Source organism: Rattus norvegicus, chromosome 15 (assembly GCF_021556685.1).
Source record: "Rattus norvegicus strain SHRSP/BbbUtx chromosome 15, alternate assembly SHRSP_T2T, whole genome shotgun sequence".
Taxonomy (NCBI): Eukaryota; Metazoa; Chordata; class Mammalia; order Rodentia; family Muridae; genus Rattus; species Rattus norvegicus.
The window spans coordinates 22,898,181-22,970,269 of record NC_141548.1 but is presented as its reverse complement, the minus strand read 5'-3'; the positions used below and the strand labels follow the sequence as shown (position 1 = coordinate 22,970,269).

The 72,089-nt window shown below is 43.2% G+C and overlaps 1 long non-coding RNA gene across 1 annotated transcript; it reads left to right on the top strand.

Annotated features, from left to right (window-relative positions):
* The first annotated feature begins 24,786 nt into the window (after positions 1–24,786).
* LOC102547310 (uncharacterized) lies at positions 24,787–65,781 on the top strand. The gene is made up of 4 exons (XR_015638704.1): positions 24,787–24,943; positions 25,857–25,974; positions 65,113–65,495; positions 65,700–65,781. It is a non-coding gene; the product is annotated as an uncharacterized LOC102547310 (long non-coding RNA).
* Positions 65,782–72,089: the final 6,308 nt, after the last annotated feature.

Below are 72,089 nucleotides of genomic sequence, written 5' to 3'. Positions count from 1 at the left end.
AGCCCTTTCCTTCCCAAGGTACTTTTGGTCACAACAACAGAGAACCAAACCAATATAGATTTGCTGTGTGCTTTGCTGGAGTGGATGTAACCTCAAGGTGTCGAGGAAAGAGGGAGCGGTAGCTTCTAAGGAGAGGAAGGTGAAAAGGAGAAGGAAAAGCCTGTGCCCAAGGTCCAAGATGGCCCCTCCCCTCCCAGGAAAACTCTGGAGAGAGAAATACTCTGGAGCTGGGAGGGAAAGCTGAGTGCAGAGTTTGGAGAATATTTGCCCACTTGAATGAAGGAAACCCCTTCAGTGGTCACAACATGACTAGGTGAAAGGAAGTCCAAGCATGGGGTGCCAACACTCAGCTGCCATGTGATAGGGAAGGAATCTCAAAGTTCCAAAGGCACCGTGCCCGTGAAGATTGAGTGGTGGTGCCGTCAAGCAAGTCCATGGGTGTTTTTAACAAGCCCAGTGACCCTGGGACATGGGTGGCAGAGTAGATCTCCCATCCTGAAGGTTTGGATCACAGCCAGGCTACAGGAGCCCCATGGCACACAATAGAATTCTGACTCAGCAGGAGGAAGAACCCAAGAGTTTGGCTGTAGATCCCAGGAGATAGAGAAGTGGCCAGAGATACAAAGGTTGCCATCTTTACGCAGACTGGTGAAGACTAGGAGGAGACTATGAACATCAGTAGGACCCAAGGACAGATGCCCCTCCTTAGGACAGGGCGCGACAAGCACTGCCACATGGAGCCACTACCTTGAAGGGAAAGGGGAAGGACATAAAAGTCTGAAAGACTGGTTAACTTCCCTACCACCCACCACCACTCTATAAAGGGGGAGAGAAGGAAGAGTGGTTATTCTAGGAGCTAGGATGACGTTCTTTGGTGATGGTAGGGTCGCATAGCACTCATGAGGGCTTGGCTTAGATCACCGGCATTGCCTGAAATGGATAGAACAGGCTAACATGATTAGGTTAAGGTAAATTCAGGACTCTTTTTTTTTTTTTTTTTGGTTCTTTTTTTCGGAGCTGGGGACTGAACCCAGGGCCTTGCGCTTCCTAGACAAGCGCTCTACCACTGAGCTAAATCCCCAACCCCAAGGACTCTTTTTAACTGCTCAGTTTCCACAGATACTAGTCTCTGTAAATGTGCTTATCTCGTGAACATATGCTAGGCATCCGTAAGATAGCATGCCAAGACCCACCTCATTATTTTAAACATTCATATCCTATTCCAGTCAAAACTTGAGACCAAAATTTTTCAGGTTTGGGGATATTTCTGCATTTTCTATATTTCCAGGAGGCAAGGGTATGGCTAATGTCTCAGCAAAATGGTAAATGCTGAGACATTCAGGACAGCCCTTAAGGCTGCTGAGACATTCAGGACAGCCCTTAAGGCTGTGGTAAACATCTCTGAAAACATGAGTTCAAAAATATATAATTTCTCAACTATGCAAAATATAAGGATGCAATATGGGGGTTGGGGATTTAGCTCAGCGATAGAGCGCTTGCCTAGGAAGCGCAAGGCCCTGGGTTCGGTCCCCAGCTCCGAAAAAAAGAAAAAGGAAAAAAGGATGCAATATGGATTGTATAGGGGACTTTACAGGAACAGAGACAGCTGCAGTCTGAGCCTGCTTGTCAGAAAGATACAAAGGAAGAAGAGAGATAAAGAGATTTGGGGAGTGGTGTCATAGGACAAGATCCCACTTAGCTAAGGTTTTTCTGTTCTTTGCTTGCTTACTTGTTTATGCTTACAAAGGTAGGCAGATTTCTGAGTTCAGAGTCAGCAGCAGCCTTGACAGGGGGAGTTTAGGTGTAGGCCAGGTGTGGTAGGAATGTTAATTTGAGGACAGAATCCCACTGAGCTACCTTATTGTCTGTGCTTAACAAAGGCAGGAGGATCTCTGAATTCTTTTGCATTGTTTTTTCAAATGTGCTTGCTGTCTCTTTCTAAGAATCAAGGGGCTGGGACCATGGGGTACTAGCTGACTCAAGGGATAATCAATAGGGAACCTGGGGTAATGACTGAATTGATAAGTAAATAAAAGACATAAAAGACGGAGCTTTGGTCTGCCAGAGATGAGCTACCAAGAGAGTTTTTAGAATAGCAAGAGAAAGCTGTCTAGAGCACAAAAGAGAGAGAGAGAGAGAGAGAGAGAGAGAGAGAGAGAGAGAGAGAGAGAGAGCACAATCTGGAAAGATATCTTGAGCAGAATATAGGCCGTCAGCTGGTAACCCAAGATTTGACTTTGAGTCATTTGTTTCCCCACTCTAAACACCCCTTCCTCAGAACCCCTCTCCAAGCTGAGGCTGGTCCTTGGCACAGAGAGAGAGATGCTAAATGATCTGACCAACCCAGGAAGCACAGGTTCCCTGGATTTGATCCCCAGGGCCATAAAAATAAATGGATGGATGGATGGATGGATGGATGGATACATGCATACATACATACATACATACATACATACATACATACATACATATATACATACTGGAAATTTTAAAAGGTCAAGTCTTGTAAGGGGCAAGACTCACTGCCCCCCTCCTTACCTGACTGTACTGGCCTTGGTTATGTGACAGGCAGTAGTCATAAGCTAAATGGTGATCTTAGAGCTGCTTTTAACCACATGATATTGAAAAGCCAGTGTGCTCAAGGCCTTTGACCATGTTTCTGAACTGCTGCATAGTCTCTGGATTAGCCAATTTTGGACTTCATTATAAGTGATACTATTTAATGTCTGAATTCTCCATCCACATTCAGTGGGGGTGTGGCTATATTCTATATATTCCATATAGTCTATATTTTCAGCAGAAAATACTCTCATAAAGCACATTATGCTTCCTTTATAGGCTTCACAGCCAGCTGGTAGAAAGCAGACCCCAAGCCTCTCTCTAAGGCCCAAGAACTCTCTATGGCAACACAGTGAAGCCAAAGACTGCGTCTCCAATGCTCACTCCCTACCTTTACACCGAAATAAAGGAACAGAGAGCATGTCCTGTCTTTGCAAACCACGCTGTACGACACATCATTCCATCAACCACAGTCACAGAAAGCCATTTCCTTGCCATCCCTTGCTATTCCTAGATACCCAATGACTTCATTTCCTAAACCCATCATTTCTATTGAAGTTTTTTCCAAACCATCTTTAATACTGTTCCTTCTGGGCAGGTCTCCTGACATGCATTTATAAAGGTAGACAGTTAGCATATGGAATGGAGACCAGCAAAACACATCCTTTTCTGGCCTTGTTTCCGACTCGGATAAAATTAACTGAGCTTTGTCTAACTTGAGAAGTTGTGCTTAGAGAGGACAAGATAACTCTGAAGGTAAAAGCATGTGCTGACACACTTAGCAACCTGTACTCAATCCTCAGGACCTACACAGTGGAGGGAGAAAGCCAACTCCTGAAAGTTATTCTCTAACCTCTACCCAAGTGCAGAGGTAGTGCCCACCAGTGCAAACACTCAGAGATATACACATATGGGGGGGGAAATGTCACTTTTAAAAGAAGAAAAACTGGGGTTGGGGATTTAGCTCAGTGGTAGAGCGCTTGCCTAGCAACTGCAAGGCCCTGGGTTCGGTCCCCAGCTCCAAAAAAAAAGAAAAAGAAAAAAAAAATAAAAGAAGAAAAACTGTGCTGAACCTCTATTAGATGAGTTAAACTATCCTACCCTTTGGCTTTGAAACTACACTTTCTCTAATGCTGCCTTCAAGTTCCTATTTGATACCCTCTAGATAAAAAAAAAAAAAAAAGACAACACACACACACACACACACACACACACAACTTGCATGCAAATCTACACTGGTCAGAAACTAGAAAAGTAGTAGAAATGTTGATCCTATTGCCAGAATCAGTTTCAGAGTGATTCCTGCCACGGGCATTGTGGCATGGGTCTCTGATATCCGCATTTAAGTGCCTGTCCCCCTTAAGCTGATGCATAAAACTCCATAGTTTAGATACAAGGTCTTGATCTAAGGTGATCCTCAGGAAAGTGATATGCTTTCTGATAAAGAAATATGTCGCAGGCATAGTGGCACATGCCTGTAATCCCAGAAATCGCGATGCTAAGGCAAAATCACGAGTTCAAGATAATCAAAAGCTTCATAAGGAGTGCCTGGCTAGCCAGGGCTACATATCAAGACCTTGTCTCAAAAAAACATAATATTGGCCATTTTCAAGTTGTGCCATCAAATGCTTCTCCTCGTGTTCTACTGTCACTCCTTGCACCAGAAAGGTCCTGGAAAAGGTCACTTCTGCCGATGTAGAAATGCCCAACCCCTGTAAAAGGCAAACAAGGACAAACAAACCCCTGCAACTAACTAAAAGTGGGTTAAATGGCTGGTAATGCTCATGAAGTCTCAGGGTTTCTCCTGTGAGTCCAGGAAGGTAGCAAGAATCTCAAACTCGACCGGCGGATCCCGGACCGCAGCAGCTCTCTACTCCCAAACCCCGTGGGAGAGAGACCTCACCGCCTGATCAGGTGGGCACTCCTGAGGCTGCAGAGCGGAGGAGACCACCAACACTGCCCACCCCTGCCCACATCCCTGGCCCAAGAGGCAACTGTATAAGGCCTCTGGGTTCCCATAGGGGAGGGCCCGGGAGCGGCAGGACCCCTGCGCCTGAGACACTGCCAGAACCTGAAGGAAACAGACCGGATAAACAGTTCTCTGCACCCAAATCCCGTGGGAGGGAGAGCTGAACCTTCAGAGAGGCAGACACGCCTGGGAAACCAGAAGAGACTGCACTCTGTGCACATCCAGGCGCCAGAGGAAAACACCAAACGTCATCTGAAACCCTGGTGCACGGAGGCTCCCGGAAGGAGTGGCACAGATTTTCCCGGTTGCTGCCACAGCGGAGAGGACTTAGGCAGTACCCCACGAGCAAACTTGAGCCTTGGAACCACAGGTAGGACCAACTTTTCCCCTGCAAGAAACCTGCCTGGTGAACTCAAGACACAGGCCCACAGGAACAGCTGAAGACCTGTAGAGAGGAAAAACTACACGCCCGAAAGCAGAACACTCTGTCCCCATAACTGGCTGAAAGAAAACAGGAAAACAGGTCTACAGCACTCCTGACACACAGGTTATAGGACAGTCTAGCCACTGTCAGAAATAGCAGAACAAAGTAACACTAGAGATAATCTGATGGCGAGAGGCAAGCGCAGGAACCCGAGCAACAGAAACCAAGACTACATGGCATCATCGGAGCCCAATTCTCCCACCAAAGCAAACACGGAATATCCAAACACACCAGAAAAGCAAGACCTAGTTTCAAAATCATATTTGATCATGATGCTGGAGGACTTCAAGAAAGACATAAAGAACTCCCTTAGAGAACAAGTAGAAGCCTACAGAGAGGAATCGCAAAAATCCCTGAAAGAATTCCAGGAAAACACAATCAAACAGTTGAAGGAATTAAAAATGGAAATAGAAGCAATCAAGAAAGAACACATGGAAACAACCCTGGACATAGAAAATCAAAAGAAAAGACAAGGAGCTGTAGATACAAGCTTCACCAACAGAATTCAAGAGATGGAAGAGAGAATCTCGGGAGCAGAAGATTCCATAGAAATCATTGACTCAACTGTCAAAGATAATGTAAAGCGGAAAAAGCTACTGGTCCAAAACATACAGGAAATCCAGGACTCAATGAGAAGATCAAACCTAAGGATAATAGGTATAGAAGAGAGTGAAGACTCCCAGCTCAAAGGACCAGTAAATATCTTCAACAAAATCATAGAAGAAAACTTCCCTAACCTAAAAAAAGAGATACCCATAGGCATACAAGAAGCCTACAGAACTCCAAATAGATTGGACCAGAAAAGAAACACCTCCCGTCACATAATTGTCAAAACACCAAACGCACAAAATAAAGAAAGAATATTAAAAGCAGTAAGGGAAAAAGGTCAAGTAACATATAAAGGCAGACCTATCAGAATCACACCAGACTTTTCGCCAGAAACTATGAAGGCCAGAAGATCCTGGACAGATGTCATACAGACCCTAAGAGAACACAAATGCCAGCCCAGGTTACTGTATCCTGCAAAACTCTCAATTAACATAGATGGAGAAACCAAGATATTCCATGACAAAACCAAATTTACACAATATCTTTCTACAAGTCCAGCACTACAAAGGATAATAAAGGGTAAAGCCCAACATAAGGAGGCAAGCTATACCCTAGAAGCAAGAAACTAATCATCTTGGCAACAAAACAAAGAGAATGAAAGCACACAAACATAACCTCACTTCCAAATATGAATATAACGGGAAGCAATAATCACTATTCCTTAATATCTCTCAATATCAATGGCCTCAACTCCCCAATAAAAAGACATAGATTAACAAACTGGATACGCAACGAGGACCCTGCATTCTGCTGCCTACAGGAAACACACCTCAGAGACAAAGACAGACATTACCTCAGAGTGAAAGGCTGGAAAACAATTTTCCAAGCAAATGGTCAGAAGAAGCAAGCTGGAGTAGCCATTCTAATATCAAATAAAATCAATTTTCAACTAAAAGTCATCAAAAAAGATAAGGAAGGACACTTCATATTCATCAAAGGAAAAATCCACCAAGATGAACTCTCAATCCTAAATATCTATGCCCCAAATACAAGGGCACCTACATATGTAAAAGAAACCTTACTAAAGCTCAAAACACACATTGCACCTCACACAATAATAGTGGGAGATTTCAACACCCCACTCTCATCAATGGACAGATCATGGAAACAGAAATTAAACAGAGATGTAGACAGACTAAGAGAAGTCATGACCCAAATGGACTTAACGGATATTTATAGAACATTCTATCCTAAAGCAAAAGGATATACCTTCTTCTCAGCTCCTCATGGTACTTTCTCCAAAATTGACCATATAATTGGTCAAAAAACGGGCCTCAACAGGTACAGAAAGATAGAAATAATCCCATGCGTGCTATCGGACCACCACGGCCTAAAACTGGTCTTCAATAACAATAAGGGAAGAAAGCCCACATATACGTGGAAATTGAACAATGCTCTACTCAATGATAACCTGGTCAAGGAAGAAATAAAGAAAGAAATTTAAAACTTTTTAGAATTTAATGAAAATGAAGGTACAACATACCCAAACTTATGGGACACAATGAAAGCTGTGCTAAGAGGAAAACTCATAGCGCTGAGTGCCTGCAGAAAGAAACAGGAAAGAGCATATGTCAGCAGCTTGACAGCACACCTAAAAGCTCTAGAACAAAAAGAAGCAAATACACCCAGGAGGAGTAGAAGGCAGGAAATAATCAAACTCAGAGCTGAAATCAACCAAGTAGAAACAAAAAGGACCATAGAAAGAATCAACAGAACCAAAAGTTGGTTCTTTGAGAAAATCAACTAGATAAACCCTTAGCCAGACTAACGAGAGGACACAGAGAGTGCGTCCAAATTAACAAAATCAGAAATGAAAAGGGAGACATAACTACAGATTCAGAGGAAATTCAAAAAATCATCAGATCTTACTATAAAAACCTATATTCAACAAAACTTGAAAATCTTCAGGAAATGGACAATTTCCTAGACAGATACCAGGTATCGAAGTTAAATCAGGAACAGATAAACCAGTTAAACAACCCCATAACTCCTAAGGAAATAGAAGCAGTCATTAAAGGTCTCCCAACCAAAAAGAGCCCAGGTCCAGACGGGTTTAGTGCAGAATTCTATCAAACCTTCATAGAAGACCTTATACCAATATTATCCAAACTATTCCACAAAATTGAAACAGATGGAGCCCTACCGAATTCCTTCTATGAAGCCACAATTACTCTTATACATAAACCACACAAAGACCCAACAAAGAAAGAGAACTTCAGACCAATTTCCCTTATGAATATCGACGCAAAAATACTCAATAAAATTCTGGCAAACCGAATTCAAGAGCACATCAAAACAATCATCCACCATGATCAAGTAGGCTTCATCCCAGGCATGCAGGGATGGTTTAATATAAGGAAAACCATCAACGTGATCCATCATATAAACAAACTGAAAGAACAGAACCACATGATCATTTCATTAGATGCTGAGAAAGCATTTGACAAAATTCAACACCCCTTCATGATAAAAGTCCTGGAAAGAATAGGTATTCAAGGCCCATACCTAAACATAGTAAAAGCCATATACAGCAAACCAGTTGCTAACATTAAACTAAATGGAGAGAAACTTGAAGCAATCCCACTAAAATCAGGGACTAGACAAGGCTGCCCACTCTCTCCCTACTTATTCAATATAGTTCTTGAAGTTCTAGCCAGAGCAATCAGACAACAAAAGGAGATCAAGGGGATACAGATCGGAAAAGAAGAGGTCAAAATATCACTATTTGCAGACGACATGATAGTATATTTAAGTGATCCCAAAAGTTCCACCAGAGAACTACTAAAGCTGATAAACAACTTCAGCAAAGTGGCTGGGTATAAAATTAACTCAAATAAATCAGTTGCCTTCCTCTATACAAAAGAGAAACAAGCCGAGAAAGAAATTAGGGAAACGACACCCTTCATAATAGACCCAAATAATATAAAGTACCTCGGTGTGACTTTAACCAAGCAAGTAAAAGATCTGTACAATAAGAACTTCAAGACACTGAGGAAAGAAATTGAAGAAGACCTCAGAAGATGGAAAGATCTCCCATGCTCATGGATTGGCAGGATTAATATAGTAAAAATGGCCATTTTACCAAAAGCAATCTACAGATTCAATGCAATCCCCATCAAAATACCAATCCAATTCTTCAAAGAGTTAGACAGAACAATTTGCAAATTCATCTGGAATAACAAAAAACCCAGGATAGCTAAAGCTATCCTCAACAATAAAAGGACTTCAGGGGGAATCACTATCCCTGAACTCAAGCAGTATTACAGAGCAATAGTGATAAAAACTGCATGGTATTGGTACAGAGACAGACAGATAGACCAATGGAATAGAATTGCAGACCCAGAAATGAACCCACACACCTATGGTCACTTGATTTTTGACAAAGGAGCCAAAACCATCCAATGGAAAAAAGATAGCATTTTCAGCAAATGGTGCTGGTTCAACTGGAGGGCAACATGCAGAAGAATGCAGATCGATCCATGCTTATCACCCTGTACAAAGCTTAAGTCCAAGTGGATCAAGGACCTCCACATCAAACCAGACACACTCAAACTAATAGAAGAAAAACTAGGGAAGCATCTGGAACACATGGGCACTGGAAAAAATTTCCTGAACAAAACACCAATGGCTTATGCTCTAAGATCAAGAATCGACAAATGGGATCTCATAAAACTGCAAAGCTTCTGTAAGGCAAAGGACACTGTGGTTAGGACAAAACGACAACCAACAGATTGGGAAAAGATCTTTACCAATCCTATAACAGATAGAGGCCTTATATCCAAAATATACAAAGAACTCAAGAAGTTAGACCGCAGGGAAACAAATAACCCTATTAAAAAATGGGGTTCAGAGCTGAACAAAGAATTCACAGCTGAGGAATGCCGAATGGCTGAGAAACACCTAAAGAAATGTTCAACATCTTTAGTCATAAGGGAAATGCAAATCAAAACAACCCTGAGATTTCACCTCACACCAGTGAGAATGGCTAAGATCAAAAACTCAGGTGACAGCAGATGCTGGCGAGGATGTGGAGAAAGAGGAACACTCCTCCATTGTTGGTGGGATTGCAGACTGGTAAAACCATTCTGGAAATCAGTCTGGAGGTTCCTCAGAAAATTGGACATTGAACTGCCTGAGGATCCAGCCATACCTCTCTTGGGCATATACCCAAAAGATGCCTCAACATATAAAAGAGACACGTGCTCCACTATGTTCATCGCAGCCTTATTTATAATAGCCAGAAACTGGAAAGAACCCAGATGCCCTTCAACAGAGGAATGGATACAGAAAATGTGGTACATCTACACAATGGAATATTACTCAGCTATCAAAAACAACGAGTTTATGAAATTCGTAGGCAAATGGTTGGAACTGGAAAATATCATCCTGAGTGAGCTAACCCAATCACAGAAAGACATACATGGTATGCACTCATTGATAAGTGGCTATTAGCCCAAATGCTTGAATTACCCTAGATCCCTAGAACAAAGGAAACTCAAGACGGATGATCAAAATGTGAATGCTTCACTCCTTCTTTAAATGAGGAAAAAGAATACCCTTGGCAGGGAAGGGAGAGGCAAAGATTAAAACAGAGACTGAAGGAACACCCATTCAGAGCCTGCCCCACAGGTGGCCCATACATATACAGCCACCCAATTAGACAAGATGGATGAAGCAAAGAAGTGCAGACCGACAGGAGCCGGATGTAGATCGCTCTTGAGAGACACAGCCAGAATACAGCAAATACAGAGGCGAATGCCAGCAGCAAACCACTGAACTGAGAATAGGTCCCCCGTTGAAGGAATCAGAGAAAGAACTGGAAGAGCTTGAAGGTGCTCGAGACCCCAAAAGTACAACAATGTCAAGCAACCAGAGCTTCCAGGGACTAAGCCACTACCTAAAGACTATACATGGACTGACCCTGGACTCTGTCCCCATAGGTAGCAATGAATATCCTAGTAAGAGCACCAGTGGAAGGGGAAGCCCTGGGTCCTGCTAAGACTGAACCCCCAGTGAACTAGACTATGCGGGGAGGGTGGCAATGGGGGGAGGTTTGGGAGGGGAACACCCACAAGGAAGGGGAGGGGGGAGGGTGATGTCTGTCCGGAAACCGGGAAAGGGAATAACACTTGAAATGTATATAAGAAATACTCAAGATAATAAAAAAAAATAAAATTAAATTAAAAAAAAAAAAGAATCTCAAACTCAGGTCTAAAACGATAAAGAAGAAGGAATGCAGATGTCTGCCTTACCTACCAGTCCAAAAGACCCATCCATACAGTGAGAGGCGAAACAAGACTTCTATGAGCTGAAATAGAACATTCCAGATCCCAGAGAGAGAGTCAAAAAAGAGGTTCACCCTACACACTTTGCTTTTAGTTGCTATCTAGTAACTCACCAACAATGTCTTCAATGTAAATACTTAAACTTTCTGACAAGTGTCACTTTTCTTGAATGTAAAGTGATACTGATGACAATAATAAAGCCATATTGCAACATACGGACTTATTTCTATACACTGTGCTACAACCATGCTGAACCTGCTCGGTCAATGTTAAGCCATCTTACAAGTTAGGATGTGAGATCTAGACAGTTTAAGAGATTTGACTTAAGTTCATGGAACTACCAAACTGCTAGGTGCTATCCCAGGTAAATCTTCCACATCTAAAACCAGTACCAATCTGGGAAGGCAGAAACTCAACCAAACTCAGAACCAATAACATTGCAGTGGAAATTCCAGGAGATAAAATTGAATTATCTGTGGACATCCAGAGGTTAAATTTTCAATTTTCACTATTGTTCTTGTAGTTACATTCCCAGGACCATGGTCATAGACTGTAATGGGAATAAGCTTGTGAGAAACTCAGGAAGAATGTGAATAATTGTATAGACAGGCAAGAAGAGGAGCAGGAGGAAGACGATGGGGAAGAAAGGGCAAGACAGGGCTTATTGGAGAATAAGCTATTGAATGCTACAGACACAAGAATTTTTTTTGGTCAGGTAAAGAATTATTTTGGTTTCAGTAAAATAAAATCTAAGATATAGTTAGAGAAAGTTTCTTCCTTATTTTTTCCACCCACTAATCCATGACTAGCATTTTTACCAGACCAATAGAAATTTCTGCAGTGAATTCAGCTGTGAAGTGAAACCAGTCATCATCCTCTTGGGATGTATAAAGGTAATAAAATGAAATAAGTTGGAATGCTTTTCTACTCTCTAGTCTAATTTCTTTCCTGGTGTGTGTGTGTGTGTGTGTGTGTGTGTGTGTGTGTGTGTATGTGTGTATGTGTGTGTGTGTGTGTGTGTGTGTGTGTGAGAGAGAGAGAGAGAGAGAGAGAGAGAGAGAGAGAGAGAGAGAGAGAGAGAGAATAAGTGTGTGGTGTTTTCATTACAGTTAGTTTAAGCTGTCAACTTGAAACACCTGGAAAGAGAGAACCTCAGTTCAAGAATTGCCTCCAACAGATTAGCCTGAAGACTTGTCTGTAGAGAGATATTTTTACATTTCTGATTGAGGTGGGAGGGTCAGTCCACTGTAGGTGGCACCATCCCCAGGTAGATGGGCCTACCTGCGCTGTATAAGAAAGGTAGTTGAACAAGCCAGTAAGTAGCTTTCCTCTATGGTTTCTGCTTCAGCTCTTACCTTTGGGTTCACTTGGACCCTGTGAGCAGTAGGCTAAAATAAACATTTTCCCCAAGCTGTACTTGGTTGGTGTTTTATCACAGTAACACAGAACAAAGTAGGACAAAACCTGGGAGACTGAGGAATTCAAAACACAGAAATGAGATGGAAAAGGCTTACATTATCTCCTGTGTGAATTTAATAGTTTTTATAGAAATGTGTACATTTTCTAAAATGAATTTGAAGTGACTTAAAGCAAAAAGATACACACAGTCACTAAATAAACAACAAAAGTCTTTATTCTCTCTCTCTGTCTCTCTCTCTGTGTCTATCTGTCTCTCTCTCTCTCCCTCTCTCTCTCTCTCTCTCTCTCTCTCTCACACACACACACACACACACACACACACACACACACACACATATTCTCAAAGGAATCATTCCCCATCAAGATACTAAGGCTATCATCCATGTATGATGTCATAATGTGTGTGCAAGAGTTGCCTTCCTTTTAAGGCTGAGTAATATGCACTATGTGGAATAGTAACTCCTTCCTATCCATTGACCTGTCAGTGATCAGCTGACTTGATCACTTTTAGCATGGTGAAGAACACAACCCTGAGATGTGAGTGCACATATCTGTTTGATGCCGTATTCTCCATCCTTAAGGGTATAAAATGAGACACTAATACAACCACATGCTGATGAGGATATGAAGCAACATGTTTTTAGTGGGAGTGTAAATGGTCTAACCACTTTAGGTGGAAGTTTAAGAGTCTAGTAAATATGACTAGGAATTTCTACCCACACATTTACCCAATGAGTGAAGGGGAGGGAGACAAGAGAAAGATTCCTACCAACAGAATTATTCAAGAATCTCCATAATACATGTATTACTCAATACTTTTAATGAATAAATACAGAGAATCAAAATGCATGTATCTTAAAATCATTATTTTCAGTAAAAAAAATATTATGTTAAAGAGTGCATGCAGGGTTGGGGATTTAGCTCAGTGGTAGAGCGCTTGCCTAGCAAGCGCAAGGCCCTGGGTTCGGTCCCCAGCTCTGAAAAAAAGAAAAGGGAAAAAAAAAAGAGTGCATGCAACACAGGTCCATTTATATGAAGTTAACTGTTAGAAAGGAAGAAAGAAAGAAAGAAAGAAAGAAAGAAAGAAAGAAAGAAAGAAAGAAAGAAAGAGAGAAAGAGAGGGAGGAAGGAAGAAAGGGAGGGAGGGAGGAAGAAAGGGAGGGAGGGAGGAAGGAAGGAAAAAGAAAGGTAGGAAGAAAGGAAAGAAGGAAGAAAAGAAGAAAGGGAGGGAGGAAGGAAGAAAAGAAAGGAAGGAAGAAAGGAAAGAAGGAAAGAGGGAAGGAAGGAAGGAAGGAAGGAAGGAAGCCATGTCTCCTATCAGACAGGGGACACACATTTTCTAGCAGGAGGCACCACGAGTGATCTTTTCCAATGTGATGGTAATTTTCAGCATAGTGATTATGAGTAGCATAGGCTACTCATGTTGTAAATTTAGCAAATTGCATGTTAACTTAATATTTCTGCATTTCAATATTTATGCACTTTAAGTGGCAATAAAAAAAATCCCACAATTTGGAGCTCTGAATTCCAGCAACCCTGAGTTATTAGGAGTAACTCATTTGTCATCGAAAACTGACTTTGAAATACACTAATGGCAATTGACGGAGGCAGAGATGCTAGAGTGAGATCGGCAACATGGTGATCGTAAAGTCGCTGTAAAATTCCTTCTCGCTTCCCTGTTCACTTGAAAATTTTCATAATAAAACATCAGAGAGAGACTATGAACATACGATCCAGAGAATATAATTATCTCTGGGTGTATCAGTTGCTTTTCTGTTGTTTTGATAAAACACCATGAGCCAAGCAGCTTATGGAAGAGTTTATTTTGGCTCACAGTTCCAGAGGGCTTGAGTCTATCATGGCTGTGAGATGTGGCAGCAAGCAGCAGGCGTAGCATATGAGCAGGAGGCTGAGAGATCGCATCTCCAACTGCAAACATGAAGCAGAGAGAAAAATGGGAGGGGGCAAAGCTACAACCTCTCAAAACCCATCCCCCAGTGACATTTCATTCAGCAAGGATGTACCGCCTCCCAAAACAGCATCTCCAACTTGGGATCAAGTGTTCAAATATGTGAATCTACAGGGGCATTTCTCATTCGAATACAAGGTACAGAGGAAAGTAGAAGGTTGTGAGAAGCACAGTCACTTATAAGACAGTGTCGCATTGTGCTGAATGAATAGAATTTTAGGGAGCAGGGAAATAAGTAAGGGGTGCATCTGTCTATTCTAGAGCATGGGTGAGTAGGAAAGAAGTACCAGAGATAGAGATAATACTGGTGAGCAGAGATAAAAATAATAGCCAGTGCATGTCTTAGTCAGGGTTTCTATTCCTGCACAAACATCATGACCAAGAAGAAAGTTGGGGAGGAAAGAGTTTATTCAGCTTACACTTCCACATTGCGTTCATCACCAAAGGAAGTCAAAACTGGAACCCAAGCAGCTCAGGAAGCAGGAGCTGATGCAGAGGCCATGAAGGGATGTTTCTTACTGGCTTGCTTCCCCTGGCTTGCTCAGCTTGCTTTCTTATAGAACCCAAGACCACCAGCCCAGGGACAGCACCACCCACATGTGTGGTGGTCCTCTTTATACATCAGAATGATAACTCTGGTAACAGGATAGAAGAGAAACTTCCAAGAGTTAGCCTAGAAGCAGAAAGAAAACAAAAGCAAACAGGAGGTTTCTTGGCTACTTGCTCTATTTCTGTGAAGAAGCATCACCAATGCATTCTTATAAAAGAAAGCGTTTAACTTGGGGCTTGCTTACAATTTCAGAGAGTTACTCCATTATCATCATGGCAGAGAGTATAGAGGCAGGCAGCCATGAGGCTGAGAACCACATTCCCAAGGACAAGTAGGGTCAGGTAGCAGGTAGTCCAGGGCATAGGCAGCATCTGATACCCAACATATCTATGTACTACTTCATCATCCTCATTTGTGGCTGCCTTCAAATCTCCTTTTCTGGGGGCTTGTTTTCGCCTGTTGCTACAAGGACTGTGCTCGCAATTTGACCTGATATGTTCTCCTTGAGGTGCTACTATTGTGCTCCCTTCAGTTGCTTCTTGGGTGAGTTGACCACTTAGTGTTTTATGTTGTGGGTATGTGATGCAAAAGAGAGCACTTGGACCTCATTTCTGTCTTCTTTGTCTTTTTTGTCTGTTCCTCCTGGTGACCGTCATACTCTCTCTTATAGTTTTGGTTTGAGAGTGAGCGTGCTACTGCTTATGGCCATCTTTTCTTTCTTCTTTGTTTGTCTTTGTTTTCACTTTTGTTCTGGTTTGAGGGTGAACTTATGGGCATCTTTTCTGTCTTCTTCGTCTTCGTCAGCCTGCTTGTCCCTATGAGCTACTTTCACTTTCATCTTGGATTCATCCCGGTACCTGACATAGGTGCTAGACTCCCAGGTGATGGTACCAAGGACTCCCAATGCTTTCTCCATCCTCTGGGGATACCATGTAGGCACATGGCCTTTGAACTATACCTGAGGGAGTCCCCTGATTAGTATGAGACTTTTGTTACCTCATCTGTCATATGTGTCATATCTATTTGTTGTTTCTTTCCTTTAGCTGGTAATGAATTCCCTCCCCTCCACCATCAAGGAACCCCAGATTAGGGCACTCGAAACCCTTCTGGTTACGAGTGGTCTCAAGGTGGAAACTCATGTCCTGGACCAATTTTGATTGAAATTGTCACAGTAATAATTATTTTGTTTAAGTGTCTTGCACAGCATATCTCCAGACAGCACTCCATAAATAAGGTGCCCCTCCAGGTGCTGATGGCTCTTAAAAATCACAATTGCTCACCCACCCCCCTCAAGAAAGTGATCAAAGAGTGGATGGCAGAGATCTTGAGACCACCATGTAGGCTGTTCCTCATCTCCCCCTTGTGTGACATACCTCCAGGGTGATAGCTCTTTGAGGACTGGTAGTCAATGACGGGGAAGATCCTGGACTACAGGACAACCTAAGACAGGCACAGTCCAGTATACTGGGAATCCCCTGAAGTGGGGTCAACAATGTGGAGGCAATCACACCCTGGGCTCCCACTAGGCTGTCAAAATCTAAAAACAAAAGGGTAGAAATGTAGGAGGAACTGCACAGCTGCCTCTGCATAAACTCGGAGGACCGAGCAGCTTCAAAGGCATCTCCTGCAGGAGGACCTAATTGAAGACTGCCTGAGAGACCAAGGATTGCTGACGCAGACAATGCCAGCCAATCAGGAACTGCTGTTTAGAAGAGACGCTTTCTTGAGACTTATGGGGCTCAGGTGGAGGGTATTAAAGGGGCTTGCAGCAGGGGCTGGGGATTTAGCTCAGTGGTAGAGCAGCTTGCCTAGCAAGGGCAAGACCTTAGGTTCGGTCCCCAGCTCCGAAAAAAAAGAAAAGAAAAAAGGGGGGGGGGCTTGCAGCAGCATTCAAACCAGTTTGCTGCAGCATTTCTCAGCTGCTCCTGGAGTCTGTATTGTTGATTCTGAGCCACCTCACCTCCAACCCCCAAGGGCAGATAGCATCAGGCAGCAGGAGGGCCAGGCCACAGGCAGCAGTAAGGTAACACTGGATCAAAGCAAGAATGAAACCCAGCAGGGAGAAGTCCAAATTCTACAGTTCTATATTGATATTAAAGGGTTTATTACATGAATCTTCCCTTTGAGCATTGCTGATTATAACACATTTTTCTCTCCCAGGCTGGTTCCACACTCTGTCTGCAGCTCTCACTGGCAGATGTCCCATGACTCTGTCATCTCCAACATCTTGGGGTCTCCAACACAGTCCAGACTTCACCTTCACAGCTTCACAAAATGGCCTCTCAGCCTTCATGCAGGGACACTCTGACAGATTTTCTTAACAGTGGAGGGAGATTCCATACCCCTTTCCTTTATCGTTCTTGACTCTAAATCTAGAACCACATGACTGAAGTTGCCAAATTTTGTGGGTCCAGAACCTGGCCCTGCCATAGATTACATTTGCATTTGTGTATCACTGTCGATGGTTTCCTTCCTGGCTCAAGCTTTTCTTTAACTCTTTTGCTAAGGTTGGAAGCTTAGTTAGGTGTGGTCTTACTGTGAGATCAACACTCCCTTCAGTCCATTTTGCATGGAGCATTTAAAATTTTTATCTCCTTGAGCATAGGACTCACCCCGCTACATTTTCTAGGGTTCCCCCTCCCCATTTTGTATTTCTCCTTGCCCCGTGTGCTCCTTTTCATTGTATAATCTGTATATATGACCTCATAAGAGCGATCACAAGAAAACATGTGATAGCCAATACTAGAATGTCTTAAAATCTGCTCTTCCAAAAACATGAATCTAAGACTCTTCAGTTTCGCCTCAGGCAGATTCTCAGGACAAGGGCAAAAAGCAGCCACGTTCTTTGCCAAAATGTCACAAGAATGGTCTCTAGGCCAGCTGAGAATAATATCCTTCCTCTTTGAAACCTCTTGAACTAGTTCTCTATAATCTAAATTGCTCTCAGTATCTCTGTCTTTCACATTCCTACAGGATGGAAATAACCAACATACAATATATAAATATAAACATATTTATAATATATAAGTATATATCACATATGCCAAAAAATGGAATGACATCTTTCCTATTGCTAGCCCATTAGAGACAGCCCATTTAGGCCTGCTTGCAGCATTTGACCACTTTTCCAGTCCAAAGTCTCCAACAAACAGCATAGTCAAGCCTGTCACAGAGATACCCAGTCCCTGGTACCAACTTCTGTCTTAGTTGCTTATTGCTATGACGAGGCACCGTGACCATGGGAAAAAGCATCTCACTGGGGCCTTGCTTTCAGTTTCAGAGGATTAGTCCATTATCATCATGGCAGGAAGCATGGAGGCAGGCAAGCAGCCATGAGGCTAAGAGCTTATTATATCCTTCCTGATCCACAGGCAGACGGGGGGGGGGGGGGGGGGGGGGCAGGCAGGCAGAGACAGAGAGACAGACAGAGAAAAAAATGGAGACAGAAACAGAAAGAGAGAGACTGGGCCAGGCATGGGGTTTTGAAACCCCAAATCCCACTCCCAGTGACACATCGCTTCCAACAAGGCCACACTTACTAATCCTTCCTTAACAGCTCCACTAACCAAAGTCCAAGTGTGTAAACCTATGAGCCTATGTAGGCCATACCCATTCCAACCACCGCAGGAGGGAATCTGATGCAGTAGACTGGGTTAGGGCTAATAATAGATCAAATTAAAATGTGAGTGGTGAAGAAGTGTTGGATCTGAAATCTCAGAGCTGTGGTTGATAGGAGATAACACTGATGATGCTAATGACTCAGCTGACACATAGAGTCCTCAGAAAAGGAACTGAGGATCCTCACCGATGTTCTAAGTGAACAATGACCAACTATAGGAGTGTGGGAGGCAAGTCTGGGGAGGGAATAGGCAATTTAGGACATCATTGTTTTTAATACCTATGCACCATGTCAAGATAACTTGGTTAAGAATTCATTGGATACATAACCTGGGCGTGGGTAGGGAAGCCAGGTGGTGGAATTGACTGGTGTTAGTTTTTGCTTTTTATAATCTATTCACATGCTAACACATTCTAAAAAAACGATTTGGGGAACAGCAAATGTATATAGTAGAGCCAGCAAATTTAATGACACCTTGTCTATTGCTAGCTCATTAGAGACAGCAAAGGGGGAAAAAAATCAATGGCTATGTTCTACATCAATGCACATATACTGTTTCCCCAACAGTGACTTGTTCCTTGCATATCATGTGACCACAATGTGATGGGAAAGCACTCCCCAAGGAGCTTGGACATGAGGTTTCTGGTTCCTTCTCCCTCATTAGCAATGTGACCCTAAGTACCTCTTCTGAACTCTCAGAGCACGGTGATACGAGAGATTTCAGTCTCTGCAATGCCTTCCCTCTGTCAGTGGAAATTCACTTTGAGTTCTATCGCACGGTTCATTACCGAGGTCTTTTCTCCCTCCAGTGACCTCTAGTTGCCCTCAAAGGTCCTAATTAGCACTTTAACTTGAGAAGAGAATGGAAGATGATGGGTTTGCTCTTTGATAACAATTAGGGCAAGAAAACATTAAAAGGGGAACCCGGCATTATTAAAATCACTCCTTAGACATGATGCTTTTGGCTGATCTTGGTATCACCCTATCCAACAAGATTATAGATGCTGGAAATACACTCTACATTGAGAAGGATGATTTAAAACAGGCGCCTTTAAAAACAAATGATGCTGTCCTTATATTTTGTTTTTCCTGTGTATTGTATTGTAATCTTACTGCTATGATTATACTATTCTACTGATTGAAAGTTTTCAGGCAACTGAAAAATGTGTTTGAAGAAAGCAAATAAACACATAAACCAACTTAAACCTGTCTCTATTGATTATAGGCCAAATGGCCCAAACGAGGAAAATGTCATCATCCTGAAACAGCAAAGACACATGGATGAGAGCAAAATGGTTGGGAAGTTCTCAGTTAGCGTCTACACAGTGCGTGGGGCTTGATGATCCCCACAGATGCTGCTAGGAAGTATCACACTTTTCCAATACTTGCAATTCTCTTTCCTATCTCCTCTGTACACTCCCAGTGTTCTTAATCGAGTGTATATCATAATCCCAGTCTGTGCTTGTTAAAAACAGCGGCTAGTTCCTTTCTTTGGAGTTTGATTTGCTAAGTTTAACAAGTTCTCAGGCTGATGCTGATGCTGATGCTGATGCTGATGCTGATGCTGATGCTGATGCTGATGCTGATGCCGATAATAGAACAAGAACCCGTGTAGTAGGAGAGAGAGGGCTTGTTGAGCCCTGCAAACATAGTGTTGCTGCAATCAGTTCTCAAGATGGCAAGCAGCTCCAGGGTGCACTTAGGCAAAGGGAGGCTGAGGGAGGAATTAAGGCTCCCTTGGGTGTTGCAGTTTTAAAATAATAAAGGATCGAAATGAAAAGCTTCGGAAGACTAACAGTTGAAAATCTTGTTAGTTGAGCACCCAGGTGTCTTTCCAAATCTTAAATTTCCAGACAATTGGAACCATGGAAGAGGTACTGAGATCCTCATGACTTACATATGAATAGTGCCAAGTTCAATAAATTGTGCTACTACAGAATTAGCATCTAACAGAAAGGAGGGGTACCAGAAGTAAGCAAGGGGTGCACACAGACTTCCCAATGGACTGAAAGTCTGCTCTTATGGTTAAATGTAAAGCAGAAGGAGGTTTTGAACATATTGAAGAGAAATAATATAGTAGCTATGATCTGACCTATTAATTCAACACCTTGAAATATGTCTTCCGGTTTCTCTCCCTTTTCTGAATTTTTTCCCTAAGATCATCTGTGATATCCCACAGAAAGCAGATGTACCAGACTTGAAGAATGTTTCACTCTACCTCCCCATTTTCAACAAAGGCAAGGATATGAATTATATAAACTAAAGTGAGTGGCAGGTAAGATCATTATGGATTCTGAGGAGAAAGTCTAGATGGATTGAATTATAGTAAGCACATAGAGAGAAAAAATATGCAATCGCAAAGGATTTCCCCGAATTCAAGGTTACTTCTTTAGCTTTTTTAAAGTTTGAAGTGTGTTAGGAATCATAGACATTACCTTTTTCTAAGATTAATGATGAGGGAGAATCACTAATTGCTATCAAGATAATCGGCATCCCAGTAGCCATGATGTCTTATCCATCATGATAAATGGAGGATGTTCTCAAATGTAAGCAGAGACCGTGTTAGTCAGCTTTCTATTACTGATGCAAAATGCCTTTGGTAAACGACTTAAAGTAAATAAAGGTTTATCCTTTGGCCATGGTCTCAGTCCATGTCCAGGTGGCGTCATTGCCTCTGGGCCTGAGGTGAGGCCCATCATGGCAGGAAGAGTCCTGGAGGAAACTATTCCCCTCTGTTGACCAGGAAGCAAAGAAGACATGGCCAGCCATCCCCCATACTGTGACTCCCATCCATGAGATTTCTACCAACAACAGTACCACAGGTTGGTGACCACATTTTTTCAACAGCCCTTTGGAGGACACAGACTATCTAAATCCTAACAGCCAAAGCTAATAGATGCTGAAAATATCCCAGGGAATGATTTCTTTAAAAAAATCCTCTCTGCAATCAGAAGAGGTATGTCTTTGCTCCTAGCTAGTTCAAATCTTACTGACAACTCGATTGAAGGCATTTGTGGCCCAATGATCAAATTTTCAGCCAACCTCGAGAACAATAATGGTAAATGACTCCATGAAATCACACGAAGTTCACAGCTAACTGAACCAATAAACCAAATCTCTAATGAGATCTCGTTGAACTTAATGAGATGAAAATGAAATTCTTTGGCCCAGCTGCTTCACTACTTCCTGAGCTGGGTAGGGAGAAAATACTGGGGATGCTTTGGATGGAGCCAGGCACAGAGTGAATACAATGTTACTCTGTGTCACCTTCTTCCTGATACACTGCCATTTCCCTTGTTTTGAGGCTCTCTGATACAGTGTTTGTTCCTTGCCATGATGGGAGCAATGGAACAAAAGGAGAGGTTTATTTTACCCTATGGCCAGGACTCGCAAGAGTTAGTTCATTCACATCAGCATGCAGGAAGCAGCCCTCGGGCAGAATGAGAAACAGACAATCCACCTCCATGATCCCTAATCAGCTAGCTGGCTCACAGCCCCAAAAGTTCCACCACCTCCAAGGTAGTAGCATCACCAGTTGGGTATCACATACTCAAGGTCAGGAGCCATTCAGACCAGATTGAACACCAGTATCTATGGCCCATTCAAGTTTCAGACAACTGAAAGACAGGCTCATGCCCCCATTGTGTGCCTGCTTCAGTTCTAGAGACGGTGTGAATGCCTAACATCTTGCTATTGCTGTAAAAGTGTCAACTGTGTGCTTTGTGTTTATATGTTCCATAAGCTGACCTTCTATCAGCCCTTCATTCTGGCTTCCTAGAACTGTCTCCTTGTATAATTGTTCATAAGCAGTGTCTTAGTTAGGGTTTTACTGTGAACAGACACCATGACCAAAGCAATTCTTATCAGGACAGCATTTATTGTCAAGGCGGGAACAGGGCAGCATCCAGGCAAGCATGGTGCAGGAGATACTGAGAGTTCTATGTGTTCATCTGAAGGCTGCTAGAAGACTGGCTTACAAGCAGCTAGAATGAGGGTATTAAAGCCCACACCCACAGTGGCACACCTAGTCTAACAAGACCACACCTTTTAGTAGTGCCACCTCCCTGGGCTAAGCATATACAAACCATCACAAGCAGATAGGGAAAGCATCTAGATTCTTAAGTAACCTGGGCACTACTATATTACTACTAACTCTGCACTGATCACTAGTGGGCACTTATAGACGATCTCGAACAATATATATATATATATATATATATATATGTATATGTATATGTATATATACATATATATATATCAGATTCATGATTTTATTTCTATTCTTATAGATTTTCAAGTTATTTAGAGGTGTGCAATCAAAGATTCTGGGTCAATGCTTCCATCATTTTCTATGCTATTTCGGTTTTATCAATTTGACTCAAACCTAGACACATCAGGGAAGAGGAGAAAAAATCTCACCTGGGGGACTGTCTCCATCAGATTGACATGTAAGCAAGTATTTGAGGCATTTCCTTGATTAATGATTGATGTAGGAGGACCTAACTCACTGTGTCACCCCTGAAAAGCCTGGTCCAGAGTTACATAAGCAGGCTGAGCAAGCCATGAGGAGCAAGCCAGTAAGCAGCACTCCTCCATGGCTTCTGTATCAGCTCCTGCCTCCAGATTCCTGCCCTGCCCTCCCTTCATTAAAATGGTCTATGATAGTGATGTGTGAGCCAAGCAAAATCTCTTCCTCCCCAGGTTACTGTTGACTATGTTATCACAGCAGTAAAAGGCAGACCAGACATCTTTTATCGTCTCTGTGGAGCCAGATGGTTATCTTTAACGTATTTTGGCTGTCTCTGGATAGAAGCCCCCATTCTGAGCCCATCAAGTCTGGCTTAGCAGACACTTTCACGAATACTTTTCACACTTTATCTCGGTGTAGACTTGTCACAACTTTACCTGATCACTGGGAATCCCCTGAAGCATCGCTGTGGTGGAAGCAACCAAGACTTCCTAAGACATTTCCATCAACGCTTTAATCTTCAGCTTTCCGGAGGTCATTCCATCTTGAGCTCTCTTTCTCACCGTGGTCAGCTCTCTTTCTCACCGTGGTCAAAGTGGTTTCTGAACCAAAGGCCTCTCTCCTTGAATCTCCTCATTCCCTTCAAGCTAAATGACTTGTACGGAAGATTAGACGTCAGGTTCAGACGCTTTTAAATATCCCCAAACCATACCTCACGTAGGCGTAATGCCTGTGGTGCTCATAAGAAATGTCATGTTAACAGACGTAGATCTTTTTGCCACTGGGATCCCGCTAAGGAAGCAATTAAAGATTCTTAAAGACCTGTCTGTTAAGGTCATGATGGTGATACAGATTGCTAATCCACAGAGAGTAAACTCAAACACACGAATATCACACTCAGGCATCACACACACACACACAAAAAGGCTTTCATTCAGTCTAACAACTTTTTTTATTGAGAAACTACTATGTATCAAACTTGACTCTAAACACAGGAGACAGCATTTTAAAGAGAAGAAAAGAGATTTACAAGTGTAAAAGAGAGTGTTTACAAGTGCTTCCCTCCTTAGGGGTACATCCTGCATGTGTGGGCAGGCTCCTCCACCGTGTGGTCTGCAGCCCCCTACATCCCAGTAGCTGCTGAACCTTTTCTTTGCCACGGTGGGGAAATATCACTTCTTTCTTCATTCCTCCTCAACCTAGCCTGATGTGATGAAAGAACAAATGAAAGAACCCCAAATTGGGGAGACTCTCGCTTCAGTCTCGGGATGGCGTACCCCAGGAAACACGAGAAGCCGATCTTGATGTAACAACAAGAGGCAGCTTTATTAATGAGATCTCGGGCCAACACCGAGGTCTCAGGCCGACACGCATCTCACGCAGGAGATAGAGGAGTCGACCATGAGCCTCTAAAGGCAGGGGTTTATATAGGGAAAGCCAGGGGATTTCGAGCAGTTACACATGATTGGCTGATTCAAATGGTGCACAGTTACTTTTGGCTCGGAGTTACATCAGCAAAGTATACGTGCAATCTAGTATCTCAGCAATGTGGGTAGGGTGACTCATCTCACTCAGCAGGGGGGTGACCCATCCTCAGGGAGTGAAGGAAGGGGAGGGGGTGACTCCAGCCGGTGAGCCCTATCTCAAATTCTCTCAAGCATGTTCGGACTTTGTTTGTGACTAACTCTTTGAAATTTAACTCTTCAGTATCACAGGCTTTCCTTTGGAGGTTTGTAGGGCGCCCTCCTGTGGTAAACAAGGGTACTGCGCATGGGCAGGCTTTGCACCTGGCATCAGTTGGCCGGTAATATGCTAATGAGGGAGCAGTACCATGCTAATGAGTTGATTCATGCTCCGCCAATCCCTGAAGGACAATTAGCATAGCCTCAGCCTGCTGTCTATATGAGGCGAGTGCTCTTGCTGCTTGGGTTCCCCTATCAGCAATGAAGGTGTCCTGCAATAAAGGCTGTTGAGAAGGATCCAACGGTGTTGCGTCTTCCTTGCTGGACGAGGTGGGCGCCACAGGGGTTAAAGTTCTTGGAGGGAGGTTACAGCCCAGGGGAATGTAATTAACATTTAGCAGTAGCAGATTCCTCCCTGTAGCTTAAGACCCCATCTACCCACAGGTTCTTGGTCCCAACCTTGATCTGGGTTTCAAACTTGTGCTCTGGGCCTTAAATCCGATCAGGAAGTTATTGGCTATTTCCAAAGACATTCATACTTACTCCCATGGAGTAGCGCCTTCTCTGTTCTCATCAGAGGCACTTCTCATTGCAGTCGATGACAAATACCACAGAGTCACAACTGGTCAAGGTGCAGAGACTAAGAGATCAAGGAACGCTTAGCCCCAAACGGGCAAGACAGTGTAGAGGGTCTTCCTTCGGGTGATCCTTGCTGAGGCCATTTCGGCTTTATTTAAAATTCAATCTCCTGGGGTTGGGGATTTAGCTCAGTGGTAGAGCGCTTGCCTAGAAAGCGCAAGGCCCTGGGTTCGGTCCTCAGCTCGGGGGTGGGGGGGTAGGGGCAGGGGGGTGGGGAGTTCAATCTCCTTAATGGAGAATCCTGTGTAAAAGTACCCGACTCTATTCTAGGAACCTGAGGTCAAGGTGCCACAAGCAACTACCTTATCTTAGCTTCTGTTAAACTGGAAAAGAAAAGAAAAAAAAAACAAAAAACAAAAAAACCTTCCACCGCCACACCCAGCTATAGATCGAGATATCAGGATGCAATTTTTTATCTATCTATCTACCTACCTATTTATTTGCCTTTAAAAGTCCCTTATTCTAAACACTCCCAGTGCTACACTTAGATCCCAAATACCTGTGTAGCCAGCTGGAATGAAGACATTCAATTGTCTATAAACTGTGACAAAATGGCCATCTCTGGGGGGCTCCGCATAACAATGTCACACTGTCTCCTCCCAAGGCTCAGGGATCACTGTGGAAGAAGGATCAAAGAGTTGTAAGAGTCAGAGAAGACAGACGACTACAGCGGTTTTTTTAAGGCACAACAGGACGCTTGAAGTTACAGCCCAGTTAAGGAGGTAGTGGCTATCGATAGCTGTTGCGAGGAGTTAGGGGAGGAAGGGGTGAATGTGATTGAAATACACTCTTCAAAATTCTCAAAACAATAATAAAAAGTGAGGCAACGTAACTGTAAGACCCAAGGTTAACCCATAAGCCCCGCCTACCCAAGAACCAGGTAACTTCCAGGAATGCTGGGAGTTGTAGTTCTTGGAAAGTAACTAAGTCACGGGAAAATACCGTAGCCATACGGGTTTGTCCACACTTGTCTAGTGGACATCAGCTGGGAATTCCAGGGAGTGGTCCTAACCAAAGTCCGTCCTGGTCAGTATTTAATTAAAGCTTGCTTCAAATTTGGCTCCGAATTGTGGAACTGGTTTTTCTCTTGTGAATCTCAGGAATAACACTAACAACGTAAAGTAGAATTTATATTCAGCATGTCTGATCAGAGGTCCCACCCTTTGCACTAGTGGACTGTTCTCCCTTGGCTGCTTGCTGTCTTCTCTAAGATCTACCTCTCCCTCTCTGTCTCTCCCCCGCCTCTCTCTCCCCATCTCCCACATTCCCACTCCACCCCCACCCTTCTTCTCCTTCCAGCTGCAGACCTTCAATTTTCTTTCACTTGTCTCATGCAAAATACCACACCACAGCTTCTGGACTATGCCCTGGATGAGGCGGATGGAAACAGGGAGGCTTTACCTTTCCCACCCAAGAAGTCTGCCAAGACACATTTTAGATCAAAGAACCATCTGGCCTGTGTGAGTCCTACTACTCTGCTCCAGCAGAACAGCAGCTGCAGCCTGTCCCGGTCCTGGTAGGGTGGGGTTTTTTTCTCACAGAATCCAGGCAGCATCCGGCAGCATCGGTGGAAACAATATGCAGAATGAATTTTTAAAGACCACCCTTAAGGTGGAATTAAATTCTCGTTAACAGAGACTCAGTAAATGTCACTAAGGAGTCTCACTAAGTAGTCATCCCCTTGGACTCCATACCAAGTGAGTAGAAAGCAAAGAGCCCCTTCTAAAACATGAAAATACAATCACTCTCAAAAGGACATCAAAAGCAGCTTTCAAGTGTCAGAAAAAGAATGACGAAAACCAAGACGTTGAATATGATCTGGGTTTTTAAAGACTTAAAGTGAAAAAGACTTTAAGTAGGTTGGGCTGGGGAAAAATAAAAGCACCTCAGACAAGCATGAAGAAGTGAGTTCAAATCCCTGCAATCTACATAAAGATCAAATGTAGTTGTGAATTCCTGACCACAGTCAGATCCTAAGGACTGAGCAGCCAGTGTAGTTTAAAAGGTGGCCTTCTGGGTCACTGAAACACACACACACACACACACACACACCACAACACACACACACACTAGCTTATTTTTAATATGCTTTTTAGCTCAATGGTCGGAAACGGCTAATGTGCCCTTATCGTCATTCCCAGCTCAACACCTCTAATTCTGGCCTCAACAGAGTTGCCCGGTTACCTTCTTCTTGCTCAGCACCCTAAATCTGCCCTCAGCCTAGTTATGCTTCTAATCTAATCTGCCTGCCTGCTACACCAGGCCCACCTCTGAAGCATGACAAACAACTCCTCCCCCTCCTCCTCCCCCTCCTCCTCCCCCTCCTCCTCCCCCTCCTCCTCCCCCTCCTCCTCCCCCTCCTCCTCCCCCTCCTCCTCCCCCTCCTCCTCCCCCTCCTCCTCCCCCTCCTCCTCCTCGAAACCGGAAGTCCCGCCTCTTCCTCCCATCCATTGGTCGATGGCCTCTTTATTGATCAACAAAGAACCAATTGGCTAACAGGACCTTCAGTGTTCATTCCTGGTCAAAGCATCAGAACCACCCCTTACAGGAATGAAATCGATTTTTGTTAAATTTATGGATATATTAGTAAGTGTGACAGACCAGTGATTCTATTGGGATTTTTTTTAGTGTAAAAAGTGTTTTTATCACTCAAAATGGTTTATTTTCTTAGAATTAGATATTTATATCTACATAGAACTACTATCCCCAAAGTGGCAAAAATTTATTCTTAACTGCTTTGATGTCCCATTTCCCCATAGCTTTGGGGGTATAAAAAGTTGGGAAAGCAGCCAGATACAAGTACATTTAAACCCTGGAATAGCGATCTATCCTCCTTGGCATCCATGAGGTCACCCTGTTTCCTTCTGGTCTTCCTGATCATTTCACCAAGGACTGATACGTAGTGGGAGCCCATAAATGCAACCAGTAGGACATTTTAACCAACTGTTAAAATAGTGAAATGTCGTGTCGGCAATATAGTCAGTTGGTAAAGGTATTCATTGTACAAGCCTGCTAAACTGATTCTGTCCCCAGAATAAATAATTAAATAAATGTTTGAATCCAGAAATATTTATTCTACAGTAGTTGATAGATTCTATCCCAAACACTATTCTACCTACTAGATTTGACCACCTCAGCTCTCTGCACTGTTACCCTCCTATACCTTCCCCACAAACTGGCAACCAGAGTTTGTAGGGCTTGTTCAGTGACAAAGCCAACATATTACATTGCTGAGGGTCTGCATGGTAACAACTGTTATATAGTACTCAATACTCATTCCTTCCAAACATCCCTAAAATAATCCATTGGGCTAGGGATGCAGTCCACTGGTAAAGCATGCACCTGGAAAGAATGCTGTGAGTTCAATCCCCAGCACCACAGAACAATCGCACTCGTTAGGAAAGGCTAAGTTAATGGTTTCCTGCAGCCTAGGGCGCGACTATGGTAGTGAGACAATAATCTCAGAGCAGGAGACAAAGTTAGGATATTTATGTAGCTTGGCTTTGGGATAGAATGTAAGCCTTCCAATGAGAGAGTAGATTGGTTAATATTGGATAAATATTATAACAATTAAGGATTGGTATACTTATCGGTAAAGAACTTTAAGACAAGGGTATTGAAGTCTTAGAGATGCAAACTAAATTTAGGAACATATCAAAAAAACCATAGTCTGTGATCAAGTTGGCTTTATTTTAGAGATCGAGGGATAGTTCTGTATATATAAATCAGTAAATGTTATAAATGGCATACATTGGAGTAAATGAATTATTCTTAATATAAATGTTAACATGAATCAAACTGGCAGCTGCAGTTCTATGCTTTATGTTTCTCCCCAATAATTACACAGAGAAACCAATATTTAATTAAAACTGCATCTCAATGGATTAGCAGCTAAATGATCTTTCTTTACCTCCTATGCTGATCTGGCAACCTCCCAGCCCCATCCCATCACACTTGCACATCATTGTTGCTCTGGCTCTGGGTTTCAGGTGTGTTTCCATGATCTCCCTTCAGACCCCTTCCGCATAGCTCCAAATCCCTCCCCACTCCTCCTCCCTAATCTGAATCTCCTGCTCTCCTCTCTTTCCTCTGCTGCCACATCCCTCCCTATTCTCTATTCTGCCCAGCCATCAGGTGGTCAGCATTTACAAGGCAGAGAATAAATGGTAAGAACTGTTTACACAAACTTGAGACAGGAGATTTTTTTTTGATATAAGTATTACAATGCCCTGTCCCATTTGAACAAGATATAAGGGCGGGAGAAATCAACATCTGAATAACACAAGGATAAACTTTACACAGTGTATAAAAAAATTATCTGGTCATATCAACAGATGCAAAAGGGGGGATTTGGCAAAATTCAACTCCTTTCGTGTTAAAAGTCCTGAAGTAACTCAGAATAAAAATATATCTTCACATCATAATAAAGTTTATTATTACAAACCTACAGCCAGCATTACATTAAATGAGGGGAAACGCAAAACATCTGTTAAAATCAGGACTAAACAAGGTGTCTACTTTCTCCACTTTCATTCAATATAGTGCTGGAAGTCTTAGGGCAGCAAGTCAGGAGAAATAATAAAAGGGATCTAAATAGGAAAGGAGAAGTCAGAGTATCTCTATTTTCAGGTGATATGATTCTACCTAAGAAATCCTACATACAGCATCCACTAGAAAACTCTTGGGATTGATAAACACTTTCAGCAAATCAGCAGGCTACAAAGTCAGCATAGGAAAACCAGTAGACTGTCTGTATACCAAAGGCAAACATAATGAGAAAGAAATCCTGGAAACAACTCCATTCCTAATAGTCTCAAGAAATAATAAAATACCTTGAGGTGACCCTGACCAATACCTCTATAAAAATGCCAAAAGAAAGAAACTGAATAAGACACTTCCTTGCAGTTTGTTGCAGTTTCCTCTCCAACCCGAATCGGCCAGTACAAAGAAAACGCAACTCAATTAATATGAAAACAATCTAGCGTCTGGATTGGGCAGATCCACCCTACACTGTCCTATTCCTAGCTCCCAAATCCCTCATCCCTTGCACCTTTTATTTGCCAGGTCTCCAGCTTCTCCTTCTCCCACGACAACTCTCCTCGCTTCTTTCCTTTCTCCTCCCCTGACTCCTCCCCTCTCCTGACTCCTCCCCTCTCGCTCCCGACTCCTCCCTCTGCCCAAATCTCGAGCTCTTACCTTTATTTTACAAATTCAGAGAGAACTCCAAGGCAAACCACAACATTTTCCCCTTTTTGTCCAGTTAAAAAACCTTTTCCCTATACATATGTGAACTAAGTATTATTACCATTCTGCAATTTATAAAACCAACAATACACTCATCACCCAGTCCATCAATTTTGTTCATTAACCATGTCATCTATACTAAAAACTATACCTGACTATATCCTGGTTCTAGATCCTATGCCACCTGAAAACCACCCTAACAGATTTATCATCTTTCTCAATACTAAACCGCTTGGGTTGTCTATGAGACTACAAGTCTCCAACCACATCAGAAATCCAAGAATGATTAATATTACCTGAAAATATGGGAAGCACAAAACATGGCTTCCAAGCTTAGCCAATTTATAGAGACTGCTGATCCCCCTATTCCTTAATATGTCGGAGCATCAGTCTTCAGCCTTCTGGCCCAGGATCATCTGACAGACCTTTGTAATGCAGATTTTGAAGGGCTGATCACCCTGCCTTGGCAGAGATTATCAGTCGACTATTCTGCATAATTTGTCCTTTTCTGGACAGTATTTTATCTGTAGATGAATTGAAGCAATCTGCTCAGTGGCTGTGTCACCACAATTTGAGCAACTCCACTGATGCTCAATTTCTTCTTCGAGTCTTAGGGGTCCTGCCAGGGGCAGACAGGTCTCTAGTCAAATGATCTAGACGAAGAAATGTCCATAAACGGGTTATTCTGTGGACTTCTGACGCCCTTGAAGATTTCCTATCTACATAGGCGTTTCTGAACTGTTAAGCATAGACTACTGTTGGCCCTCTCTAATCGAAGTATTTCCAAAACCCATCTAAACTGACTCAGAACCATGACTTTGCTATCTGGTCTTTAGCTGGTACTGGTTAATCAACTAAAAATAATGTATAATAGCAGTTATAGGACTGGGTCTAAGACTTGTATTCTTAGATGCATAGTGGAGGCACAATGCTTATGTTAAAGTAGCAATATTAATCTCAATTATAAATCAATAAGAAAGTATACCAATGAAAACCTCGCATTTGTGTAAAATGCATTCTATACCAATGAAAAGATTGCAGCTTCAACTTTGTATCAATTACAAACATTTCTATCAATGTAAGATATAGCTGTAAAATTTTGTTTAAGAGTAAGTTTGCTAATCTATCCCTGTTTGTCTATTTCTCTAACTTCTATGTATTACTAGGTAGCAATCCCTGAGTTTAAATTCTCTAGTTCCCCCTGCCCAAAGCTTCATTTGTATAGTATCCCTTAAAAGAAAACATATCCACAGTTCTTAGAATAACCAGAACCATCCACCCCAACTTAAGGAACTGGGACGATGATCTTCCTCGTTTGTTTCCAGCTGAACTGGGGCGAAGAATTCCCTTCTGGGGCCCAAGGGGAATTAGGAAGAGTTGGCTTTGTCGAAGTAGAGCTAGCCGGGATTTGCCTGCCAGTCACTCTGTGCTGAGAAACTTCATTGCTTAGCTGACCTCTTGACTAAGACAGTCTGAAGGGCTGGATAAGTAAGCTGGCCATTCTGGAAAAGTTCTGAAAGCAAGCCTTTAAATGAAGCAGCTTCAGTGTCATTGAGGGAGAATCAAACACGAAGTTGGACTGGAAGGTCCCGGAATCTCAGCATCCCAGAGTGTGGATCATTTCAGGGCTGTCTTTCTCTTCTTTCATCCCGCAGCACACAAGACTTACAAGCATCATATAGTTCTGTAAGCGCATCCACATGGTGCACAGCTTAGTTAATAAAGGTCAACAAGAAAGGTGACTGCCTTTCTCCAGGTTAGTTTGATCATATAATCAAACCGTAACATAATTTTGTAATACATGCCATTTTACAGGATGCATGTAATAACAAGTTATGAGAAATTCGTACTCAAACTGTTACTGGCTGTTTATAGACACTTTAGTCTCAGCCAGTTCATACACAGAGACCCAAACATCCTCATATATACATCACCTATTTGTTGATTGTCTTAGTCTCCCTTTTCTTCTGTGTTGCCAAGGACTTCAGGAGGTCTCCCCTTGTCATGTCTGATCTTTATCAGCCTGGAAGGAACCCACAGCTTTTCTTCTCCTGTAGAAACATAGGCATAACCCCTTCCCCAGAATAACACATTTCCCATTTTCCATTCTGACGTCAGAATATCCTTAATATAAGCAGGCTGGTTTAGTTCAGTAGTCTTTTCCACAATCCAATGTCTTTCAGCAGCTGTGTTGTTTTGTTCATCAGCATTTAAAAATTTTAGGTTAATAAAGCACTATGTAGCCTATCTCTGGGAGTTTTTGTTGCCCCTTTTTGCCTGTTAAGCATCTCCTTTAGACTTCGATTAGATCTCTCCACAATCGCTTGTCCTGTAGGATTGTGTGGTATACCTGTAACATGTTTTATATTATAATATTCAAAGAAGCGCTTAATCTTGTTAGAGATATATGCTGGACCATTGTCCGTTTTAATTTCTATGGGTATTCCCATTATAGCCATAACTTCTAACAAATGTGTAATTACAGAATCGACCTTTTCTGACGGTAGTTGCCCATTGAAATCCTGAATATGTATCTATAGTATGGTGTATGTATTTCAATTTACCAAACTCTGTAAAATGGAGAACATCCATTTGCCAAATTTCATTTCTTTGGGTGCCCTTAGGGTTAGTTCCTCTGTAGGCAATGGAGTTTGATTATATAACGAGCAAGCAGGACATTGCCTCACAATCTCCTTGGCTTGTTGCCAAGTGATAGAGAATTCTTTCTTTAAGCCTTTGCTGTTAACATGGTGTTTTTTTTTTTATGGAATTCTGAAGCCTCTAGTACACTTCCTATCAGTAGCTGGTCAATTTCATTATTACCTGCGCCAGAAGGCCTGGCAGACCTGTATGGGATCTTATGTGTGTTATATATAGTGGGTAACTCCTATTTCTGATCTTTTGTTGTAGCTGAATAAATAGTGATGTCAATTCAGAATAATCCTGAATAAGTTCAGCAGTCTCTATGTGTAAAACAACCCTTTCTGCATATTGAGAGTCAGTTACTATATTAAGAGGCTCTTGAAAATCTGACAACACCATGAGTATTGCATACAATTCAGATTTTTGAACTGACTTATAGGGACTCTCAGTCACGTTGCTTACATTTTCTGATTTATATCCTGCCTTTCCTGACTTACTGGCATCAGTGTAAAATGTAGGGGCTCCAGATATTGGAGTTCCCTTTATTATACGAGGGAGGATCCAGTTAGTTTGTTTTATGAACTGAAGTCGCTTGCTTTTAGGGTGTCTGTTGTTAATCTCTCCTAAGAAGTTACTGCATGCTCTTTGCCAATGTTCATTTTGTACCCACAAAGAGGCAATTTCTGCATTAGTAAAAGGTACCACAATTTCAGCCGGATCCATTCCAACTAATTGTCGAAGTCTCAATTTTCCTTTAAGTATCAATTCAGAGACCTTCTCAATGTAGGTTTTCAGTTTCTTACTCTGTTTATGTGTTAAAAATATCCATTCTAAGATATAATCTTCCCTCTGCATGAGAATTCCTGTAGGGGGATGAGTAGAGGGTAGGATGACTAATATGCAGGCCATCTTTGGATCAATACGATCTAGATCTGTGTCCTGCAATTTCCTTTCTACCAAAGCTAGCTCTTTCTCAGCCTCAGCTGATAGTTTCCTTGGGCTATTTAAATCTTTATCGCCTTGTAACGTTTGAAATAAATTGCTCAACTCTTGAGTGGTCAAGCCAATCACAGGCCTCAACCAGTTAATATCTCCCAGTAGTTTCTGAAAATCATTAAGTGTCCTTAATTGATTTCTTTTTTTTTTTTTTTTTTGGTTCTTTTTTTTTCGGAGCTGGGGACTGAACCCAGGGCCTTGCGCTTCCTAGGTAAGCACTCTACCACTGAGCTAAATCCCCAGCCCCTAATTGATTTCTTTTGATTTGCACCTTTTATGGCCTAATCCTTTATAGACTTATTTTATACCCTAGATAATTAATAGAATCCCCTCTTTGTATTTTCTCAGGGGCGATTCGTAATCCCCAGCAAGGTAAGGTTTTTTTTACTTCATCAAACATTCTTTCCAGGATATTTATATCTGAATCAGACAATAAAATGTCATCCATGTAATGATAAATAATAGATTGGGGAAATTTTTTGCGAATCATCTCCAATGGCTGCTGTACAAAATATTGACACAAGGTAGGGCTATTCAACATTCCTTGTGATAGGACTTTCCATTGATATCTTTTTATGGGGCAACCTCTATTGAGGGTAGGCACTGAAAGGGCAAACCTTTCCTTATCGCCTTCATGTAGAGGAATAGTGAAAAAACAATCTTTTAAGTCAATCACTATAATAGGCCACTCCTTAGGCAACAAAGAAGGCAGTGGGATCCCAGGCTGCAGGGAACCCATTGGCTGAATAATCTTATTAATTGCTCTGAGATCTGTCAACACCCTCCATTTGCCAGACCTTTTTTTAATGACAAATACTGGAGAATTCCAAGGGCTGGTGGACTCCTCTATATGCTGAGCCTCCAGCTGTTCCTGGACTAGCTGTTCTAATGCCTGTAGTTTTTCTTTTGTCATAGACCACTGATCAATCCAGATGGGTTGGTCAGTCAGCCACCTTAGCGGCAAGGCTGTTGTTGTCTTAACAGCAGTGGCTCCTTGGGGTAGCACTAAATTGTCAGCCTCTGCTGTAAGTTGCTTATGGACAGTTTGGACAGTCTCTAACTGTCCTTGATAACATTCCCTGACTGATTTAAAGTTTGTATTAGGAGCCTGATGAATTTCAGGGCCAGACCCTGAAACTGAGAGGATATTAATTTGTGTTTTCCACTGTTGTAGTAGATCTCTTCCCCATAAGTTAATGGCTATATCAGCCACGTATGGCCTTAATTTTCCTACCTGACCTTCTGGTCCTATACATTTAAGCCACCTGGTGCTTTGTTTTATTTGGGATAAAGTGCCAACACCTTGAAACTGCATATCTACTCCTTGAAGTGGCCAACTAGTGGGCCAAGATTTTGGAGAGATGATGGTGACATCTGCTCCAGTGTCAACCATTCCTTCAATTTCAATATTGTTTACCAGTATTTTTAGTTTTGGCCTTTGGTCCTCTATAGACGTTTGCCAAAATATTCGTTTTTCGCTCCCTTTGAGGCTTTTGGAATTGTCCATAGGACTTCCCTCAGCCTCCTCTGGTCCCAGAACATCTATTTTTGAAGTCGTGCCGTTTAATCGTTCTGAGGAAGAGAACTCTCCCTGCCTGGCATTGGGGCCTGCGAGAGGCCCCCCTGGGAGTTTTTTGGCAGGATGCGGCCCCATCTGTCTGTTATTGCTCTACATTCCTTAGTCAAATGTCCACTTCTGCCACATCTTTGACACATTCCAGGAGGCATAGTCCCCCTTTTGGTATTACTTTGGTTTTTCTTGCAGTAATATCTGAGATGACCCTGCTCACCACAATTAAAACATTTGAAATCTTGGGTCATCTCTAGCTGCCCAGTGGTAGCTTCTCCTATCACAGTCGTATCAGGAGAACAAGATCCAACAATAGCTGTATATCTAATCCACTCATCTATTGGTGCGGACCTCGCCTTCAGTGGTCTGATTACTTCCCTGCATTCGGTATTTGCATTTTCAAAGGCTAAAGACTCAATTATCGCCTTTCTTGCGGCTGAATCTGATACACTCCTTTCCACAGCTGCGGTAAGCCTTTGTAAAAAGTCAGGGAAGGTTTCTTTAGGACCTTGTATGACTTGAGTGAATGTTTCAAGTCTTTTCCCTGATTCTGCCACTTTGTCCCAGGCCTTTAAGGCTGACAATCGACACCATGCCAGAGTTTCTTCATCATATACAGCCTGCACCTCTACTTCAGCAAAGCGGCCTTCACCAAGCAGTTGATCTGTGGAAATCTCTCTGCCCCTAGCTCTATTTTGTCATGCTATCTCCCTCACTTCTTCTCTCCACCATGAAATCCATTGTAAATTTTCAGCAGGCTCTAGAATTGCTCTTACCATATCTTTCCAGTCTTGGGGGATTACTCTATTTTTAATAGCCCAAGAAATCAAGATTTGTTTTACAAATGGTGAATGCATTCCAAAATTAGTTACGCTTTCCTTAAATTTCCTCAATTCTAACACATCCATGGGTTGCCATTCAAATTCTTCATAACCCTGTGGATGATCATCGTCTGGAGGCCTTTGTTGTACACTAACTGGATAGACTAAAGTTTGTTTCCTAATAGCCTTAGGTTGGCTTTCCCTAATTTTATCCTCTGTCTCTACCTGAGTTTTTTTCTTTAGTTGTAATTTTAAATTCCTCTCTTAAAGTCTGTACCCATGCTTCATATCTCTCCTTCTGTCTTTCCCCCTGTTCCTTGAGTTCCTGAATTCTCTGTTCAAGGCTTTGCTTCCACACTTTGAATTTTTCTTTATATTGTACTTCTAATAATCTGCTATCCATTATCTTTTGATTGATTAATTTTAAAAAGTTATTCTCCAAGTCTTGCTTCCAAACCTCATTACTTTCTCTCTGCTGTTCAGTATGACCTGTGAGCTGTTGTATGTTCTGTTCTAACATCCTTTCTAATTCCTGTCTACCACCTTCATTTTCATCTTTCTGTCTCTTATTCTGATCTATAATTTCCTGTGTCTTCAATTCTAGTGTTCCTTCTAGGCTACATTGCCAAGACTTAATTTTCTCTTTCTGTTGTTCATGTTGTTCCATAATTACCTGTATCTTCTGTTCTAAGCCCTGCTTCCATAATCTTAGATTCTCTTTATGTTGTAATTCTGATATTGCAGCCTCTGCCTTATTTTGATTTGCTAGTTTTAGTAAGTTATCCTCTAGACTTTGCTTCCAGATTCTATCTCTATCTCCCTGCTGTTCAATTTGATTTATGAGTTGTCGAATTCTTTTTTCTAGCGTCTCTTCTAGCTTCTGTTGCCAAGACTTAAGCTTATCTCTCTGTTGTTCAGAGTCATCTATAAATTTCAGAAATTTCTGTTCTAGCATTACTTGTAATTTCTTTTCTAAGGCTAGAAATTTGCTATTTAGGGCCCTGTCTTTTGAGAAGATATAGTAAATCAGAAGAATGAATATTGCAATACCGGTAAATGATAAAGTGTCTATTTCCTCAAAATTCACAACCGTCAGACCATTTAAAATATCATTCCATAAGGCCCAAAAGATATTCATTGTGTTTCTCATCTTTAAGTATCAAAAGGTTATATATCTCTCTTACATCAAAGTAATACCTGATCCGAAGCCCTTTATACCTTTTTCTCCCTCCGCCTCAGAACACGTACAGTCAGTCCTCTCAATTCTTTGTTCCCAGGGAGGGGCCTCTTTGGGTTGTCTCTGGCTTTGCTTGGTCGTGTGGTGATCTCAGGAATCCTGTTCAATGTGCCGGCCAGAAAACTCCCTCACAGGCAGTTGTGCTCTAGGTTCTCCTATCCCTTTCCTCGATTCTAGATGATGCCCTCGGCTGTAGCTCTCTGTCTGGGGTTTGGGGCAGGGAGCCTCTCTGCAGTTCTCCGTAGACCCCTCAGACCCAGTCAACTCCCAATCCACCAGTACTCCTGCCTAGATCTCTATCAGAGCCCTATTCTGAGGGTGAGAGGGAAGTAAACTTTTATCTCAGGTTAGTTGAGTTCTAATGGATACGTTGGGCGCCAGTTTGTTGCAGTTTGTTGCAGTTTCCTCTCCAACCCGAATCGGCCAGTACAAAGAAAATGCAACTCAATTAATATGAAAACAATCTAGCGTCTAGATTGGGCAGATCCACCCTACACTGTCCTATTCCTAGCTCCCAAATCCCTCATCCCTCGCACCTTTTATTTGCCAGGTCTCCAGCTTCTCCCACGACAACTTTCTCCTCGCTTCTTTCCTTTCTCCTCCCCTGACTCCTCCCCCTCCTGGCTCCTCCCCCTCTTAACTCCTCCCCTCTCCTGACTCCTCCCCCCTCGCTCCCGACTCCTCCCTCTGCCCAAATCTCGAGCTCTTGCCTTTATTTTACAAATTCAGAGAGAACTCCAAGACAAACCACAACAACACTTGAAAATGGGAAACTTGCCCATGATCACAAAGTAGAAAAACCAATATTGTAAAACTAGTGATTCTACCCAAAGCAATCTACAGATTCATGCAATTCTAATAACGTTTCAGTGACATCCTTCACAGAAATATGAGAGTCGGGTGGTGGCACACACCTTTAATTCCAGCACTCAGGAGGCAGAGGCAGGAGGATCCCTGAGTTCAAGGCCACCCTGGTCTACAGGGCACCCAAAGTTACACTGAAAAACCCTGCCTCAAAACTAACAAACAGACAGACAAAAAGAATAATGATAAAAGAGAATTTTTAAAAATCTTAAACTTTGGCTCCTTCCAGTTTGCACCTGTACTTGGAGCAGAGCCTCTGCTCTGGATCCAAACCCCCTCAACACATACCCCAGTAGCAGCTCAACCCTCCAGGGGTTCTGACACAACCAGGATCACAGGCTCCAGTAGGGACAGGCTCCAATCAGAGAGAGAGGGAGGCCAGTTAACACCAAAGATAGCCAGATGGCGAGAGGCAAGCACAAGAACATAAACAACAGAAACCAAGGTTACTTGGCATCATCAGAACCCAGTTCTCCCACAGAAAGCTGTGGATACCACATCACACCTATAAAGCAAGACTCAGATCTAAATTCTCACCTCATGAAGATGATAGAGGACTTTAAGAAGGACATAAATAACTCCCTTAAAGAAATACAGGTTAGCACAGGTAAACAAGTAGAAGCCCTTAAAAAAAGAAACGCATAAATCCCTTACAGAACTAAACAGGCAAACACAACCAAACAGGTGATGTAACTGAACAAAACTGTTCAGGATCTAAAACTGGAAATAGAAACAATAAAGAAATCACAAAGGAAGACAACCCTGGAGATAGAAAACCTTGGAAAGAGATCAGGAGTCACAGATGCGAGCATCACCAACAGAATACAAGAGAGAAGAGAGAATCTCAGGGGCAGAAGATACCATAGAAAACATTGACACAACAGTCAAGGAAAATACGAAAAGCAAAAAGCTCCTAACTCAAAACATTCAAGAAATCCAGGACACAGTGAAAAGACAAAACCTGAGAATAATAGGTATAGAAGAGAGCGAAGACTCCCAACTCAAAGGACCAGCAAACATCTTCAACAAAATTATAGAAGAAAACTTCCCTAACCTAAAGAAAGAGATCTCCATAAACATAGAAGAAGGCTACAGAACACCAAACAGATGGGCCCAGAAAAGAGATTCCTCCCATCACACAATATCACATAATAATTAAAACACCAAACCCCAACACTGTTGCCATTGCCAAGAGGCACTTGCTGATAGGGACCTGATATGACTGTTTCCTGGGAGGTTCAGCCAGCAACTGACCAATACAGATGTGGATACTTGGAGCCAACCATCAGACTGAGCTCAGGGACCCTTTTGGGGAGTGGCAGAAGGACTGGAGTCGCTGAGGGTGATTACAGCCCAATAAGAAGAACAACATCAGCTGTCCTGACTATCCAGTGTTTCCAGGGACTAGACCACCCTCCAAGGAGTGTACAGGGAGGGATCCATGGCTCCAGATACATAGGCAGCAGAGGATGGCCTTGTCTGACATCAGTGGGAAGGGAGGCCCTTGGTCCTGTGGAGGTTTGATGCCCCAACATAGGGAGATGCTGGAGGGGTGGGGAGAGAGAGGGCGAGAGGTGGGGGATGAGGGAACACCCTCATAGAGGCAAAGGGGAGGAAGGAGAGGGAGGTTGTGAGATGGGGGGCTTGTGGAAGGGTAACCAGGAAGTGAGCTATCATTTGAAATGTAAACAAATGGAACAACTAATAAAAATAAAATTAATTAATTAATTAATTGATTAATAAAAGAAACCCTTAAACTTCATATTGAAGCAAAACCAAATTCAACCAGAAGCCTGATAGCTGTAGCAATCCTGAGCAAAACCAAACAGTACTGTGGAGGAATCGGCAGACTCTGTTATACTAAGGAGACAGAATAACAAAGACAGCCTAGTATCAGTGCACAGACAGACACAGAGACCAATGGAGCAGAAGAGAGGACTCAAATTCAAAGCCGGGGAAGTACGAACACCTGGCATTTGACCAAGAGTCCAAAAATATACACTGGAAAAATGGCAGCATCTTCCACACACGGGGCTGAGCAGACGGAATATCTTCATGTATGAAAACGAAACTAGATGCTCCCTATGCATAAGTCAACTCCAAATGGATCAAAGGCCTCACCGTAAGATCTAAACTGAAGAACTAGAGTTAAGAATAGGGATTTTTTTTCTTTTTTCTTTCTCCATCTTTACTAAATTGGGTATTTCTTATTTACATTTCAATTGTTATTCCCTTTCCCGGTTTCCAGGCCAACGTCCCCCTAATCTCTCCCCCCCTTCTATATGGGCTTCCCCTCCCATTCCTCCCCCCATTACCGCCCTCCCCTCAACAATCACATTCACTGGCGGTTCAGCCTTGGCAGGACCAAGGGCTTCCCCTTCCACTGGTGCCCTTACTAGGCTATTCATTGCTACCTATGAGGTTGGAGCCCAGGGTCAGTCCATGTATAGTCTTTGGGTAGTGGCTTAGTCCTTGGAAGCTCTTGTTGGTTGGCATTGTTGTTTATATGGGGTCTCAAGCCCCTTCAGCTCTTTCAGTCCTTTCTCTGAGTCCTTCAACAGGGGTCCTGTTCTCAGTTCAGTGGTTTGCTGCTGGCATTCGCCTATGTATTTGCCATATTCTGGCTGTGTCTCTCAGGAGAGATCTACATCCGGTTCCTGTCAGCCTGCACTTCTTTGCTTCATCCATCTTATCTAGTTTGGTGGCTATATATGTATGGGCCACATGTGGGGCAGGCTCTGAATGGGCGTTCCTTCAGGCTCTGTTCTAAAGGAATAGCAATATTTTTTAAGACGTAAGCATAGACTAGAGCTACTCTCAACCTTGGCAGCAGAGGCAGCAGTCAATGTTACAGACTCATAATTGGTCAGATTGCCAAGAGAAAGTGACTCTTGAGTGTTCAACCCTCATGGGACATTTAGGTTAACCTTGGGTGTGGTTCTTTGGGACCTGTCCACCTTGGTTACTCAAACAGGGTCTCTTACTGAGCTGGAGCTCACCCACTGGGCTAAAATAGCTAAGCAGTGGGCCTCAGAGACCCATCTCTGGGCTGGGGCTACAAGCATGGGTCACCACACCAGGCAACAGCCAAACCAGCTAAACCAATGCGGCGATGTGTTACCCTCAGACAAGGCCAGCAAGTTTCCTCACCAAGTCAAGAGGCTGTAATGAACAATTGCCGTTTGATAAATCTCAAGAAATTAAGTTAAGCACTAAGGACCTGTCTAGATCGCTCACATAAGTAAACAAACAAATAAACAAACAAGTGCTCTTTAGATGAGCAGACAAGCCAGGACCAGTTCGTGTTTAGGATGATAGAAAAGTGATTTGGTTTTCCATGACTTTGTTAGATCATGTGACGGCAGAGGAATTCCAGAAAAATTAGAAACACATTACATGTGGTAGCAGTAAGGCCTAGGAATTTTCCAATTGTTTCTTACTACTAGTTTGGTAAAGTTTTAAACCAGTTTACACTCTGCCAAAAAAAAAACAAAAGAAAACAAAACCAAAACAAACAAACAAACAAACAAACAAAAAAACCAAGACATTTAACCACCTTTGAATAAATCAGATCCTACCTCAAAGCAAACGACAACTTCTGTTTGGAAATCATGTGCCTTTCTCACGTGAAACAATAAATTGATAGAACGTTTGCTTTCAGAACTCACCCCTAGAGAACAACAAAGGGACAATCATTTATGCTGTGCATGAGAACAGAGCCACAAGTCCTGCCTGAGATTCATGAGCTGCAAGAGAGAGTCTCAATGAAGCCCTAGAGCCTAGCCAATCAGGGGTGTTATTGATTTTTCTCAGAAGGCAAATAAGAATTGACTATTTTGAACCTAAATGGGATGCTAACAAAAGAAGCACACAGATCTACAATTACAAAATAATATATACATACTGTCATTTGTCTTCAGACTATGTAGTAATCAATAAGTAATAAAATCTTAATGGTACCAAAGATGAAATTGAGTTTGAATTTACTACCACTGGCCACAAATACAATAATATTGCCTGCTCATTGCTAGAAAGAACAAACAAACTCTAATGAATGGGGTCAACTAGTGGGAGGTGGTTGCTAAGGTAATATTGCTTCCTGCACTGTAGATCAACGTACTGGGTCAACCTAACATCTCCAAGAAGGCAGAGCCATAGCTAAGAGTAACAAAATGAATAAAGGGGTTCTACAATGAGGAAAATTCAATATTACATTACTGCTTCCAAAGAGGCTCAGAGCAAGCCATGGTGTTGTGTCTTAGCTCCCTTCCACCAGATGCCTTAGGGGAGAAGCCACAGAATGCTTAGCTCTGCCTTCCTGCTTTTGAAACCGGATCTGCCTGAACGGAAGCTTGAGGACCTTAGATGCCTTGCTCTGGGATACGTTTTGTCATCCCATGGTGTGCTGGATTGATTGCTCATGTCTGAATGGGGCTCTAAGAATGAGCCAGGATCCTTTGGCTTTTGTTTTTCAGGTTATACATCCTATACTGGATATCAGTATAAATGGTAGGGTAAGTGAGAGATTATAAGATGGATATTGATGGTCAAGTATATTGAGAAATTTAATTTTAATTCTCCAATTCCTCCTCTACACTGGCTGCCCCATATTTAAAAAAAAAAAAAAAAAAAAGGTGACCTGTTGTATAATAAAGAATGTCACCGGTCTTTACCTCTGGTTCCCAAAAAGTAATCAATCTAAATCCTTAGAAATCCCTGAGTATTGTTTGCTATTATTGATGAGTTTCTTAAATCATACGAGTTTATGGGAAGACCTGAGTTGACTTGGGATGAGAGCCCATCACTCGCCAGAAAGATCAACCATGTGATTAATAATTAGAGATTTGACCTGTCTTGATCACTCTCATGTGGGTGAGTGGAGACCGAATTCAATCACATGGTCAGTGAAAGAACCCTGAGAGCAAGATTTAGACAAGAACTCAGAGGCATGCCCTAGCCAGAGCTCGGTGGCTGCTGGGAGTGTGACTTAACCAGTGTCACATGAAGGCTTTGTGTTTCAGGCCCTCCCCAGTCTCAACTCATTTGGCTGGTCTGGATTTGAGTCCTTGATAATAAAAGTGTAATTGTGAGTATAATATTGTTCTTAATTCTAAAAAGGACATGAGTAAAAAATTATCAAGCATGAGGAGGTTGTAGCAACCCTTTGAATTTGTACCCAGTTGGACAGGAACATGTGACCTGGAAACGTCATTGGCAGCTGGTGTCCAAGGCAGAGCAGTGTTGAAGATTGCCCCTGTAACACATGGGATCCGAAGCCAAGTGAGTCATAATTTAATTGTATTGCAGCATAACCATTAGCATCAAATTATACTTTAAACGAGAATGACTATTTTATTTATGGCCCTGGGATGCTGAACAAATGCTTAAATAGCTCTGACTCTTGACAATTTTCAGCTGAAGAGATAGGATTTTTTTACATTTAATGGCAGAAAATACAATGGGTCTTCGTTAAGTTCCCCGACTTTTTAACTATTTAAGTATTCTTTAGCTTCTGACTTTAGAGCGTGTTGTCTGACTTAATCTGGAGCTTCAGATGGGTCCATTTTAACCATCATGACTTCAATCCTAATAGCACTGCCTGTCGGTATGACTTCCGTGTTGACACTACTGAAGCCACTTCACTTGGGCTTGACCTGGTCTGAAAGATACCTGCAAGTCGATGTTGAGATTACTTATGATATGTTCTTAGTAAAGGGTGCCCTATATCTTTCAAGAAAGGGAAAATATGCACTCTGGTAATTTTATTTGCATAATAAATCCTCTTGGGGGTGCAATCTGGCAGTAGCCTAAACAAACATATTTGCGTGTTCCCACAAGGTCAGAACCTATTGAGCAATGCCAAGCTCAGAAAGGTCAACAACTTCAATGGCAGCAGTTTGGCATAGAATTCCACCTACCTTGGTAATCTGGCCAAGGCAAATGCAGGTTCTCTCATTCAAATCTCAGTTATTAATGTGAACTCTCATATCACATATTCGCACGGCAAATACATCTATCTATCTGTACGTACGTGTTTGGGTTACAAAATAAATATAATTTAAAGGGATTGCAGTGAGATTCAAGAGCTCACAAATGTGTTGAGACGGTCTGTATGGATAAGAAAGCAGAGCAGGGCCAGGGAGCAGCTGCTGCTGGAGCTGATGGCGTAAGGGCCTGAGTTCCAAGCTGTAGAGTTAAGATGAGATGGAAAAGCTCAAACAGGGGTCAGGAAGCGGGACACAACAGGTTCAGGTCCTGGTTCAGATTGGCTAACATGAGGATGGGCAGGCAGGCCACATAAACAGTAGGGAACCAAACTGAGCAGAAACGTCAGGGCCAGTCCCCTCTTGTGAAAGTTTGAATGAAGTTGGCCCCATATGCTCATAGATTTTGATAATTGGTCATCAGGGAAGGGCACTATTTGAGAGGGATTAGGAAGTATGGCCTTACTGTTTAGAGGAAATGTGTCACTGGGGGTGGGTTTTGAGGTTTCAAAGAGCCCAAACCAGTCCCACTGCTTCTTCTCTTTCTGCTGCCTATGGATTTGAATGTGGAACTCTCAGCTACTTCTCTAGTACCATGCCTGCCAATCCCCACCATGAGGACAATGGACTGAACCTCTGAAACTGTAAATGAGCCGAGTTAAATGCTTTCCTTTCTAACACTAAGACTGACTAAGACACCTCTAATTGCCAGTCCGTGAGACACACACCAATAAATATATAGAGTGGCTCCTTCTCTACTCCCAATAATCATCCATTTATCAGTCTATTCTGGATCGGTTGTGTTCTGGTTAGCTTTTATTATATATTTTATATTTGATGCAAAGTAGAACCTCCTGTTGCCATGTCTGTGAGAAACTGTCTTGATTGATAATTGATGTGAGTGGATCCAGCCCACTGTAGGTGGCACCATTCCTAGGCAAATGGCCTGGATTGTGGAAGAAAGGTAGCAGAGAGGTAGTTCAGTAGTTAAGGGCACTGGCTGCTCTTCCAATGGTCCTGAGTTCAATTCCCAGCAACCATCTATAATTTGATCTGATGCCCTCTTCTGGCATGCAGGTGTACATGCAGATAGAGCACACCTATATATAAAATAAATAAATAGATCTAAAAGAAAGAGTAAATGGAAAGAAAGGTAGGAGAGAGGAAGACAGAGTAAAACATCAAGCAGCATACATCTACAGTTTCTACTTCCTGTCCTGACTTCCCTCAGTGATGGACTATGACCTGGAAGTATAATCCAAATAAACATTTTCCTTCTAATGATGCTTTTGGTCAGAATGTTTTAACCCAACAACAGAAAAGCAAAGTGAAACCAGGGGTGCCTGAGAGATGTTGCAGTTTCTGGATCCATTTGAGGACCGCCATTGTCCTTCCCCTTCAAAATGGAGTCAAAAGTTGCTTGTAAGAGGCAGACTTTTATAGAATACAGAGTAACTTAGAATAGGCCATAGTCTGATCTCAATAATCCTCATGATTAATTTAGTGTATAGAGTGTCCCAAAGGAGAAAGGATATTCTTGATGAAAGATCCAAGAGTAACTAGTAAGGATGGTGCCATAGTCAACGTTTATTGCTGTGAAGAGACACCATGATGAAGGTAACTCTCATCAAAGAAAGCATTTAGTTGTGGACTAACTTACAATTTCAGAGGTTAGTCCATTATCATCATGGCAGGAAACTTGGTGCTGGAGAAGTAGTTGAGAGTTCTACATCCTGATCTATAGGCAGAGACAAAGAAACTAGGTCTGGCATGGGTTTTTTAAACTCCCAAGCCCACCCACAGTGATACCCTTCCCACAACAGGGGCCTCCCTTTTAATCCTTCTAATCCTTTCAAATAGTACCAATCTCTGATGATTCAGCATTCAGATATATGGACCTATGGGAGTCATTCCTAGGGAATCCCTGAGAATTTCTACAGAAGCCCACCACCTGAAGCTTGTTGTCCTTGGAGCAGTGGTAGTGTAGATGGTTGAGCATCAGTCATGACTGACAGAGTGTTCCCCTTGTGCAATGAAAGGTGAAATGGAAAAATCAAGCCGTTCGTTTTAACCATCACTAACCCCATACTTTATTAACTTGGACAATTCTTTCTTCGATGTCTTTTCTATTTATAGACACTATACTTGCCTTTGTTGAAAGAATACTTCTCCTAGCAGTTAATGACCGGAATAGGTGCATCTGGTTGTTCTGTTGTAAAACTGTCCATATAGCCCAAGTCTTAGTCTTATTTAATGCTTTTACATGCTCAACAATGTGTCAGACAGGCAGCAACAAGGATGCTTCTTGTTTTGCTCCTGGTCTGCCTATTAAACCCCCAACTTCTGGCTATAATGTGATTCTCTAAAAGTTGAAAAACTTGGAACTCATGGGCTCAGGCTCTCCTTGTATTGTCTGAAAATGGTAAAATGTTGGTCTCTGGTATCTCTCCAATTGGACTTAGGCTTTCTCTACTTAAGGGACTTGAATAGACTTCAGTCTGATTGCACAGGAAAACATTTATTTTTTTTTAAAGAAAAATCTCTGGAGCTATAACACCTCTAGCTTTAATAAAACCCTTTCATTCCAGGGCAGTTGGGATCTTCTATGAAGCTCAGGTTCTTCCAATCTACCTTCTTATTATAAACCACATAGTCTATAGCTAAAAATTAATCTGTTGGAATGTATCAATGTATGGTGTCAGGAACTATAGCCTCTGTTAGGTGGCTGGGACATAAGGGGGACCCCCTGTTAATAAATTGGTACCTTTATAAGACAGATCAGGGAAAGACCACTATCTGTCCACCATGTGAGGATACATGATACAGTCAGCAAACCGTTACTATATACTGAATTTGCCAAAAGTTGGGTCTTAGACGTCTCACCCTCCAGTCCCGTGAAAAGTAAAATCATCCTGTGTATGCACCACTCCATCTACAGTATTTTATTACAGCAACCTCAACACACTAAGGGAGTCTCTATCAATTATTTTCTAACTAAGGTTTCCCTCTATTGTATGACCTCTACATATTCTAACAATAACACTCTACAATGATATTCATCTCGGATTAAGAAGGAATAAAGCCAGGCAAAAGTAATTATCTCACCTGCTATAAAATTATCTTACAGATAATTATCCTACAGATATCCTACAGTCTAAAATTCATACACTGAATCCTGATCATCCAGGAGATTATCTTAGAAGGTGAGGTTTGAGTAACTTTGTTCTCATAAATGAGGTTACAGCCCTTATAAATAAAAAGTCCAAAAGAAGTTTTCTCTAAATACTTGGTAAGGACCCCACAAGTCTAAGACAATGAACCCTCACTCAACACCAAATCTGTTGGCAACTTCATCTTGGTCCTCTCAGCTTGCAGAATGGTAAGAAATAAATTTCTGTTGTTCAAAAGAACTATTCGGCCTATGGACTTTTGCGCTGTCAACTCCTACAAAGGCCCAACATTTGGAGTCTGGTGGGGACTGGCTGGTCAGGCCATACAAGGACAGTGGCGAACTGAATTAGGCCTAGTAGGATAAAGGCCATTAGGCTCATAACTACCTGTAGCACCAGCTCAAAAGACAGACAGACGGACAGAGAGACAGACAGACACACACACACACATAGATACATACATATAAACACACATACATATATACACATACATACACTCACACAGATATATCTATAAACACACACAAACACACATACTCTCATACATACACACCCACATATGCACACATACATATCCATACACACTCATATACACACTCACACACATGTACAAATCTTTAAAAAATTAATAAATAACAATAGGAAAAAACCTTAGCAGTTATCAATGGTGAAATAACACATTAGAATCATAGGCCCACAGAGTGTGTTATAGCACAAACATATATAAGAGGAAAGAAGTCTATCTCAAAGAGGATATAAAAATAAGCTTGGACTCGCGGGGTCAGGCAAAACACTGATCCTTGAGTCATGTGCTGTCCACTGGCCATTTATATAAATAGAGTTGGCTTAGAGCATAGCTTTATATGCATTTTGTCATTGGCTACTTTCAAAAGGTCTATTTAAATCCTTTTCCCTTTCATTCCAATAATTAAATGTCTGTCTCTCTTGGTTTCTTCTGGAAAATTATCAGAATAAGAGATAACACCTTTTGAAAATCTAGGGTTCAACCTTGATTATTCATGGTGTCCTTATTTCTTCCTCGGATGACAGTTCCTGGCTGGGTTGTTCTGTGTGTCCATTAAAAAGCAAACCAAATAAACAAAGTCCTAGGAACCTCCTGTCTATTCTGATTCAGCCACCTGGATTCTCTTGTACGAGGGAATGTACAATAATGCACTGTGTTGAAATGGTTAACCTCACCATGTCATTTTCATTTGACCCATCAGCTCAATGTAGTGAAATTATAACTGTGAGAAAGGGTCACGCTCATTTTGTAGAGGGAGAGCAACACCTTGGCCAAGAGGTGTGACAACCACGATCCCCAGAGGTGCACTAAAGGGGGACACCAAATACCTATTAGAATCACTCTTTAAGATATCTGCTCAAAGAAAATGGCCTCACTACACTTAGGCCAAACCTGGGTTAGAGATGGTTCCAGGAACCTTAAGTTTGACTGACTACTGGCTCTCCTCCCCCAACCAGGCAACTCCAACCAGGATTTGATTATTTCTCTTAACCTGGCCCAGGAAAAGCAGAGGACTGTGTCAACTTCTACACCTTCCATGCAACTTGCCAGTCATATCTCTGATTTATCACCACATCCATTCTCGGCCATTCTGTGGGCCAGACACACATTGCCTGATAACGTGCACATAAGTAGGACAGCCAAGATTGACTGTCCTCACACAGTTCAACCGGGAACCTGGAGTTGGGCGTTTAGCTCTGTGGCAGCAAAGCACTTGCCAGCAAGGGCAAGAATTCTGGATCAGTACCAACACCCCAAACAAATAAACCAGAAACAAACTGGAAACCCTTTTGCCTGCCAACTTTCAAGAAATCAAAATATAGGTATTGTCCACCCACCTTCCCCACCTAATGTAAACTCTACCTAGGGGGACCTAACAGTTAAGAGCACTTTCCTTTCTGGTAGCACCATGTGAGTCCCAGGTCTGGACTGCTTGTGTGGAAGCCAACAGTTAACTTGACTCCTTCCCCTAAATCATGATGACTGATTGCCTTATGATTTTTACCAAGAGACTTTTAAGTTTTTAAGGAAATAACACAAATAGATGAAGTGGCCCCCGAATGACTGAAAGTCTCTCAAAAATGGTGACACATGGCTACTGGAAGTTTCTCAAAGGGATAGCACATCGTTTATGTGAACCTTTGAAATCATTGTTCCCACAGGGGGAGTGATGGAATGAGGAAGGGGATCCAAGCAGTCAGTGAAAACCAGATTGGCACCCTGGCCTTTCCTAGGTAAAAGTGAGCAGAGAGCTTTCAGTCTTCTCTTCTGTGTCTGTCAAAGGGTTACTTAAGAAAGCTCCCACCCAGGTTGGGCATCACCAGCAGTCAATCTTAGCAAAGGCAAAAAGCAGGATGCAAACACAAACACAAACACACACACACACACACACACACACACACACACACACAGAGAGAGAGAGAGAGAGAGAGAGAGAGAGAGAGAGAAACAGATAGACAGACAGAGAGAGAGAGACGGAGAGATGGAGAGACAGAGAGACAGACAGAGAGACAGAGAGACAGAGACAGAGTGTTGCTGTAAAATTATAAAAATGCTTTCTTTTATCCCACATTAGATCTGGCACTGCAGTGCCCCAAGATGTCTGCTAGACATCTTCATCTCAGTCAGCAAAGCGTCTCACCCGCTCTGCTCCACCCCATATCACACTGCCGATGGCTTCTCTCTGAGCCTGGCAGCAATCTCTCTACGCATCCAGTTCCCAAGGGAGGTTGCCACCATGCCAGAAACACACATCCCAACTCCATAGTGGCTTAGTGTCTTCAGCTGCCACATAACTCAATCGCCACATAAAAGAACACACAACACAATAACCTCTGATCCAATCGATAAGATATAATTGCCCACCTAAACATACAAAGTCCTGTACACATCCATCCCTTAAGAATATTCATGGGGCTGGGGATTTAGCTCAGTGGTAGAGCGCTTGCCTAAGAAGCGCAAGGCCCTGGGTCAGCTCCGAAAAAAAGAACCACAAAAAAAAAAAAAAAAAAAGAATATTCATAACAGCCTGTAAATGTATAGAGAGGATCCTTAACATCAGCCTCCATGTTCTCTCTACTGCTTCTCTCCCTCGCTCCAGTCTCCTCCTCCTCTATAAAACTTTTCTCCTGCCCATCCTTCCTTCTTGTCCAATGACAGGCCTCATTCTATCTTGTACCTGCCTCACCTGTATGACATCATCCTACAAAAGAGAGACAGAGACAGACAGACACAGAGACAGACAGAGACAAACAGACACAGAGAGGAGAGAGAGACAAACACACAGAGATAGAGACAGACAGAGAGAGAGACAGACAGACAGACAGACAGACGTGCATGCACATGCATGCACACGCACAGAGAGATAGAGACAGACACAGACACAGAGAGAGACAGAGACAGTCACAGAGAGAGAGAGGGAGAGAGACAGACAGACACATACACAGAGAGAGGAAGAGAGACAGATAGACACATACACAGAGAGCAACAGACAGAGACAGACACCCATGAGTGTGCACATGTGTGCATGTGCACATGCACACTTAAATTCATGGAGTATAAAAAGCCCCTAAAGCCACAGGAAGAAAAACAGAGGTGGAAAACCAACTGCTTCTGACTCCACATCTTTGCACAGCTGAGTTCTGCGCCTGCACATGTTCACATCCTACATTCAGGACCACACATGTTATTTCATTTCAGATAATTTTTTTCTGGAAATAGAACTATATTTGTGCATTTGAGAGAAAGAGCTACTTGAGCCTTGTCTTTGTTTTAAATATAAGTAGTTCATTCTGGCACATAAGGAAGAAATATTTGACTGTTGGGGTGTATTCTGTGCATTTTGTTTTTTTGCCCAAACAATATTCTGATTTATTCGCTAATTTATGACTTATTTGTTCCCACATAGGAAGAAAGGGGCTACTGATCTGTTAACCCTCCAGCTTCCAGGCACTGAGAGAGGACAGAGCTTTAGGGGGATTAGTTGGTGAGCCTGGGACTGGATTCAGATGCCAAAAGAACAGATACTTGTATTTAATTTTTTTTGGTCACTGGCTCAGGTAACTAAGTACTTGAGCTGAATTTGATTCCTGAACAAAGCCCATGTGTGACATTCAAAAGGTATCTAAGGACTTTACCTACAATTACAGCTAAAGGAAAAAGTTTTCCATACCTCTGAGCTTTTTTATAAACTTTGAGAGACCCATTGCTCTTTCAAGTCACATGTCGAAACAATGTAATGGTTGGTGTGGTGGGATAATCATATCCCCTTAGTGTAATAATTCACTACCTACAAAGCCATCTGTTTTCACTGTATTGGATTGAAGAGAATGAACAGCCATTATCATGAAAATCTGAGCTGAAGTGAGACCTAGCCTTTGTACCTGGCATTCACTAAGGGCAGAGTAAAAACTATGTTCCTCCAAACAAGCTACAGAGCCCTGTGACAGATTTTTACAAGAGTTACAAAAGTAATGCTTACGTTATAATGGTTTAATCAAAGAGGTTTATGTATATCTATTTGTGTGTTTGGAATTATACATGCAATAATCATGTGTGTATATATAATTTTGCAATTCATGATATTATCTTTGGAAAAAGTAACTAAGTCTAAAAACATAGATGGGTCAGGTGATGAGATTTAAATATTGCTTCAAAGTTAAACCACCTAATTTGTCCATTTATACTGTATTTATTACATAATCTGAGGTAAAGGGAAAGAGACTTGTTAGAAACTCAAACATTTCTGTAAAAGACTATCCATCTACTCATTTGTGGGGTCATTTGTGTGAATGGGAATACACCACACACAGGTGTATCCAGTTATATGTAGAAAAAGAATAGAGAATAACAATGTATCACCAGCTGTGACCAGGTGGGGTAGGCGCACTGAGTATAACAGGATCAACGGGTAAATGGTGGCTGTGTAGGATACTCCTTACTCTAGTCTTTCAGCTGTCCTGTAAATTTGAAATCACAACAGAAGGTAAAGTTATGACATGTGTCTATAGTATTTGCTGGGGGGGTGCCTGAATGATTTGTGTGTGTGCGTGTGTGTGGTGTTAAAGAACAAGAAGAGGACTCAGGCCTTCAAAACCTCTGTTGAAAATCCTGAGAGCAAACCCTGATTTCAAATCCCAACTCAGTTACCTATTCCTTGTGTGCATTGGAGTGTTAGCCTCCCTCTGCTAACACTAGAATGATATGATTTAATCACATGCTTGTGCTGGAAGAGCAATCAGGTTAATTAATGTGCATTAAAAGTAACCCAAATATTGGGGTTGGGGATTTAGCTCAGCGGTAGAGCGCTTGCCTAGCAAGCGCAAGGCCCTGGGTTCGGTCCGCAGCTCCGAAAAAAAGAAAAAAGAAAAAAAAAAGTAACCCAAATATCTAATCTTACCTTCACTTGGTAGCAAAAGCAACAAATTACCCTGTCTGAGGTTAACTCCCAAGAGTGCCAGCTCCTCAAGCTTGCTCCCCCGTCTTCCTCATCTCAGTTAATGGCGTCTCTGACACTCGGGTTAGTACATGCGCGCGCGCGCGCACACACACACACACACACACACACACACAAAGCATACTTTATACCTCTCCTGTGTCCTTTCTCTAATCTCACTAGGGATCCTACCGGCCTTGAATTATAAAGTCTACCCAGAATCCAACCATTCCCCATGACCTCTATTAAGTACCTCCTTGATCTGAGCCTTCGCCGTCCCTCCCCAGGCTTATAGCAATACATTCTGCTTCTACTTTGTATTATTCCTATGTACTTCATTGTTGTTGTTGGGTGTTTTTTGTTTTGTTCTGGTTTTGTTCTTTGTTCTTTGGGGTTTTTTTTGTTTTTTTTTTTTACATGTATGAATGAGTATTTTACTCGCAAGAATGTCTGTGCACCACATGTGGGCCTACTGCTTGCAGAAGTCGGAAGAAGGCACTGGATTCCCTGAAACTGGAGTTAGGAACAGCTGTAAGCGGCCCTGCAATGGCTGGGAATCAAACCTCTGCAAGAGTAACAGTGCTCTTAACCCCTGTGCCATCACCGCAGTCCCTTCCTGGTTTATCTCAGCCCGGGGAGAGCCATCTTCTTTGCGATCCTCTTGGTGTCATTTCTTTGCCCAAAAGATGCACCTGACTTTTCATTCAGAGCCAAAGTTGTGATGGTTTCTGGAACACACACATATACATTTTTGCCCCAAATTTCTCTTTACCCAAGTATGTATGTTACAATATGTCCACAATATGTTACAATATGTCCCTGTCTTCCTTCAAACTTGCTCAAACATGCCCTGCTCCGTGAGCCCACTAGCCCTGCCTCCATCTCCTTCAGCCTACTCCACTTCCCCTAATACTTAATGCCTTCTAAAATGCTACTGCATTGTTATGAGATTTATTATCAAGCAAGAAAACTCTTTTTTTCATTCATGTATCCAAAACATCTACCTACTTGGAACATCATGGAAGCTTAAAAATTTTGTGGAACAAATAAACCCTTACAAATACCTAGCCAAGTCACCTTAAAGTAAGTGCTCATTCTCAAGGAATTGTAAGTGGGGGGAAGGGAGAGGAGGAGTAGGAGGAGGGGGAAGAAGAGGAGGACTAAGAGAAGGAAAAGGAGGAAGAAGAGGGAAAGGAAAAAATTTAAGATCTTAAAATAAAATTCTGTGAGTTATAGTTTGTAAAAAGCTCATTAACTCATTTTAATTTAGGAGATATCAAGGTAAATTGATAAAAAGACCCCCCCACACACACACACAATATCCACTTTCAAATTCACAGGGGGAGTTGATGTTATAAACATAACCTCTATAATAACTCTTAATTGTACTCGTTTTTGAGGAGTGCCATCAAAAAAGTACCATCTACTTTGTGCCTTAAGATAATAGAAAAGAAAGAGAGAGAGTTCTGAAGGCTTCCAGTCCAGGAGGAAGGTTTTGGCAAGTCGGTGACCTCTGAGGCCCTTTCCCTGGCTCCTAGATGCCATCCTTTCTGTGGTCTTCACCCATCCTCCTTTAGTTCTGGGCCCAGCTCTCCTCTCTGTGTAATAACACCAACTGTGCTGGAGAGGGATCTAAACCGAAAGACCTCGTTTGAACTTAGCTCTCAAGCCCTGCCTCCAAATGCAGTCACATTCTGAGATACTGGGAGTTAAGTTTCCAGCACATCAATTTTGAAGACACAGGACTTAGTTCTTGACACTAAGGATGTTTGTATCAAGAAGTAATGAAATTAAGTGAGGACATTCCTTAGTTGAGTCTATTAAAACCAGAGCTAGTTACCTGTTCATAGTTGTCCTAGTTAGGGTTGTACTTCCGTGAACAGACACCATGACCAAGGCAAGTCTTATAAAGGACAACATTTAATTGGGGCTGGCTTACAGGTTCGGAGGTTCAGTCCATTATCATCAAGGCAGGAGCATGGCAGTGTCCAGGCAGGCATGGTGCAGGAGGAGCTGAGAGTTCTACATCTTCATCTGAAGGCTGCTAGCAGAACACTCACTTCCAGGCACCTAGGATGAGGGTCTTAAGCTCACGCCCACAGAGACACACCCACTCCAACAAGACCACACCTCCAAATAGTGCCATTCCCTGGGCCAAACATTTTCAAACCATTACAATAGTTGCTAAAGTATCGGAGAGAAACATTTTTCTTTCTACTATTCTAGTTCCAATAGTTAGAGCCTACAGATAAAACAGATTTAAAAAAAAAATGCTGACAAGAGGAAAACAAAACTGTAACAAATAAATATGACTTGGGACTGGGAAGAAAATTCAACAGATAAGAGTTCTTGCTGTGAAAGAAAGAGGTCAAGAGTTCAAATCCCCAACACCCACATGAAAGGTTTAGCATATCCATGCTGAGATAGCCCCAGAGTTGGGGATGGAGATAAGCCGTTCACAGGAGCTCTTTGGCAGGTCAAAATGATGCGCTTCAGTTCAGTGAGAGACTCTGACTCAAAAAACAAACAAACAAACAAAAAGGTGATCTCAGTTCATCATTTCCAACATTCTGTTTCCTCTGCTTGCATGCACATGGGTGCACATACCTGCACGTGTGTTAAGTGCCTACATAAGACACAGAAGAAGGGGGGTAGGATTCAACAGCTAGGAGTATAGGTATAACCGTAAACCTACACAGAGGCAGGAGGATTCAGAGTTCAAGGCTAGCCTGGGCTATATAAAAGGTCCTGTCAAAGGTGGGGGAAGGGCAAAGACTGAAAAGAAAGCATCCAGGGCATAAAGTGTTATAAACCATCTCATACTAAAAGAGTTTCAAGAAGCAAGTTCTAGCAAGAAGGGAGGAAACATGTGGCAAATGAGGCTGTCTTATGTAGATAAAAACAAATGGATGTTTTGAAAATATCAATAGATTTTCTAGACTTTAACGTTTTCATTGAAATACCAAGCATTTTAGGTAACTTTTTTATTCTGTTGACTTTTTTAAAGTATATACATGACAGTGTACACCTTTAACTCCAGCACTGAGGGGGCAGAGACAAGCAGATCACTGGGAAACCAAGGCCGGCCTGGCCTGCATAACAAGTTTCCCAGAGCTATATAGTGAGATCGTGTCTCAAAAACAAAAGGCCCTCGGTCCTCCAAGTGTTCAGAACTATAATGGAGTAGTTGTGTATACCTCTGTATGTCATAAGAGAAAGAAGTCAGGTGGCCTAAGGCTTGACAGCCAATCTTTAGAAGGTAAAAGTTGGTGAGAAGGAATCAATTGTATTCAATGATTAACAGTTTTGAAAAGACGCAGGGGTCATGTTCTCTACAGTCCATGTTGGGAGTGCTCAGGGATACAGAGCTGTTCTGCACAGGTTTACATACTCTGGCCTTGGAATAACCTCTGTCAGAAGTGAGACAGGAAGCCTGATCCAGGATCTGGACGCGGGTGAAGACTCACGCTGGGACTCGACTTCCAGCCGCTTCCCTCAGAGAAAATTCAACAACACGCCTCTCCAGACCTGTGTGGTTAGACAATGCTGTTCCCTCTCTCCACCCCAGACCCTGGGAACTGCTGTCTTTCCCACCCTTTTGAAATATATATACTCAAGCACTGGAATGAAACTTTCTGCAGACTCATTTCAAAAAAGGTCCCCAGTCTGTTTTGCTTTTTGTTTTGTTTTTTCTATGTAAATGGGACTGTCCTAGAACCCACTCTGTAGACCAGGCTGGCACTGAACTCATAGAGATTTGTCTGCATCTGCCTCCCAAGTGCTGGGACGAAAGGTGTGTGCCACCACTGTCTGGCTCCTGGTCCTCTTTTGTGCAGAAACATGGCCCAAGTACAAACTGGAATATGGAAACTTAACCAAAGCAGGGATGCATAAACTGTAATAATATTTACAGTTAGAAAATGGAAAGCAACCCAGATCCCATACGCTCAAATCTTCATAGGCTAAAGGATAGACCAGAGACTTCTAAGGCCCAGGCAATAGGAAAATGCTTGTGAGTTCTGCAAAAAGGGAAAGACGACTTCATCCTGGTGACACTCTCACCCCTTCCTGTGTCCTAAACACCACTCCCTGACAAGGTTTATGTCAATTTGTCACAAGATAGAGTTCTTTTAGGCAAGGGAACTTCATGGGAAAAAGAATCCCCCACAAGACCGACCTGTGGGCACATCAATGTGGGAGGGCACTGCTCACTGTGGGCAGTGCTACCCATGGGCTGGTGGTACTAAGTGCTAAGAGCAAGCCATGTAGAGCAAGCCAGTAAGCAGTGTGTCTCCATGGTCTCTGCTTCAGTTCCTTCCTCCACATCCTTGCCTGACATCCCTGCACGATAGACTATAAGGTGTAAGGTGCTATTTTTGGTCTAAGCTAATTTTGGTCATGGTGTTGTATCACTGCCATGGACATCCTAACTAAGAGACACCAAGAAATCTTCTACCAACAATCTCTCTTCTCCACAATCCCCAGCTCCGTACGGCTTTTTCTAACTAATGCTCCCTGGAAAGAGGGGTCACCCCCTTCATAGGACAAAAAATCATATGAATTCATATTCTCTCTCTCTCTCTCCCTCCCTCCCTCCCTCTCTCTCTCTCTCTCTCTCTCTCTCTCTCTCTCTCTCTCTTTCCATTGTTTATTTTCTGAAACAGTTTCTTGCTATGTAGCCCACACTCCGGCCACAATCTCATCCCAGTCCCCCTGCCTCAGACTCTTAAGGGCTGTAGTTACAACTTGAGATAGGTTACAGAAATATTGGTCTACAAAAATCTTAAAGGGATTTTTCTACACGGTTCTGAGAGTGTCCACAAAGGACTTCTCAGCTCCCCTTTCCACATTGCTGCAATACAGATGAAGAAACCCTATATCTGGGGTGCTGTACATGGGTAGGCAGATCAACAAAAAGCCATTAACCCAATTTTCTGATGAGGCAATAGCATTTCCTGAGGCTAATCCCCAACTGCAACTCTCAGGTCAGTCTCTAACAAGCACTGGGAACACAGGTACCAATTATGACTCAGTGTTTGCAGAACAGAATGAAACAATATATTACCAAAGCAGTACATTTTGCAAAGGCTGACAGTGACCCAGGGAGGTGGAGAAAACCCTGTGTTTCTCAGTGAGCAGCTAAGTAAGGTTTTCCTGAAATCTATGACTACAGGCTTGGAATGCCTGAGGGGGATTGTTCCCACCTCTCAACTCATGCTCAGCCAGCCCCTGACATTCAAAGAAAGCCATCAAACAATGGCTATAGGCCCTCAGATTCCCCCATAGGGTGATAAAAAGCAAGAGAGAAAGAAGAATGAGAGATAAGAGAGATATGGGCAGGACACAGGGTATGTCCAACTGTTAGGCATTGCTTTCCCTCAACGTCCATTCTCTTCCTGGACAAGAAGTTCTAGCGTCTACTCTGGCTGAAACCGCCATGCTCCCATGGTGTGACAGACAGCTCACTCTCTTTCCTCTAACCATCTCCGAGATTTCCTCTAACCCCTCGCTTTATTGCTCTGAGACCTGATGCTGTACCTCATATGTCTTCTCTTGGTGGTACCTTTCCATATGTCTCAACACTTTTCTAGGAACGATGCTTTTGACAGAACAACATGGTTCCTACTAGAGTGATTCTCTGGGCTCTCAGGACCTTAGTTCTTCTCACTGCTAGTGAAGGAGGTGCCTGCCTATATAGGAAAGAGTAAGGTGGCTTTGAAATGGCTAAGGCAATGCCCTCCTGTTCTGGCACAGCTTTGCTTGGGCAGTTCTCAGCCCCTCTATCAGACTCCCCACAACACTGACATCTGCCTTGGTAAAACATTGGAGATTCTCATGGCCTTAACTATATTGTTAATCAGTAATTGGCAAGTCCTGTCTAAAGTAACTGTTATTCTCTGCCAGAAATGAACAACCGTTCAGAGAGTTACTTTGATCCTCACCTAACTGAAGTATCTTGTTTTGCCTTTGAAACTCTGTATCCCTGAGCTTAGGCACCAAGATGACTTTTTGAAAGCTCAAGCCCCCTCTTGGTCTGGCCATCCATAAGAAGGACTTGAAACTTCTTTAATTGGTTTAATCATCATGGTTGACAGTAACTGTCTTATGTGGATCATGACATTGGAGGCCACAGCGAGATTCCCCCATGTTCTGTGGGACTCAGCCTCATTCCTGCCCTGCCAGGAAGATGTTTTAAGGGAGATACCCCAACAAATTGTTCCAGGGCCCAACTCTTCTCACTGAGTCCTGAAAGGACTAGAGTGACCAGGCTCCCAGCACCAAAACAGAATCCTGCTCATGCTCTTAGGATGAGGTCTACGTACTGAATTCAGTTCTGGTTCTGGTTGAAGAGGATAAGCCTCATGGGAACTTTCTGGATAAATGAGGTACGGCCTAAAGGAGAGTCGAGTCATCTTCTTCTCTTTGTCCTCTTTCTCTTTCTCCTTCTCTTTCTTCTTCTCACCCTTCTCCTTCTTCTGGATAAGAGGGATAGAAAGTCAAGGCTCTTTTCCTGGTTTAGGAAGGAAAATTCTGATGAGAACTTCTTTCCAGCCCTCCACACTAACTGGGGTGCCAGTAGTGGGGAATTCTTTTTTTATCCTGCTTTTGTCCCTCATAAGAGATTCTGTTTTGCCTGAATAAATAACCAGCCATTTATCCATGTGTGAGTGATTGAATGTGTGTCAGGCAAGTTTGACTCATGGAGTTGTTTAATTGATTTCTTGATTTTGCCGCTAGTGTTTCTGTTTTGTCTCATCTCCCCCCCCCCAACCCTCCCACACGTCTGCCCACCCCCCCTCCTCCCAGTCCCCAGAAGGGAGTTGTCTCACCTTCGCCATCCCTCACCATCCCCAAAAAGGGAGCTGACTCTGAGTGAAGGTCTGCTTGATTTTTCTAGATTCTGACAATAGGTGGCAACCTCTGCTGTTTTTAGCTATTCGTTTTGTTTGCAAAGACTGCTTTCCTCTCCAGGATAAGAAATCTCCAGACAAACCCATCAGGTCCTGGAGCTACACACCTCTAGCCCAGGGCTCCACAGTAAAGGGGTCCTTGGGTGAACGCCAGTCTGGGCCTGCTTCACCTAGCAATGACTGGCCCAACCCCATCCTGGGTGCAACAGCCCCTGCTCCTTCCCGGCAGGAAAAGGACCTGCCAAAGCTAGGGAGCCTGGAAGCGGGCGGAGGAGGGGGACGGTACTTTCAGCTCTGCATAGGGCCTGGCGGCAGTAGCACCGCTGGATACTGGGAGGTAGAAGCAGGCAGAGGCTGCTTCACTAACAGGGAGTCCAGTGCTCCTGGCTCCCTGTCACAGGCCTCCTGCTACCAGTCCTCCTGCGGTCAGAGTTCAGAGCCCTCTACTGGGCTCCCTCTCCCCTGTCTGCAATCCATCTTACCCATCCCTGCCTCTTCTACCTCGCCCAGATTCATCCCCTCCCCTGTAACCTCAGGCCCATCCATTCGGCCCAACCCCATCCTATCCACCTCCTCACCCTACCCTTGTCCCTGCTTCCCCCACTTCCTCCTGGCTTTCTACCCCTTGTTTCTTCCTCTGTGGCTACCACAATGCCTCTGATGGAGAGAGCCAGTGTCCCCAACTGTCACGAATGTCCTCCCATCAGACCACCGGCTCTATACAGTCCTGAACCTTAAGAATGGCTGCTTGTCCATTCCCCTGGTGCGGGTTAGACAGCCCACATTTATCTTTGAATGGACTTCTCCGATGTCCAAGAAGGAGATGAGCCAGCTAACCTGGACACGACTACCCCAAGGATTCAAAATCCCCCTACACTCTTTGGGGAGGCTTCACAAAAAAGACGTGACCAGATTCCGGGTGTTCCACCCCAGTTCAACTGTGCTCCAGTATGTAGATGAAATTCTGTGGCAGCCAACACTGCTGCCTGTGTGAAACTCACAAAGGACTCGTTCCAGCTGCTCTAGACGCTTCATCTCCGAGGAAAGACTCAGCTCTGCCGAAGTCTCCTATCTGGATACAAAGTCACTCAAGGTAGCAGCACTCTCCGTGCTGAGCTGAAGTCTCCTATCTGGATACAAAGTCACTCAAGGTAGCAGAACTCTCCGTGCTGCCAGCATGGAAGCCAACCTCCACCTTCTTGGCCTCCAAACCAAGAAGCAGGTACAAGACTCCAGGGGCTGTGGGGCTATCACAGGTTCTGAATTCCTGGGTTTGCTGGAAAAGCCCAAGCCCTGTATTCTATCACTCTGGAGAGATCAGCCTTTGAAACAAAGAAACAAGCTTTCTGAGAGCTAACACAAGCCCCAGCTTTAGTTACCGGATGTCCCTAAACCATTCCACCCATGAGACTCCGAGCATTGCGAAAGGTATTTTATCTCAGACCTAGCAAGGACTGTAATATATCTGGGCACAGCGGCTGCCAGGTAATCATCCTGTTTGTGTGGCATAGCCACAACCTTACTACACAAGTAAGGGAAGCTGATGAGCTCACCCTGGCCAGAACCTGACTGCGGAAACCCTCCTAAGAGTGACAGATGGCCAGTGTTCTAGTCACCATTCTATTGCTACGAAGAGACACCATGACCATAGCAACTCTTATTAAAGGGAGCACTTAACTGGCCTTGCTTATGGAAAGAAGGGTTAGTCTGTTGTCATCATGGGAGGAGCATGGTGACAAAGGCAGGCTCCTAAAAACACAGACAGGCAGGCAGGCAGGCAGGCAGGCAGAGAGAGAAAGAGACACTGGCCCTAATGTGGACTTTTAAAACCTCAAAGGCCACACCTTCTCCAACAAGGCCACACCTCCTCCAACAAGACCACACCTCCTCCAAGGCCACACCTCCTCCAACAAGGCCACACCTCCTCTAACAAGACCACACCTCCTCCAACAAGGCTGCACCTCCTCCAAGGCCACACCTCCTCCAACAAGGCCACACCTCCTCCAACAAGGCCACACCTCCTCCAACAAGGCCACACCTCCTCCAACAAGGCTGCACCTCCTAATCTTGCTCAAATAGTCTAGCAAATGACTAAGCATTCAAATGTATGAGCCTTTGGGGGTCATATATTCTCAATCAAACCACCACAGCTGGTAGATGTCAAATGCTCACATCACTCAATATCAGTTGCTTGATTGGCCCTATCTCATTTTGTTGCTGTACAGAGTCTCAACCCTGTGCCATTGATAAGAGCCCCCTCCATGACTCTGAGGACTTACTGGACCTATCCCAGGCCAGTTGGCCAGACCTCCAGGAGACTCCATACCTAAGGCCTACTGACTACTGATTTAAAGGGGGGGGGGGGGATTGAGGAGGTCACTAATCCATTTCTTTTAAAGTATCTACAGTCTTTCCTGCAGGTCCAGGCTGCAGTCCATTCTAGGGTTCAAGATGCCCTTCTGGATCCCTCCTTGGTGCCTCATCATTCATTCTGACCCAGAGGCCAAGTGTACATCCAGAAGTTCTATGAAGCGGGGCTGGAGAAATGGCTCAGCAGTTAAGGGCACTGAGTGCTCTTCCAGAGGTCCTGAGTTCAATTCCTAGCAACCACATGGTGGCTCATAATCACATGTAGTGAGGTTCGATGCCCTCCTCTGGTGTGTCTGGAGAGAGCAACAGTGTACTCTCATACATGAAATCATAAATAAATCTTTTTCAAAGCAGTTCCAGAAAAATGGTCTGGCACCTGCCTTGAAAGACTTCACACTGTCATCCTGACAATCCCAGATGCCATCAAGGTTGATGGACATCTGCCTGGATTCGCCACTCCCTTGCCAAGCCTGTTCCAGACCAGGACCAGAAATGAACTGTCTTACCTGGACCAGATCCATTCAGGCTAAGACGCTTTCACAATAGGACTCCTGTTTGCTTATATACCCCCCTTCCCTGCCTCTTGTAATACTTGTCTCACAGTTATTCTTAAGTCAGAAACTGATTTTGCTCCCACGGGATCTTGGCTCGCCTGTTCCACGGGTGTCCCGTGCTGCACGGCCTTACACTATCTGTATGAAGTAAATTGCCACTTAAATTTCATCAAACAAAGAATTGCCTGCGTTTCGGTGATGACTCAGGACCCGGTGTTTACTTACTCCTTAGCCAAGATCCAAGATTTGAAAGTAAAAGAAATCAGAGCCAGGAATGACCGTTACGCCATCTGGGTCTGCCTCCATTTGGTGTTTGCTTACATCTTGGCCCCTCTACCTTCCTCCCCGTAACACTTATTTCTGCCTTGGCAACGCATTTGGGATTTCTGTGGCCTTGACTATGCTCCAGATGCGTTAACGGAAATAATTGGGCAGTTATGTCTGAAATACCTACTATGTTCTGCCAGGAATGAACGTTTCAAGGTTACTCTGACCCTCATCTAACAGATGTATCTGTGTGGATTTTGCCTTTAAAAACTCTGTATCGCTGAGCTTAGGCACCAAGAGACTTTTCAAGGGATCAAGTCCCCTTCTGGTCTAATGATCAATAGAAAGGACTTAAAACTTTTAATTGGCTCAATCGGGGTTGGTGTAAGTAACTATCACATGGTGATCATTACAGCTTATATGAAAATAAATCAGAAAGTATCCAGCAGGTCAGAAAAGACTAATTAGATTAGATTGCAGTTACCAAACATGCATCCCTTACAATCACGAGAGTGATGTCTTAGTTATTGATAATTCTCCTTCCACTGGGGGGGCCTTGATATTTCTTATTGATGTTTGGACCCTCTCTTATTTATTTAGTCTCTGAATTATTTATCCCTCTTAGATGATTTATCTATTTATCAATCTATTCTAATTCTCTAGAAATATCTAACAACATGGCTGTCTAGACACAGCAGGAGCACCTTGGTGAGGTGAAGCCTGCCAGTTCTTCCTTGCCCTTCATACTCTAACAGCACCCCTGACAACCGCCTGATAAAAGCTGGGGAGGAACAGGGAACCCCATGAGCATGGTATGCACTCTTTGGCTGTGAATGTTACCAAAGAAGAACTCTTCCTCCCTTTTCCTCATGCGGCTATAAAGACCCTGTTCCTTGAGCAGATCTCATAAAGGACTCATGAGGCAGGAAGACAGAGGACACTACCAAAGTTTCCTTATTTTGAATGGAGACAAACTGCCCATCCTTCTCATCTGATCAGGAAGTATATTAACTATGCCCTCTGATTGTATTTCTGGGTCTTTAAACCTCATCATCTACTGCAAAGCCCCACACGTCCATGGTTCTCTTTTTTTTTTTTTTTTTTCAGAGCTGGGGACCGAACCCTGGGCCTTGTGCTTGCTAGGCAAGGCGTCCATGGTTCTCAATGGATGACCATCAGTCCCACTCATAACCTGCCTCTCATGTTACTCAACCAATCAAGGAAATGTCAAGAGAAAACAGCCCTACTATGCATGTCCTGAAACTTTAAATCAGTAATACTTGCTTAATTGGCCCTGGAAAGACAGCCCAATAGTTAAGAGCATTTGGATGGGTTTGGGTCCCAGCACCCACATGGTCCCTTATAGCCACCTGTAAATCCAGTTTCAGGGGACCCTACACCCTCTCTGGCCTCTTCAGGCACTATGCATGCACATAGTACATATACTTACATGCGGGCAACACTCATATGCATAGAATAAAAATAAATGCTTCTTGGGGCTGGGGATTTAGCTCAGTGGTAGAGCGCTTACCTAGGAAGCACAAGGCCCTGGGTTCGGTCCCCAGCTCCAAAAAAAAGAACCAAAAAAATAAATAAATAAATGCTTCTTTAAGATTATTTTAAAATGAATAAAAACTAGAAACTAAATAAAGTAAATGTAATTTTTAGATTATGACTAACAGCAAATATGTAAACAAGTTAGTAGAAATCTTGTACAACTTTGGAACATTTATTAATGGTGTGTATTTATGTGTCAATATTTATATACAGGTCTAACGTGTGTCTTTGGACTTCCTGCAGCCTTGAAAATCCCAAGTTCTTGGGAAAGAAAAAAAAAGGACCTAATTTTATAGTTGCCAAGTGTCTCAAAGGCTTACAACATTTAGTGAAGGGGAAGTCTGGCCAGCACCTCTCTACAACGAGGCCCATTTTAAAGGGTGAAATCACCAGCAAGCAGAAAGGCATGAAAATACCGTGACTCCCTGTAAATAGACCAGAAGAGCACATGATATGAAACGAGAGTTGGGAAGGGCAGCTCATGGTGTTTGAGGGGAGCTCACTGCCTATGACGTGCCTCCAGTTGCCGTGATTCGGATCCCTCACCTGTCAGGGAGGAGCCGGGAAAGCGCTGTGTTCTGAGTTGGGCCTTGCAGGTAAGTTTTATAGTGTACTGGCTCCCCCAAATTCATGGATGGTGAAAAGCAGCTCTGAAGACAGATGAATTTTATTTGTTAACAGTGAACTTCAGGATGTGCGAATCAGGGGGATTTCTAATCTCAAAATATCCAAGCTATTGTTTGTTTTGACTTTAAAAAAGAGACTAATGTTTCAGTGGACTTTTTTTTTTTTTTTTTTAGAACCATGGCTCCTGTGAAACAGAAAAACGTGTTGTGTCGGTTACCTTTCTACTGCTGTAATAAAACTCCATGAGCAAGGCAATCTGCAGAAGGAAGGATTTATTTTGGGCTTATGGTTCCAGAGAGATAAGTGTCCATCCTCACCGGGCAGGAGGAGCAGCAAGCACCAGCCTTGGTGGCAGGAATCCCTGAGAGGTCACATCTCAAGTAGGAAAGGCGATGTGGGAGTTAGAGTATGGGGAGACATGGGACTCAAAATACTCTGAATGCTCAGAAACCTCAAAGCACTCTACCAACAAAACTACACTTCCTCAGCCTCTCCAAAGAGCTACCAAGTCAAGACCAAATATTCAAATACCTGAGATAACGCTGGAGGGGGTAGGGGATGGGGGATGACAACACCTGCTGTTCTGGGAAAGAGGAAACTCTAAATACAAACTAATAGGTTCTCTGCCTCCTAGGGAGGAGCTGGGAGAGGAGGCTTTACTTGTATCCAAAACTCAGGCAGAGAAAGGAGCTTCTTTCTGCCTCTTCTGCAACAGAGTTTCAATTTCTGAACCAAGAAATGAAACTACAGTCATAAAACACCCATCCTGCCTCTGTGGTCAAGGCTGTAGGCTCTCTCACCACCTCTGGGATTTCCTGGAGAAGTTTTCATTCTTTGAGATTCTAAGAAAGGAGAAATGCAGAAACGATTCCTCGGGCTTCGCTTTTTAAATCTGTTTGTTTTCAAGATTATAATTACATCTTTTCCCCCTTTCCCTTTTCTCTCTCCAACTTATCCTATGAAACCCTACCCCCTTGCTCCCTTTCAAACTCATGGACTTTTGTTCTCTCTCTCTCTCTCTCTCTCTCTCTCTCTCTCTCTCTCTCTCTCTCTGTGTGTGTGTGTGTGTGTGTGTGTGTGTGTGTGTGTGTGTGTGTGTCTGTGAGTGCATGTGTGTGTGTGTGTGTCTGTGAGTGCATGTGTGTGTGTGTGCGTGCACAGGAGATAAATGTCAGCTGGGGTCTGTGTCAGACGAATACATCCCAGATCAAGTTACAGCACTGCTGCAGTTCTCAGCTGACCCAGCAAATCTTAGGAAGGTAGATATCGATAATGAGGGTGATGCTCAATGGAGACCCTTGGGGCATTTAATGTTTCAGTAAGAAGAAGAAAGGCACTTTTATTACCTGCCCACAAACATTCACTTTCTCTACCGTTTGAGAGCCCAAGTGCTGAGGGAATGTTCCTAGGTGATCTGAGCACTTCTACAGAAGGCTCTTGTTCTCACGCTAGCCTGCAGCAGACACTGGAGGGCTTATTACAATCAAGTTGCTAAGGGTATCCTGACTGATGGAGGGACAGAATGAGATGTTTCCATATTTCTAATTGGTGCCCACAGTACACGGAACCACAGTCATGGAGTTAGGGCCCCACTTTGGAAACCAGGCAAACAGAGACTCTTGAGCTGATCCTTAGAGCCAGAGTATATTATCTCTGACATTATGTCACAGTAGAACCAGATCATACAGGAGACTGGGGGTAAAAAGAACATCTGTGTTCCTGCCGTGTGCTCTGCCTTTCCAGCTGCCCTGAGGAGGTTGTGAGGTGTTCTTTCAAGCTCCCCAAGTCATTAGGTGTATCTGATGACATAACATTCTAAATACAAGGAACCTTTTTCCTCTTGAAGCTCGTTTGACCACTGCATGGCATGAGAAGGGTACTTACAAGTGGGTACTTTCAGGCCTTGTGTCATACTTTGTGCCACATCTTTATCAAGAGCAACCTCCCACCCCTCTTCTGGGTTAATCTTAGAAGCGTGGTCTCTGACATCCCACGAGTATCACAGTAGGGGCCGTGGGAAATGCAGACATCTAAATGAACCGACCGGGTCTCCCAGCAGAGGGTAGCATGTGGTACTCTGAGGTCATGGTAAGTTCCCTGGGAGTCCAGACAAGGTGATATTTGCCGGAAGGAATCGTGGAGAGTTTCGTGGTGTGGGTTTCTTCCCCTCAAGGGCTCACACTTTATTGCTTGGTGGTTAATACTTTTCACGGTGCTATGAAGACCCAGGTTTGACTCCTACCACACACGGGGCAGCTCACAACCAGCTGTAACCCTAGTTGCAGGGGATCCAATGCCCTCTTCTGGCCTCCCAGCTGTGCCAGCTTGCACATGGTACATAGATGTACACACGGGCAAAACATACATATACATAAGTAAAATAAGTCTTTCACAAGGTCCATGTGCCATATTATTATATTATGAAGAAAATTTTAAATGCTGTCTCCATGAACAATAGCAGTATAGCTTTTACTCTTACTCAACTATTATAAGTATATTTTATTCTAACATCATAGTAAAGCAAAAAAGACTGCACTATGATCTCCTAATAAAGTAAATGATCATTAATCTGCTTTAAATTCCAAACTCGAAGATGCTGCATCAGTACACTCATTTTTATTTTATTCTTTAAAGAGTTGTCTGAGGCATGTACGAACATACCCCTAACTACTGCTAGTAATTAGGCCTACATATCTGCTCTGCGCTGTGAAAACATGCTTTCATTCTTTATAAAAGTATAAGCTGGGGGTTGGGGATTTAGCTCAGTGGTAGAGCACTTGCCTAGCAAGCACAAGACCCTGGGTTCGGTCCCTAGCTCCGAAAAAAAGAAAAAAAAAAAAGTATAAGCTGACTCATTGGAATTGAAGCCATAGTAACATTGGGAGAAAGTTGATGGTTTGTATAGTGTCGTGGGAAGCATGATTTTGTTCCGGCATTAACTAGCCACAAACTTCGAACACCTCCCTTTGAGTCGTTGGGTCCGAGTGTCCTCCTCCACAACCTGGACCGTGCTGTGGATTCCACACACGACCAACGCGTGTGTTGAAATTTCAACTCCACCATAAAGTTGAAAGGATAAAAAAACCTCAATCTAACTGCAGAGTTTGGGTGTGAGGCTTTTGGGAAATGACTAGATTAGATGAGGCCGCCAGGGAAGTGCCCCACCCCACCCATCGCTACTGTGATTTTTCTCAGAAGAGAGAGAAAAACAAGGCGAGCAAGTAAGGGAGCGCATGCACACACCCGCACTGGAAACCGGTCCTCTTCAAGATCAGGCTTCAGGTATTTCATTACAGCAACTCAAAATGGTGCTATTTCAGACTTGATAATTAGCCTGAACTAGAGTAGGCCTCAGCCTCCTGGGCAGCGTTCATTGAAAGCTGTCATAAGGGCCCTCCCGCTTGACCACACTGCACCGCATCGGGCGCACACCATCCGAGGCCTGGCACGTGCATTTCTAATGACTTCTGCACAGCATGTCGGATGGTCTTATACATTTTAAGATTCTCTGCACTGACAGCTCTAATCTCTCTCAAGTTCCTTGTGCCACCAAGTAGACGTGCTTAAGCACTTAAAACGTCAATGTGGGTGTTTATTGATCATGTACGGCCATTTCTCATACTCCGGTTGAAATCATAGAATTTCAAGTCCCTCTCCCTAGGGGTTACCACAATACACCACCCCCAAAAGCTTTCAAAATGAATCACAGTTCTACAGCAGTGGTTCTCAACTTCCCTAATGCTGCAACCCTTTAATACACTTCCTCATGCTGGGTTGACTCCCAACCATACATACTTCATGAGCGCGATTTTGCTGCTGTTATGAGTCATAGTATACATATCTGATATACGGGATTATCTGATATACAACCCCTGTGAAAGGGTTATTTGACACCACCAAAGGGGTTACGAACCACAGGTTGAGAAGCAGTGTTCTATACACTGCAGTGTTTTAAATCTTGCCAAACTTAAATCTTGTCACATTGTCCTGTTTCATGTGAGCTTTACCAAGAAAGGGGGGGGGGGGTATCTAGCTCTGATAATCAACGTAATCATAATCAGTAGCATTTGTGATATTCATTCATGTCTAATAAAATACCAGAAAATATGCCAAACAAGTGAAAACAAGCATTGCTGTTCACGTCAACGTTTTGAAATCAACGGCCTCAGTAGGCGGCCATGAGAGTTGATGGCTTAAGAGACAGACTTCTCTCTGGACCCATTATGGATTTCCCTCCCCACAAACAACTTGAATGTTTAGTATTTTAATCTACTAATCAGCCTTTCCCTCTGCCACGGCACTGGGGAGAACACTGAGCCCTGAGTATTCTAGGCAATAGTTCTGCCACCAAGTTAGGAATTAGGGGAAGGACTGAAGGAGCAGAAGGGGTTTGCAACCCCATAGGAAAAACAACAATATCAACCAACCAGACGCCCCAGAGCTCCCAGGGACTAAACCACCAACCATATCCAGCTGGATATGTAGCAGAGGATGGCCTTATCTGGCGTTAGTGGGAGGGGAGGGCCTTGGTTCTGTGAATGCTTAATGCCCCAGCATAGGGGATCAGCCTTTTAACAATACCAAGAAGCCACATTTATACTGTCTCAACAAACTTGTTGTAAAAATATGAAAAATAAAAAGAAAAGTATCACTGTCTTTTATCCCCACTAAATCCAGCACCGCGGTGCCCCAAGGTATCTGCTGGATATCTTAATTCTCAGTCAGCAAAGCCTCTCACCGGCTTTGCTCTATCCCATATCACACTGCCAAAGGCCTCTCTCTGAGCCTGGCAGCAATCTCTCCACCTATCTAGTTCCCAAGGCAGGTTTCCATGTCAGAAACACACATCCCAACTCGGTAGCAGCCCAGACCAGCCGCCGCACACTTTCTTACACTTAAATCGCTATGTAAAAGAACACACAACACAATAACCTTTGGCCCAATTGATAAGATATAATTGCCCACCTAAACATACAAAACCCTGTACACATCCATCCCTTAAAAACATTCGTAACAACCTGTAAAGGTAGAGAGTGGAATCTTAACGTCACCTGCCATATTGTTCTGCCACGGCTTCTCTCCCTCCTGTCTCTTCCTCCTTTCTGTTCCAGTCTCCTCCTCTTCCTTCAAACTTTTCTCCCGCCCATCCTTCCTTCTCGTCCAATGACAGGCCTCCTTCTATCTTGTACCTGCCTCACCTGTGACATCATCCCACACAAACTGAAAAACAAAACCAAACCAAACAAAACAACAACAAAAACCACCAGATTCCTCTTCTTTGTGGACAGTTCAAGAAATGTGAATATTTTTTGTAACCCACTTGTGCAGAACGGCAGCTGCTACGAAACATGGGTTCAAGAACCATTTGAAGGAGATGTGGAGCAGTGACTCAGCAGTTAACAGCACTGGCTGCTTTTCCAAAGGGCCTGGGTTCAATTCCCAGCACTTATACAATGGCTCACAGCCACCTATAACTCCAATCCCAGGGGAGCCAACGCCCTCTTCTGTCTCTTCCTCAGGCACCAGGCACGCACGTGGTGCACGGACAAAACGCCCATACACATTACATTAATTCGTTCATCAGAAGGCGTTTATGGGTGCCGATCCCACGTGCCTAGACGCCATTGCAGAAGACTGGCAGCGGCTCTTCTGCAGAAGTCCTGCGCATCATCCTGGGTGGTCCTACAGATTTCTCCTCCCCCTATCCCTTACGGCTCTCTAGGTGAACAGCTTGTTTCCTCTTGGGCTGTCTTGTTCAGCCAAGCGGAAGTGTTATTTGAAGCAGGAGATGGCTCAGTGGATAAAGGGCTCATTGCGCACCTGAGTTGGAACCCCAGGACCAGAAAAAGCCAGAAGCAGTAGGCACAGGTCCGTACTCCCAGCACTTTCGTGGCGAGATTGGGGACGGAGTCAGGAGTTAGGGGCTGGTTAGCCTGGTAGACTCGGCATCCAACAAGCGACCCTGTGTAAAGAATGTGGAAGGTGGGGTGTGGACCAAGGCCTGAGACCTCCATACATGTGCCATAGCATATGCACATACATACACACGCGCGCGCGCACACACACACACACACACACACACACACACACACACACACACTTAATTTTCAAAAAGAATCACTTCAATACTAGATGTGGGATCTTTTTTTTTTCGTTGCTCTTTGCCTTCCAGGGTTCCTTTCATTGCCGGCTGATTTTTGGGGGGCCGCCTGATCCTTGCTTGCCCAGCCTAGCAGCTGCAACAATCACACTAAAGAGTGAATCGCTGCTAAAAGATGCTTACGCTTGCCCTTCGTGTGAGCACTCTGACACAGTACCTAGACACATGATCAACTGAGTTCGATGACTGCTCGTTAAATTGAACGGCGAAGGCCGCTGTGTCTAAAAGATAAGAATGCTTGGCTCCCACTCGTGAAAATTCTAATTTACTCGGCCTTGAGTGTGTGGCACTGTGCCTTGGTTTCAGTCTCCCAGTTGATTCGACAGTCTCCGCATACCTCATCCCTTATTAAAGGGATGTTAGTGACTCATTAAGATCTACAAGGTGTTGAAGAATGGTGAGT